This window comes from Sphaerodactylus townsendi, linkage group LG02 (assembly GCF_021028975.2).
Source record: "Sphaerodactylus townsendi isolate TG3544 linkage group LG02, MPM_Stown_v2.3, whole genome shotgun sequence".
NCBI classification, from domain to species: Eukaryota; Metazoa; Chordata; class Lepidosauria; order Squamata; family Sphaerodactylidae; genus Sphaerodactylus; species Sphaerodactylus townsendi.
In genome coordinates this window covers 172,567,356-172,638,811 of record NC_059426.1, presented here as the reverse complement: position 1 = coordinate 172,638,811, position 71,456 = coordinate 172,567,356, and the positions used below count along the sequence as shown (strand labels likewise).

The following is a 71,456-nucleotide window of genomic DNA, read 5'->3' as shown; positions in this document are numbered from 1 at the left end:
GAAAAAGTGCAGAGAAGGGCAACAAGGATGATTGAGGGACTGGAGCACCTTCCCTATGAGGAGAGGCTGCAGCGTTTGGGACTCTTTAGTTTGGAGAGGAGGCGGCTGAGGGGGGATATGATTGAAGTCTACAAAATTATGCATGGGGTAGAAAATGTTGACAGAGAGAAATTTTTCTCTCTTTCTCACAATACTAGAACCAGGGGGCATTCATTGAAAATGCTGGGGGGAAGAATTAGGACTAATAAAAGGAAACACCTTCACTTAACGTGTGGATTGGTGTTTGAATAGGTTGCCACAGGAGGTGGTGATGGCCACTAACCTGGATAGCTTTAAAAGGGGCTTGGACAGATTTATGGAGGAGAAGTCAATTTATGGCTACCAATCTTGATCCTCTTTGATCTGAGATTGCAAATGCCTTAACAGACCAGGTGCTCGAGCAACAGTCAAGAGAAGGCCATTAAGTGCCTCATAATCCTACATGTGAGTCTCTTAAAGGCACCTGGTGGGCTACATCATGTAGTAGCAGAGAGCTGGACTAGATGGACTTTGGTCTGATCCAGCTGGCTTGTTCTTATGTTCTTATGTTCTTATTTTGCACCCTTCGGCGAGGGATTTTGTAAAGCTTTCCGAAGCATATAATATCAACAGGATGGCCTTAGCCACATCGGTGCTCTCAGAGAATTCCAAAAAGCTTGTTATCTCTAATTGTAAAACAAAGTGTACTGTTCTGTAAAATGATTTTTTAAAAAAAAAAACCTACGATGCATCACTTGAGAAAGTTAATGTCAAGTGGAAATAAAACATAAAAGCCTTTAAAAAAAATAAAAAATTCTGCATAACAGCCAATCTCTCCCCCCCTCCCCCAAAAAAGAAAGAAAAGATGAAAGCATTACTTGTAAAAAGTTCAGTGAGTTCATGGCATTCATCTTTATAGACAACGGTTTATTACAGCCACTTAAAACATGTACAGCAAAACCACACGTGGCCAGATACGCAGGAAACAAGATGGACTTCAAGGTATGATGAATGGAGAAGGTGGGCGAGCTGTTGAGGGTGGGCAGTAGACAGACCCAAGTCTCTTGAATCATGAGTGGCTTCTTTGATATATGTTTACTTGTAAAAAAGGGAATGTGCTAAAAAAATGTGCTAAAAAAGATGTGATAAAAATGTGATAAAAAAAAGATAGATGAATCTGCCTTAGATTTAGAGTTGCCAACTTCATGCTGGGAAATTCCTGGAGTCTAGGGAGGGGAGCCTGGGGAGGAAGAGCGGGATTTGGGATGTTGAGGGGACTCAGCAGCAGTGGCGTATCTGCCTATGGACAAGGGAGGGCACTTGCCCTCAGGCGCAATGATTTTCAGTCACGTGGGGGTGCCAAAATGTCTAAGCCCCGCCCACTCTGGAGGGTGGCCACCCATGGGGGGGACTAAATTCAGGTTTTGCCCACGGGCTCCAGTTTGCCTAGATATGCCTCTGCCCAGCAGACTATAATGCCAGAGTCCACCTTCCAAAGCAGTCAGTTTTCTCCAAAGGAACTGATCCCTGTAGACTGCAGATTAGTTGTGATTCTGGGAAATATCCAGTTTAACCAGAGATTCCAGGGATTGAATCTGGGACCTTCTGCATACCAAGTGGATGTTCTACCACTGAGCCACGGCCCCATCCTGTGATGCCCTGTGGCTTGTCTCTATGACCACAACAAAAGCAGCTTCTCAATCAACATCCAGAAGATTGTAAATAATTTACCTCTGTCCTTTCCTCCATATGCATCACTTTTTACCACTGTTCTTATTTTTATAAATAATATGAATAATGCATTTTCCATTTGTCCTGGAACTCTTTGATCAATCTCTTTCTCACCAAGTTGGTTAGTGTTGCCATTGTCACATATTCTCTTAGTTTATTTTGCCAATTCTCTTGATTAGGGCACCCAGCAGACTTCACTTGGAGGAGTGGGGAATCAAACTCAGTTCTCCAGATTAAAGCCCGCTGCTCATGTGGAGGAGTGGGAAACCCGGTTCTCCAGATTACATTTGCTGAGGAATGATCATCAGCAACCCTCTAATACAGTGGCCCACCAGGAAATGTCCCCGGAAGTTGAATGGCCCCTTCACCCTGGATACATCACAATGGAGGGTGCGGATCAGTTAGAAAGGAGTCATGCAGGTAATCTTGCTCACAAGAGCGTGCCATTCACTTAGACAGTGCTACTACATTGGGATAATATCACAGTTCTTCTCAGGCTATGTTTGGGGAGGGTCTCCAACCTTTCTTTCATTCTGACCAGTGAATCTGTGCTAACACTGGCATTGCTTCCACACATTTGCCTTATCGTGCTTCTCTACTGAGCCGTCACCAGCTCTAAACAGATCCATCCTCTCCTCCAGTTTGCACACAGGGTTGCTCCCTGGAGATTTGGGGGCGGAGCCTTGGCGGCGAAGAGTTTGAGGAGAGAGTCCAACATGGATGTGATGTCATAGAGTCGCCTTTCCAAAACTGCCTCTTTCTCCAGGGAAACTGATCTCTATACTCTGGAGATGTTGTAATTCCAAGAGAGCTCCAGGTACCACCTGTAGGTTGGTAACCCTAGTAGTATAGCATAGCTGACCTTTCTCCTGCCTGGTTTAGTTAATATACAATAGTGGATGAAGTGGACTTTTGGTAGCACTTTTCAGTTCATGGCTGATGTAAAAACCATGTGAAGACCATTTATTTAAGACTAGCAATAAAGCCTGTTGTCCAACAAAATACAACGGGCTCTAAGACGATATCCCAAATCAATACAGACTGCTTTTCATGTACATGTGTACAGCTGCAAGGACATCGTACGCCCAGAAACGGAGAGAGGAAAAAGTACCAACCGAGGAAGATTGGATACAGAAGGTCACAGGGTATTCAGAAACAGTAAAACAAATTTTTTTTAATGAAAGATAGCAACATAGTGAAATATGTAGAAAACTGGAAACCTTTTACAGACTACCTATTGAGAAAATATGGTAGAAGAGAAATAATTGCAGGATTTGAGACTTAAAAGAAAACAGCAGACTGAAATAGTATATTAGAAATGATATAGAGTGTAACTGATGAGATGTTTTATTTTAATTAGTTGCATAAACCTAGAAGGGACTAGAATTCAATAGATGAGACAGCGGGGAGTCATTCTTTGTATATTTTCTTGCGTTTCTTTACTTTGTTTTTTTGCTTTTCTTTTTTCAGAATGTTATGATTATGCTTTGTACTGGTGGGGGTGAGGTGTGAAAGTGTTTATGTTTATTGTTGTTTCTTTTCGTGTTTCTATATGTTGAGAATACACACACACACAAAACACAACAGACTAGAAAACTGTGTCGTCACCAATACGCCTTGCAAGTGCTTGCATCAGCATGGCCTACCCCCTCTGTTTGCACGCCTGCGCAACTCTTTTGAAAATGAGTCGTCCCCAGTACGCGTTGCATATATATACAATTTGTTAAAAATATTAATGAACAGTCTTTCCTCAAAGAGAAGGACACCATATCTCCCTGCAGATTTAAACTGTCGGGAGAGATGAGGGACATAAGGTATATCATATCACATCCACAACTAAATTGAGCAAAACACAATCAGATCAGGAAAAACAACAGGCACACCCAAGCGAGAATGTGGTAAAGTACCAAACACACTATTAAATGCATTTTTAATACACATGTAAATCCCTCTTCCTACAATTCTGTTACAATCTGCATTCTTGCTCATGGGATTCCTATAATCCAACCACCTATTTCAGGGAGGATTTGAGGATCAGTGAATTTGGCTGATTACGCACATTTGGTCTCAGGTCAGACTCTCCCTGTGGTTTCCATAAAGTGTGACTTTTCAGGGAAAAATGAAGGGAAAGCAAGGAGAATCAACATACGTTTTGTTTCTTCCCGGCTTTCCCAGCCCACACAACAGCAGTTCTTCCCAAGTGGACAGAACAAGGAAGTGGAGAGGCCGGCCTAAGGGTGGTTTGGCTTGGCTGCAGACCATTTGCAGTGGGAGGATCCCGTTCAAACAAAACACCGTGGGAAAAGCCCACAACTGCGAGGCTCATTCCGCACATGCAGAATAATGCACTTTCAAACTGCTTTCAGTGCTCTCTGAAGCTGTGCGGAATGGCAAAAATCACTTGCAAACAGTTGTGAAAGTGCTTTGAAAACGCATTATTTTGCATGTGCGGAAGGGGCCTAAGACTGCTAAATGGAACTTCCATGTTCAGAGGCACTATGCCTCTGGATACCAGCTTCTGATGGGGAAACTAGGATGGGAAACCTCTGATGGGGAAACTAGGATGTCGGACTAGATGTCCTTGATCTGTTGAGTGTGCGCATTTTTATGTGGCTACTAAAACACAGAGTTGATTTAACCCATAATAAAGATCCTGTAAAAGACTTTTACTTGTGAAAATGCTTGAAGGGAAGACTGGATATCAGCCTCAACAAATTGGGTTCCTCCTATGCACAGCTGCACAAATTGGGTTCCTCCTATGCACACCACATCTGGCCAGCCTGCAGTTGGACTCTACTCAAGGGGATTAAATAAATGTGTGCTATATTTTGTCCAGCAGTTTCTTAGAAACCCAATAACACTTGTAGGTGCATGGCAAATATAAGCCCAGAAAATGGGGCGGACTCAGCAAAGCTGTGTCCAGAAGCGGACTTCATTCTCTACGAGCAGCAGAAATCCAAAGTCAGTCCCTTCTCAGCAGATCTGACATCAGATCTTATCTCCGTAGAATAAACAGAGCCGCCTCTTTCCCCACGCAGAAGGACTTGTGGGCTCCCATTTGTCTAGCTTGGCTCTGCACATTTATTTTTAGCTCTGTGAGTTTGGGCGAGGCCAGAAGCTGCAGCGGGGTTTGGAGCACACGTTCCCCCAAATCCTGCCTGAGATCTGAATCGCCCTTGGCCATGGACAACCTGAAGCAGCATATTGAAAGGGGGAGGCGGAGAATGTTTTGTTAAAAGAGTTCAAACAGCAAAACGTTCTAATTTATTGCAACGGTTGTATGTGTGTTGGATACCGAAGGGCAAAGAGAGTGGGGGGCAGGGAAGAGAGAGGCTTAGTTCTTGGTCCAAAGTAAACCAGCAAATTAAAACCCTGGGATGAAAAGTGTCTTTCTGGCCGGCCTGTTACTTGTTTCCATTAATTCTCCTGTGCAGGATGTTATTTTTACAGTTCAAGGATTAATTCTTCATTTCCAGTTCTAGGAAACGGATTGGATTTCAAAAGCCGCTCTCGGCAAACACTGAACCACTCAAGAGCTGACGCTTGGAGGGCTCAACCGTCTTTGGTGCTTTTTGATTTCAGTGGCAGCTGCGGGCACGCGGCGAAGGGCAGAACAAGAGGTTTGGCAGAAAGACCAGGATCAGGAGCCGTTTGTGTTTAACCCTTTCCTGCTGGCAACCTCCTCCGGGGGGAAAAAAAGAAAACTTGTTAGTAAAAATCTGGAAGTCACATAAGGTAGCTCCAGGAATCACTGGAAATGCTGTGGTTTTACCATAGACTTTCTGGCAATTTCTAGAACTTCCCATCACCACTTCTGGGTTTTCCCAGAAGCAGCAGACACACAACTGTACACTCCCCCATGTCCCAGCTCACCAAGCTCCTGCCATTTGCCAAACACGGCTCAGCAATCTTATATTCATACTAAAGAGTTCAGGATTTTCACACATCTTAAATTGCAAGTGCATAAGCATAAAGCATAAGCATTTTATTGTCATTGTGCACGCACAACGAAATTTACAGCAGCATTCCTCGATGCACACAATTTCAGACTCATACCCCATCCTCACTTTCCCCTTCCTCCACCCATCCCTACACAGCCCCAAACACATCAACACGAAGCCGCGGAGTTTAGCATAGCCACAGCTCTAGAGTAGAAGCTGTCTCTAAGCCTCTTTGTCCTAGTTTTGATAGACTTGTATCGTCTGCTGGACGGTAACAGTTCAAAAAGAGAGTGTGCTGGATGAGACGGGTCTCTCAGAATATTTTAGCGGAAAACTTTCTTTGGAAGCTTCTCGGGAATTATAGAGTTCTTCCAAGGAGGGGAGAGGGCAGCCGATAATCCTCTGTGCAGTAGTGATCACCCTTTGGAGCGCCTTCCTATCTGCCACTGTGCAACTGGAGAACCATACACAGATGCAGTAGCTTAAGACACTCTCTATAGCCAGCGGTAAAAGGACATCAGGAGTTTTCCATTCAGTTGTTGTTTCCTTAAAAGTCTCAGGCCCTTTCCGCATGGGCCAAAAACGGCGGTCTGGGGACAGCAAAAACGCCATCCCCAGGCCGCCGTTCGCACAGGCGGCGCTGCTGAAACGCCGACCTGGCTCCCCTTCCCCTCCCTCAGGGCGGTGTCAGGCCGCCCTCAAAAACACCCGTTTAAAGGGTAGTTTTTGAGTAAACAGCGTGTTCCCTGCGGCGCGGTGCAAACAGCACCGCCAGGAATGACGAAGCTGTTTCCCAAATCCCTCTCACACTTACCTGCGATCGCTGTCCATTTAAGCCCTGCTTTGTCCTCCTAAGACCACTCCCTTGCTGTCCTCCGATCCCTGGAGGTCGGAGGGGCAAGCGTGAGGCAGGGCAGGAGGAGCCAGCTGGCGACGACAGTACTTTTGTCTAAAATCAAGTGTGAAGGAGTGGACGGGGAAGAGGCGACTCTGGTGAGTCCGCCTCTCCCTCAGCCGGCCTCTGCTGGGGTCGGCTTACTTGCACGCTTGCATCGCGAGCGGCTCTCCCACCCCCACGCCAGTGGCAGAATTCTTTGCCGATTATTGTGAGAGCATGAAGAGGCCCGTGCAGAAAGGGCCTCAGATAGTACAGTCTTTGCTGGGCCTTCTTAACCACCGCGACAGTCTGTACGCCCCAGATCAAGTGGTTCTCAACCTGGGGGTCGGGACCCCTTTGGGGATCGAACTACCCTTTAACAGGGGTTGCCTGAGACTCTCTGCATCAGTGTTCTCCATCTGTAAAATGGATAAATGTTAGGGTTGGGGGTCACCACAACATGAGGAGCTGTATTAAAGGGTCGCGGCATTAGGAAGGTTGAGAACCGCTGTTCTAGACATTGCCAACCAGCCCATCAATAACAGTCTGGCACGATCATAGTAATGTGGTTAAAAGTGGTGGGCTCTAAATCTGGAGAACCGGGTTTCATCCTTTACTTCTCCACATGAGCAGCGGACTCTAATCTGGTGATCTGGATTTGTTTCCCCCTTCTCCATACGAAGCCTGCTTGGAGACCTTGGGCCAGTCATAGTTCTCTCTGAACTCTCTCACCCCCACTTACCTAACAAGGTGTCTGTTGTGGGGGAAGGAAGGAAAGGAGTTATAAACTGCTTCAATGCAACTTGTAAAGAAAGTGGAGTATAAGTCCAGATGTTCTTCTAGATCTCAAAACATGGTCAGCAGCAACTATGACCACTGGAGTTCTTCAAGGTTCAATGTTATCTCTCACATTGCTGAAAGGCTACCTAAAACCATCAGTACAGCTCATGATCCAGGATCATTCAGTACACTGATGACAACCATCATTACTTCCCCTTTTCTTCTGAATCCAACGAAACATTATAAATTCCAAAGAGGCGTCTGAAGGTTAGAATGGCTCAAAAAGTATGAATGAACTGTAGTTTTGTTCACATAAGACAGTGAAGATAGTAGAGGATCTCCAGTTTGAACAGGACTACATTCTCTCTCAAAGACCAGATTGATTGCTTGAGGCTCTTCTTGGATCGCTAGGTAGTGGTTGCATGCACTGCTTTTTATTTTATGTAAGCTGCCTTGGACACTAGGAAGCGTACGAGCCATAAATCTTAGTAATTAATCAGTTTGATGTGTGCGTACATACCCTGTTTCCCCGAATATAAATCCCCTGAAAATAAGACATAGTAGAGGTTTTGCTGAAGTGTGAAATATAAGGCATCCCTCAAAAGTAAGACGTAGCAAAGTTTTTGTTTGGAAGCATGTCCGACGAACAGAACACAGAAAAATAAGACATCCCCTGAAAATAAGACATAGCGCATCTTTGGGAGCAAAAATTAATATAAGACACTGTCTTATTTTCGGGGAAACACGGTATATGGCCGGTGTCTTTAGTGTAAACTGTGCATCTGAGAAAGTAGATACCCATCTACAAAATCTGCCACAATATATACTGACAACCTTTAATATGTTACAGAACTTCTGGTTGTTTGGGGTGGGAAACAGAGAACATGCGATGGCGATATTTTAGGTTTATAATTCCCTTACTTTCACGGCAAGAGACTGTCTATTTCCCCAAAACAACCAGAACAGGGGAAAAGAAGCATATTTTGCTACAAACAGCATTAGGGTTATTTTCAGTTAAGAAAAAAAGAGGAGGGTAAGAGGGCAGAATTGGGGAAGGGATGGAATGGAAACAAAGGAAATCCCTTATTTCATAATGGTGCAAACAGAAGTGTTGGGAGAAATACATCATATGAAACCCAACACTATTCCTAATGCATTTAAGAGGAGGCAAAATGAGGACCGTATCCTACCTCTGGGAATTAGGCTAGCATGCAGCTTTCACCAGCAAGTGCTGGAGGACTTTCCACTTGCCCTGGAATTTGAGCTTTTATTTTCAAAGTTTTCCCAGGAGGTCTCTCTCTCTCTCTCTCTTTCTTTTTTTCCAAGTGTCTGATATATTTTGCCAATCTGTTTCGCAGAATGACCAATTCCCTGAGTACAACTTCTTTTTGTTACATTCAGGGCAGACGGGAGTTATCACGACCAACTGTGCAAAGAAGGAGCTTTTCTGTCTGAGATTTTGAAGGATACGGCGATTCCGCCAAAAGTATCAGTGTGGCTTAAAAGCTTGCAAGCTTTATTGCAAAACATGGGCTCATTCCGCACATGCAGAATAATCCGCTTTCAAACTGCTTTCAGTGTTCTTTGAAGCTGTGCGGAATAGCAAAATCCACTTGCAAACAGTTGTGAAAGTGGTTTGAAAGCGCATTATTTTGCGTGTGCGGAAGGGGCCATGGTTAGGATCGAGCCCCATGACATCCCCCCAGATGCTGTTGGGATTATGAAGGGTGGGTGGAAGAAAGGCCAGCTGGAGACATAAGACATTGCCACCTTTCACCAGAGACTGAGAAGATCATCGGGCGATCTTTCCTGAGATATCACACCAAACAGAGCAACCTTTTGTCAAATGGAGCAGGCTTCCTCAGGAGGTGGAAAGGCTCTCCTTCTTTGGGGTTTTTTAAAACAGATGGCTACCTGATAATAACAGTGATTCTGTGAACAGATGAAGATTGCGAGAGGGAGGGTAGAAAGGGATCAGCCTGGCTCTCGTGGTTTTTCCTTACGCACAGAGGGTAATGCCAATAAGCACTTTGGGTTCAGGAAAGATTTGGCTAGTCTGGGAAAGCCAGGTCAGAAACTCTGATTTTGCTGTGGCTCACCCACCTCAAGATACATCTGAAGTCCTGACTTTTAGTGTTTAATAATTAAGCACCGTTGAGTCGCAACTGAAGTATGGTTCCACATCATGTAGTTTTCAAGACAAGAGGTAAGCAGAGGTGGTTTGCCATCGCCTGCTTCTGCCCATCAACCCATTGTCTTCCTTGGTGGTCTTCCATCCAAATGCTAACCAGGGCTAACCCTGCTTGGCTTCAAAAATCTGACAAGGTCAGGCTAGCCTGGGCTATCTAAAATAGGTAAAATTGAGTTGTAGAGCTTTGGAGTTTCTTAGAATTACTTCTGGTAGTTAGTTCCCCGTAGCTGGACCTATTATTAGCATGCACAAAGGTACAAAAATATATCGAAGGAACTTTTTTTAGAATGGTGCGAGGTACTTGTCAGAGATTTGACGGGGTTAGGTGCCAGTTTGAAAAGGGGCCATCATGCCGCTATATAAACACTCTGCAATTTCATCTCCAATTAAGGGAGAAACTTGGTGTTGGCCTCAAAACTGCAGCGCAAGCAAACCACCCCCGTCCCCACCTACACTACAGATGATGCATGCATTATGCATGAAGGTGCCAGCAGGAACAGATGGGCTAAGAAAATGTGTCGGCCTGCAATGACATCAGCTCTGCGAAATTGAACAGGACTCAGCAACTTGCTTTGCACACATATGACAGAGTGTTGAAAATACACACTGCAAAAGCCCAATAAATCTTTTTTCCCATCCAATAGGCCAGTGGTGGCGAACCTTCAGCACTCCAGATGTTATGGACTACAATTCCCATCAGCCCCTGCCAGCATGGCCAATTGGCCATGCTGGCAGAGCTGATAATGTAATCCATAACGCTTTACCGAAAGGATTACGCCACCATCTTTACCTAGGCTGTAACAGTCTTCACCCGGATAGCCCAGGCTTGCCCAATCTCATCAGTTCTCAGAAGTTAACCAGGGTCAGGCCCAGTGGCGTAGCTACAAGGGGACAGGGGGGAGTGCGCATTGCACCGGGTGCATGCCTGGGGCATGGGAAACCCACCCCGCCCTGCCCACTTTCCTTTGATGTGCATCTGTGCAGGGGCATTGCCCGAGCACCATTTTGCCCCAGTCACTATTTTCTACCCCTACGGCCCTGCTCAGGCCTGTTTAGTATTTGGATGGGAGACCACTGAAGAAGTCCCGGGTTGCTATGCAGAGGTAGGCAATGGCAAACCATCTCTGCACATCTTTGTCTTTAAACTCTACAGGGGCACCACTGATTGGTGCCTAAACTACCCACTGTTAAGTGCTGAGTCAGAAAGTTTTATTTAAGGGGTTGATCTTTTAGCACCGTGTAAATAGCCTACTTTTAGCCTGGAAACTGTAGAACTCATTTTAAGATAGCCAGAGTTTTATGTTAAGAATAATTGCCCATCTAATCCAGCATGTCTGACACAGTGATTGCTAGAGGCAGGCAATGGCAAATCACTTCTGTTTGCTTCTTGCCTTGGGAACTTACGTGGGTCACCCATAAGCCAGCTGTGACCTGATGCTTGGCAGAGTTGCTTCCCTGATAGGGTTTGTGTGCTGTTGTCGGATTTCTAAAGCTAAGCAGGGTTGGACCTGGTGAGGATTTAGATGGGAGATCACCACAGAAGCAGGTAATGGCAAACCGCCTGTGCGTGTCTTTTTGCTCTCCGTGCTGTTTACCAACACCAGGCTGCAAAAACTATGAAGAAATATTCACAAACAAATTAGCAGAATCAGACTGCTGTGTATATTCCGAGGTAATGCCACATAAGTGCAGGCTGACCAGACGTCCCGCTTTTGGCGGGACAGTCCCGCCTTCAAACAATTTGTCCCGCGTCCCATGGGTTATTAAAATTGTCCCGATTTTTGGGAGGCTGCCGCACTGCCTTCTGGGGCACAAGGCACTGCGGCAGCCTCCCACGCACGCGGCCACAGGAGCACGGCTTTCTGGGGCTTGCCGTTTCCCGCCCTGTGACAGGGCGCACGCGTGCGCGGCTGCCTACCCCCCATCCCAGTTCAGAAAGGTGACCATCTGGTCACCTTACATAAGTGCAGAGTTTGATATTTGGCATGGACAGGTCTTTTCTGTGGTGGTTGGCACCTGAGCTGTGGAACTCCCTCTCTGCTACTCTGTCTCTTCCTGTCCTCTTTCACTGGGTTGTTTTGTCCTCTATGGCTGCTTGGGAGGGTAGACCCCATGGCATCGGTCGTTTTCCCACTTACTATCTGCTGCGCGCTACTGTCGCCAAGTAGTGCGGGGTCCCCCGGCACTCCCCACTACAGGGCGTGACAGCGCGCCCGCTTAACCCGCTACCCGCTCTCGCCCCTCAGGCGCTCGTCATTCCTGGCTCCTCAAAGCGAGCGCCTTTTGATGACCCCAGCGCGAAGCATGAGGGTAGGTAAGGAAGCCCGGGAGCACACCAGAAATGACGAGTAGCGCGCAGCAAAGGGTGGTCATGGTAAGTGGGGAAACGACCAAAATGTCCTGCTGACCTCTCTCCTCTCCCCGAACACAGCTCTTCACAAGTTCCGCCCCAAAAATCTCCAGGAATTTCCTAACCCAGAACTGGCAACACTACAGCCCCTCCTTGTGAAGGTTACAATGAAATGAAAATCACAAGGAAATAAAAGTCTTTGTGCTTCCTATTTGTCATTTGTGCGTCAAAACTCTGGAGGTGTTTTTAAATATACACTGCAGAATATGGCTGGCTTAGAACACTGAATTCAGTCATTCTGTTATCTTTTGTGACTTCCACTATTCTTTGATTACACCAGAACAAAATTCAGTTTGTGGGGGCAGTTCCTTCCACAGCGTAAAACCGGTGAACCAAGGCACCATGAGCTCGCCAGCTGTTCATATAGTGGTGACCCGCATAGTGCTCTCGGAGAACAATGCCTTTTGATTTGATCACACTGTTAGATGAAGAGTGTCTATCGTCCTGCTAGGGGCTGTTCAGATTGTGCAACTGAGATGATCTACGCCGACAATGCTTAAACCAGGAGTGTGATATACATCCTGGGGTTAATATTTAATTTCACCATAGGCTGCACTTAAAGGCACAGAACGTAAGCCCGTTATAAAAAGTCCGGGGGCCCCAATCAGCCTGCTTCAGGGGGGAAAAGACTTCAAAATAGGCCTCTGGGAAAGAAAATTTTAAGATTCCAGCTTGAATTCCTGCTGCTGCTTATGTGTGAATTACTATGATGAAGAGGCCGTTTCCGCACGAATCTTGAGCTGGGCGGTCATTACTTCGGCGACCCGGCAACATGAGACCATCCGCGCGGGACGGTCCTAGAAGAAACGAACGCTTCATGCGGCGGGCTGACACCAGGCGACCAGTGTCCCGGGCCTCCGTCGCCGAGGCCTGGGGACCGCCTAACCCCTCTTGGCGCCTGCTCCAGCGGCATGGGGGGCGAAGCGTGAGCCCTCGACAGCAGCTTCAGGCCAGGGGCTAAATAGCAAAATTACAGGGGGGCGCCGGAAGCGCTGCCGTTCGCCGCGAGCTTTTGCCATCCCAAACCGCCGTTTATGGCCCCATGGAAGGGCCAGAGAAGCCCTGTCACAACAATATACAGTATCTTAAATCCAACCATGGAAGACTTAACTCTTTCATTGAAGAAGTTGTTTAAGGAGTGCATGAGAGCCATCCTTACTGTACTGCCTAGGCGGGGCTTTGAGACATCGTAGAGCTACAGTGACAGTCAGCAATTGTCTTGGTGTCGAGGAGAAGTCCTGGTGAAGGAATTGGGAGAAGTGCCATGGCCCGGCTTCAAAGGAGGGCAGTCGACAAAGAAGAGGATCGATGCCAATGCTTCAGGGAGACAGAGAGAGGCGAGGTGTCATCGGTCGAACAAGGTTCAACATAGAGGCAGCCCAGCCTCTCAGAAGGCGACCCATGCTGAGCCAGTGTGGTGTAGTGGTTAAGAGCAGGTGAACTCTAATCTGGAGAACCGGGTTGGATTCCCTGCTCTGCCACTTGAGCTGTGGAGGCTTATCTGATGAACTAGATTAGCTTGTGCACTCCAGTACATGTCATCTAGGTGACCTTGAGCTAGTCACAGTTCTTTGGAGCTCTCTCAGCCCCACTTACCTCAAGGGTGTTTGTTGTGAGGGGGGAAGGGAAAGGAGTTTGTAAGCCCCTTTGAGAGAAAAAGGGATATACTGTATATACTCACATATAAGTCGACTTTTTCAGCACATTTTTGTGCCCAGAAAGCCCTCCTCGACTTATACGCGAACCACCGCCACTCTTCGTCCCCCTCACTCACTCATCTTTTCCTTTCCCACTTGAGCTCTGAGGCTCGGCTTCAGGGAAGCTGCTGCTCGGGCAGCCTGTCTCTATGACTTTATTAAAAGGGCAATGCTCCAAAGATTGCTGGGTTGGGGTTGCTGTGGGGATCTTATAAGATGCCTCAATTAATGTGATTTTATTAGTATCTATTTTTATTTTTGAAATTTACCACCCTAGACTTATACACGAGTCAATAAGTTTTCCCAGTTTTTGGTGGCAAAATTAGGTGCCTCAACTTATACGCGGGTTGACTTATACACGAGTATATACGGTAAATCCAACTCTTCTTCTGACAGACTGCCCTTGGCAGCAACAACATCCATTGGTGTCAAAAACTGTTGGCAATGGGGGCTGCGCCCTCAAGCCTTAGAAGTCTGCTGCGAGCACGATGAGGAGAGCCAATATAGAGAGGACTCTGACTCCTATTTTCCCTCTCCTTTTGCTCTGTTATTTGAAGGCAGCAGACTTTGAGCGCTTAGAGGCCTTTTTGCTTGGTGGCTCAGAAGACACCCGGATCAGCGTGGATGGCTCAGCTGGTTTGGAGGAAGGAGCCACAAGGAAAGCGACAGAGGGGGATTTCTGGAAGTTCTCCTCATGAAGCCCCTCAGGAGCCAGCGATTTGTCCTAGAGATGTCTTCAGCCTAGAGGCTCTTACAGCCAAAGCCTTGGGAGAGAGGGGGACACAGAAGCAACAGGTGGAAGGAATATGGCCTTCACCCAGACACAGGAGTCATCATTCTTGGCCATTTTAGCTCCACAAGCAGAGGTGGGATCCAGCAGGTTCTCACAGGTTCCCGAGAGTAGGTTACTCATTATTTGTGTGTGCCGAGAGGGGGTTACTAATGGGTGATTTTGCCACATGATTTTTGCCTTAGTTACGCCCCTCCTCTCAGCAGTAGAGCGCAGAACTTGAAGCAGTCTAGCAGGAGGTGCACCGGCGTGCGTGGCAGCCTGCGCCTGCGTGCATCTGTTTCCCGCCCAAAGACCGGTGCAGTGGCTGCGTCCTTGCCACAGCCCCCCAAGATGCCCGCCCAGAATGCTATTGCGCCCATGGAATCACCCAGCCCCATTGACGCTACACCACAGTTTGAATCCCACCACCATGGGAACCTGTTACTAAAATTTTTGGATCCCACCACTGTCCACAAGTGAAACATTTTTAAAACAGTGTCTCTCTCTTAGCAGACATTCTGCAAATAGAGAAATTTTACCTCAAAAAATGACTTAATGGGCTAAAATAAGTCCAGAGAACAGAGCTAGAGAAACTTGCTACTGCTTTCGGTGGTAGCGGTGGAAGAATGAGGGGAGTGCTCCTTGTTCATCCCAGTCACGTGACGTGACCTTTTAGGCAGGAAAAACTGCTCTGAGGTTATCGTTAGGAGCGGGAGGAACACTCTGGAAAGTTCTAATCTTCACTAAATCATGCTATTCGTTGCTATGGCTGGCGTGCGCAAGCCCAGCCCCAACACATGCCTGAACAGAAGACCACTCGAGGAACAACAGTTACAGGTTAAGTGTAATGTTGTTATCTCCAGATTACAGAGGTCAGTTCCCCTGGATAAAATTGCTGCTTTGGATGGCTACATTATCCCCCACTGCGATTCCTCCCCTCCAGAGGCTCTACTCCCAAACCTCAGGGAATTTCCCAATCTGGAGTGGGCAACCTGCCTCAAGATGTGGTGTGGTTGGCTTCCTTGAAGAACCAGCCCCGTTCTCTATTTCTGTGTTTCCCCTCTCACTCCTCCATATGAATATTAGAGGTTAAATTTTTTGATGGAGGGCTTGGAGCTGTCTTTTATGAGAGCCTGTAAATGGACATGTCTGTTCATAATAGCCATTGAGGGCTACTGGTTGCAAAAAAGTAAGAAAGCAACATGATCTTCAGCAGGGGCTGCTTTTTTTGAGTACACACTGCCACCTATGCTTCAAAAGTCCAAGCACCAGTTTAGCAACGGGCGAATCTGCACAGTCCAAATATAGCAGGTTCAGGACCTTTTAAAAAGTGTTATGGGGGAGACGTTCCCAGAGAACTCACCCCCCAAATGCTTCTAACACATTATATTTGCCTGAATTTTTAAATGAAAGTCTCTAAATCAGCTACTTTTTTTCTTCCACCTCGGTTGCAGATGTTTCCTGCTTGCCTGTGTGAACTACAGCAAACAGGAAGTGTTCTATTCCCACCCCTTCCGTCCACCATTGTGGTGGATTCCCCAGGCGGTCGCCATTAGAGTGGATTCTTTAATAGGCTGCCCTTTAGTGTTGCCTGTGCAGAATCAGCCAATGATACTACAGTGGGCTGACCAGATGTCCCACTTTTGGCGGGACAGTCCCGCCTTAAAACAATTTGTCCCGCGTCCCGTGGGTTTTTTGAAGTGTCCCGATTTTTGGAAGGCTGCCGCACTGCCTTCTGGAGCGCAAGGCAGTGCGGCAGCCTCCCGCGCATGCAGCTGCAGGAGCACTGCCTTCTGGGGCACTCCCGTTGGAAACGGGAGCGCTCCAGAAGGCAGTGTCCTCCTGTGGCCACCCGCCTACCCTACCCAGTTTACAAAGGTGACCATCTGGTCACCTTATACTACAGCTCAGTTGAAAACTGAATGAATTTGAAGAACACATCTGCACATAACTCACAAGGGTTGCAAATATTTCCTCAGCAGCATTTATATGGATGGGGGACAGCTACATCAGACACAGTATGAGAGGTTGCGATATCCAAAACTGTGTGCCCAACTTGAACTGTACCAGCCAAGTGGGATATTATTTAACCAAAGCTACCATCAGCCCCCGCCTCTCCAAATCCACATTCCCCTGTCAGGCGTGGGGGCCGTCCTTGGGCCTGACAGGGAGGCTGGGGCCACCAAGCTCTTATGACTCGTGCCTGAGTCGCCCCCTCAGGAATCGCTTACTGTTAAATTGTTTGCTGTGGCCGCAGGCCTCCTGCCCTCCCTGGTCACCCTGTCAGGCCCAAAGAGGGCCCCCATGTTACCGCGCTGCCTGTGTAACTTTTATTCTCCCAGATCCGCCAGCTCTCAGCAGCTCAGAGGAACACAAACAGGACCCAACACAGTGAGAATAGTGAAAATAAAAATGAGTTTATCGAGATGCTGACCTACGTATCAGCACCTCCACACCATGGCAACTGCAGCCGCCTAACAGCTTTACAACAACTTATATACACTTTCTCCCACCCGAGAATCCGGGGGAATGCAGGACAGCCTACAACCATTCATTTACAGATACACTTAGGGAACCAATTAGAGTCAGGCAGTCCCTTCTTGAATTTAGCGGCAGAAGCAGGGCAAGGCGATGACGTAGGCACAGGCGGGAAGAACACAAAAGAGTCCTTTGGGTGCGTGGGGCCAGGAAACGAAACCTAACGACAGCGGCACCCTTATCTGCCTGCTGGTGGGGATTAAGGCAGTTGGAGGCGCTTCTTCCTGGGTTCCCTTTGTCAAACGTCCATTCGGGGTTTTTGCAAATGAAAGGGACATGCCCAGGTGGAGCAGGGGTAGATTCCTGCCTTGAGCAAAGGAGGTTCCAGGAACTACAATTCCTGCTTTCTACCTAATACAACTTGTTCCTATCTAACTTATAAAGAAATAAAACATAACTTTCACCTTTATTAAACAGCAAGATCAGAAATGGAATAATTCATTTCTGGCTCCGCTATCACCCAAGCCTGACAGGGAGGCCGGGGAAGGCAGGAAGCCTGCAGCCACAGCATTCAGCTCTGTAGTGAGCAACCCCTCAACAGGTGACTCAGGTGCTTGCCACGTGCAGCAGCCGCAGGCCTCCTGCCCTCACCTGTCTTGCTTGCACAGGGGGGAAGGAGGAGGGGTGCGGGGGTGATTTTCCACCCCCCACGTGACTTAGTGGATGCTGTCCAGTGATATGTGACCCTAGAAGACTTCATAGGCCCGTGGTGGCGGACCTTTGGCACTCCAGATGTTATGGACTACAATTCCCATCAGCCCCTGCCAGCATGGCCAATTGGCCATGCTGGCAGGGGCTGAAGGGAATTGTAGTCCATAACATCTGGAGTGCCAAAGGTTCGCCACCACTGTCATAGGCGGTACACCCCTGCTTGCATCCCTGACGTTCATGACAACCAAGCGATCCCAGCCTCGGTTTTGGGCATGAAGCTACTCCCTCCCACTACCAAGAAACACCACTTTGGAACCACAGCAGTTAATAACAGGCACTCCAATGTCATTCATTCATCTCATCCTGCATTACAAACAAGAGACTCTCCTCCGAGCCAAGAGGTCAGTAGACATCCAGCATCCCAGAATGCAAGGGTCTCTCTCAAGGTGCAAGTTCATGGAAGCACAGATAGGGGAAGGGATGTATATAATTATGAAAAAGAAACTGTATAAAAATGCTGACACCTCCCCCATAGATTTTGTTGGAATAAGTGCTCCTGTTAGTTGGAGATTATTCCTTATCGTAGTTAGCAGAGCAGCACGGGTGGCTAGAACACAGCAGAAGCCTTACCTCGTGTGCGTGTGTGTGCGTGGTGGATCCCAATGTGCGGCAAGCTTACACAAAAGAAAGTCGGAGTCAGTTGTAGTTTCTAATCTAATGAAAAGAGTATGTATTAGTGAATTCCATTCTGGATAGAAAGGTAGGTGGATAGAGTCACTATGCTATCCTAATCTAGCTGGATGGAGATGGATGCGCGGAGCATCCATCCTCTCTCTAGGCATGGTAGGAAGAAGAATGGAGAAAGGATTGAGGAAGAAGCCGGAAGGAAGGAAGTCCCTGAGAGTATCAGTCTAACATCAAAGGGATAGAACCAGCATGATAGAGTAAAGGTGTCAAATCCCTAGGTCCCCATCTAGCCACTAGCTCTCTAGTAAAACCCCCTCTGTAGGTTGAGGCAGGAAACAGCCTAACAGTGTAAAGTCCTTCACTTCCAACAGAGTTTTCTAGCAAATTTGATCGCATCACGTGACCAAAGTATGTAAGCCTGTGCCTGGTTATTTTCCCTTCTAGTGATGCATCTGGTTTTATGCAGCTCAAGACTTCTGCGTTTGTCACCCTAGCGGTCCATGGTATGCACAGTAGCTTTCGCCAACATCACAACTCGAACGCATCTATTCTTCTTCTGTCGGCTTTCTTTGTAGTCCGGCTTTCACACCCATACATGGCTATGGGGAAGATGATGGCTTGGACTAGCCTGTGCTTGGTTTTGATGCTGATGTCTCTGCTTTTCCAAATTTTATCCATGAAGCAGGGAATAGCACAAGTTTAATGTCCATATGATAGCTGGAGGCAGGGATTTATTTTAAAAAATCCCATCTCAGAGTTGGCTCAGCTGACCCCTTTCACAAATAGTAAATATAAAGTATGTGGTTTAAAAGCTCATCCTATATAAATTCCTAATGTTCCGACGACGAACTCCTAGCCAATTGACGCACAGGACTCAGATTCCCTGGGTGTAACTGAGTCCTGCGTGTCCTCCTCTTGCCCCAAATACAGAAGTGGGATCCAGCAGATTCTCACAGGTTCCCAAGAGTAGGTTACTAATTATTTGTGTGTGCCGAAAGGGGGTTACTAATTGGTGATTTTGCCATGTGATTTTTGCCTTAGTTACGCCCCTCCTCTCAGCAGTAGCGCGCAGAACTTGAAGCAGTCTAGCAGGAGGTGCCCCGGCGTGCGTGGCAGCCTGCGCCTGACGTGCATTCGTTTCCCGCCCAAGGACCGGCGCAGCGGCTGCGTCCTTGCCACAGCCCTGCCCAGGAATGCCTGGCCACGCCCCTGGAATGCCCCGTCCATCCCCATTGGCGCTACGCCACAGTTTGAATCCCACCACCATGGGAACCTGTTACTAAAATTTTTGGATCCCACCACTGCCCAAATACCATGCCTGGCCAGCCCCAAACAAAAAGCAGTGACAACAGGCCACATTCCTACTGGTGCAGTCACCCACCTCTACATTTCCCTGCTCCAAAGGCACAGTCTGGCAGCGCAGCCGTGACAAACGGTTTTCCTCCTGGGCCTGGCACCCGCATCCCATTCCCCGCCAACCCTCTGCCCAACCCAAACACAAAGCAGGGGTCAGTGCTATCAGTCACAGACCAGGAAAGGGATTTGGGCGTCTTAGTTGATAGTTCCATGGGAATGTCAACTCAATGCATGGCAGCTGTGAAAAAAGCAAACTCTATCCTGGGGATAATTAGGAAAGGAGTTGATAATAAAACTGCAAAGATGGTCATGCCCTTATATAAAGCAGTGGTGCGACCGCACTTGGAGTACTGTGTTCAGTTCTGGTCGCCACATCTCAAAAAGGATATCGAAGAGATAGAAAAAGTGCAGAGAAGGGCAACAAGGATGATTGAGGGACTGGAGCACCTTCCTTATGAGGAGAGGCTGCAGCGTTTGGGACTCTTTAGTTTGGAGAGGAGACGGCTGAGGGGGGATATGATTGAAGTCTATAAAATTGTGCATGGGGTAGAAAATGTTGACAGAAATTTTTCTCTCTTTCTCACAATACTAGAACCAGGGGGCATTCATTGAAAATGTTGGGGGGAAGAATTAGGACGAATAAAAGGAAACACTTCTTCACACAACGTGTGATTGGTGTTTGGAATATGCTGTCACAGGTGGTGGTGATGGCCACTAACCTGGATAGCTTTAAAAAGGGGCTTGGACAGATTTATGGAGGAGAAGTCAATCTATGGCTACCAATCTTTTTTTTTTTGAATAATTTTTATTGCTTTTTCAGAAATAATAGAGAAAGGGATTATACATTGATTACTTCATCGTTTTGTGAGCATAAATTAATACAATCAGTAAATATTACAAAATAAGTTGTCTGACTTTACTGTCTAGACTAATACAGATAATTTGATGCTCTTCCTTTCTTGTCCGTCCCTCCCTTCTCCTTCGTTACCCTCCCCGCCCTGAACCCCCCCCCTCTGACTTCCCCTCTACTAATCTACCGTAACTATGCCTTATTAACTGCATTTATTATATCCTAATACATGTTCCGTCCTAAATAAATTCATTAAAATAATAAAGGTAAATATTTCTATAACCTGCATTCAAGGTAAGTGGAATGACTTCATTTAAACTTTATTTATGTAGTTGATCCACGGCTGCCACGTTGAATAATACTCTTCAATTGGTTTTCCTCTAAGGTTAAAAGATATTTTATCCATTACAAACATTTTTTGAGTTTTAATTCTCCAGTCCTCCAGAGTTGGAACTTCCGCTGACTTCCACTTTCCACTGCTGAGCTATCGTTATTCTTGCTGCTGCAATCATATGAAATAATAAATATTTACATTTATAAGAGATCTTTTCTTTCAGCAAGGCCGGGCCTAGAAGGTAGGTCCCAATCAATTTTTTTGTATTTTTATTTTTAATTATTTTTATTGATTTGTGTATGGATCTCCATGAGTATCTTTTTATTTTTTTGCATGTCCACCATAGAGGTGGATAAATGTTCCCTAATTTTTCGTTACATTACAAACACATAGGAGAAATCTTAGAAATTTATTTTTATTTAGTGTGGAAGGTGTTATATATATACTACATTCTGTAATACATTTTTGAGGTTGTTTTCCCCGCATATGGCCGAATTTAGGTGGGTAAATCTATATATATCCTTGTAGAACTTTGTCCATTGTTCTAATGTTATGATTTCTTCCATGTTTTGTGCCCATTTGATCATGTTATTTTTTACCACTTCCTGTTCTATTTTTTGTTCCAGCAAGATTTTGTAAATTGTGCTAACATTTTTAATATCTTGTCTCGTCAGAGAGCTAAATCAGATCTGGTTTTTTTTCTCTATTCCCCAATTTTTTTTAATCTTCTTTTAGACTATTCTGTAATTGTAGGTTATATGTACCATTTGACATGTACTGTCTTTTATAATTATGTTATCCTTATTTTTTCATTTACAGGTTCGCCATCGTGAATTCCAATGAAGTATTTCTTCATACCTCTCAACCAATGTTCTTCCATTACTCCTTTCTCCTCCTAACATGGATTCCAATCCTGGACACCGCGTGGGCATCTTAATGTAAAATTTGTTTCTATATTTTATCCATATTTTTTTAAAAGTCTGTTCCTAATAAGAAATGGTTTTTGAAAATTTTATCTGAGAATTGTTTGTTTGTTTTCCTTTCTGTGGCCATAAGTAGGCATGCCATCCTTTTTGTATGTCATGCCCTTCTAGTTGTAGTAACTTATGATTATATAATAGGATCCATTCCTTCACCCAGGTAATAGCTGCCGCGTCGTGATATAATTGTAGATCCGGAACCCCCAAGCCTCCTTGGTTTTTATTTTGTATAGTCCATTTATACCTTACTCTTGGTTTTTTCCCCTCCCATAAGAATTTGGATAATTCTTTTTTCCATTTTTCAAAATTTGCTATGGATATAATGAGGGGGATATTTGTGAAGAGGAAGAGGAATTTTGGTAGTATATTCATTTTTATTATACTTATTAGATCCCAAGAGGGAGGTTTGTATTCCTGACCATTTTTTTAGATCTTCTTTAATTTTTGCCCATTGTAGGTCATAGTTGTTGTGTATTAAATTATGATTATTTTCTTCTAAGATTACACCCAAGTATCTAATCTTTTTCTCTATTGTTATATTTATTTTCGCTTCCAGGCTTCTTCTTTCTTTTTCTATCATATTTATCACAAACATTTTGGTTTTTTTTTCAAATTAATTTTGAAGCCTGCCACTTGACTTTTCATTATTCTTCTATTATTTCCTAATACTTTAGGTGCTTTTGATTGAGTGGGTCATCAACGATCAGGACTTCACATCACATCTGCATATGCCAATACTTTCATACAGTATTTTTTGATTTTTATCCCTTTCAGGAATTCTTGATTTGTTATGTTCCTTAATAGTACCTCTAGTGTTGTTATAAATAATAGTGGGGAAATTGGACATCCTTGTCTGGGTGCCTCTCTTAATTTTTTATTTTTTTGGGGTAATGTCTTCATTTTATTTTTATCACTGCTTCTTGTTCTTTATATATTTAGCTTTTATTGCCCGTGGGAATTGATCTTCTATTCCCATTTTCATTAATACTTCTATCATGAAATCCCAATTAACTTGATCAAAGGCCTTCTCGGCATCTACAAATATTATTGCTACAGGTTTATCAGGTTTTTCTTTTAGATATTCCCCTATAGCGATGTTTAAGGATTTTTTCGAGATATTGTTGTGTATGTGCCTTCTGGGGAGGAATCCTGTCTGTTCTTCTTCCCAGAGATGTTAATCGTTGAGAACTTTTTTAGTCTGCTAGCTAGGATACTAGAGTAAAGAATTTTGTAATCTAAGTTAAGAAGGGGAGATAGAGGCAAAATCTTTTGTTTCTAGAATTTTCTTCTTTGCTTTTTTTTAGGTATCAGGGGAAATAAGGGCTTGATTCCATGATTTAGGAATCATTCCTGTTCTCATGATCCCATTATATAATCTTTCCAGGTGGGGTTATCAATTCTTCACTAAAAGGTTTTGTAATATTTTGCCCGTTAGTCCATCTATACCTGGTGATTTGTTTTTTTTTAGATTCTTTATTGTAGTTTTCAAGAGATTTCTATTATTGTTGTTGTAGCGAAGGGTTTTATTCAGTTCTTCCATTTGTTCCTTTTCTATTTGTTTTTTTCTATTTTGTTTTTTAGGTACTCCTCTATTTCAGTCTTTTCTATTTTTGCTTTTTTGAGTATAATTGTTGATAGAATTCTACAAACGTTTTTTGTATTTTTAGGTATGTTCTGAAGATTATTTTGGAGTTTTTCTCTTATCTGATTTATTACCTTTTTCCTGTTGTTTTTTTTATTTTTTATTAAGCCATCCATTTCCCCACTTTGTTATCTAATGCATAATAATTTTCGCTTCAATTGTAGTAGATTATTTGTTCATTTTTATTTGTTGATAGTAATTCAAGCTGATCTTTAACTAATTTTATTTGTTTTAATATTGATTTTTTTTGTCTTTTTTTTCTTTTGTAATTTTTTTGTTTCACTAGCTCTTTTAATTTTTTTTTTCCAGAATTTGGTTTTCCCCTTCTCCTGAATTTTCTTTATTTTAATTTCTTGGCTTTTTTTAAATAACCCCTCATCCACTACTTTATGGGCTTCCCATGAATGTATCCTCATCCATAACAGTGCCCTAAATTTATTTCCCAATAATCTTTCAATTGTTTTTTTGAGTTCCTCTCCTATATTGGATGATAGACTCCCCAGACTCCAATCCTTCATTATCCATATCTTATTTCTTTTTTTTTTAATTTGTATTTTCCCATCTTATCGGGTTGTGATGGGATATTACCCTGGGTTTTAATTTCAATTTTTTTTTTGTAATTTATATCCATTTTTTGGAGGCTAGAATCATATCTATTCTAGAGTGTGATTTAAACCCTATTTGAGGTAAAATGTGTGAGTCTTTTTTTGTGTTCCTGATTTGTTTCTCCATATGTCATGGAGATTTAATTTGTAAATCATCTCAAAAAAAATGCGCTTTTGAGTAATTTTTTCCTTCTTTACCTTTTTAGTCTCTTATTTTTTCCTTTCTATCAAGCACACTCTTGTTTTACTTTTTTTTTATCTTTACTGGGATCTATTACCCCGTTGAAATCTCCTAATAGGATCAGTTCTTGTGCTGATATTTTTATTAATTTCTCCTTCAATTTCTGATAGAATTCTGTCTTTTTTTGGTTTGGGGCATAGACTCCCACCACTAAAATTGGTATGTTGTCAAGCGTTATTTCGACCCCCAGAAATCTCCCTCTCTTATCCTTAATTATTTCTTTGGGCTGAAGGTATTCTTTAACATATATTGCCACTCCCCTTTTTTTTCCCTATATCCTGCATGGAATAATTTTCCTAATTTTTTATTTTCTATGAATTTTTCCTTCCCATTTTTTATGTGCGTTTCTTGTATACATGATATTTGTAAATTTTCCTTAGTTAGATAGGCAAATACATTTTTTCTTTTCCCAGGGTGGTTTAAACCATTTACATTGCAAGTAATTATGTTCAATCCCATTAATAAACCCCTCCTCCCTATTTCCCTTCTTTCTTACTTTTCTTGGTAAGGAGATGTAAGTGGATTTGGTTGTTTCTGTAAAAAGTCCTGTGCTTGGGGAACCGTGGTCAGATTGATTCTTCTCCCCTTCCATGCGAATGACACTCCCTCAGGTATGATCCAGCGATAGGTGGTGTTTGTTTCCTTCAAGAAGCTTATCAGTTTTTTATAATCTTTTCTTCTCTGCTGGATGGATACCGGTAGTTCTTTCATAATAATGATTTTTGCTCTATCCAGTTTAAAGTTTTTTCTTTGGAGTTAGCTTCGTAGTAGTTGGTCGCTAAATTAAGTCTTTCCTTACCACACTTATCACTATGTCGTGGGGGTAGCTTCGATTTCTGGAAGATCTGGTGTTCACTCTATAAATCTGGTCCACTTCTCTTGGGACGTCTTCTCTTTGTAATCCCCAAATCTCCATAAGTAGAGGCATTATTCTACTTAATGTATTTTCGTCCTCAGCTTCAGGGACCCCTCTAATCCTCAGCATTCTCTCCTTTTGATTGTATTCCAAAATTGCAAGGGTGTCATCCTGTCTCATATTATGATCTCTGATGTTATCTAGTGCATCCTCTACTTCTACCAATCTTGATTCTTTTTCTTTTAACTCTTCCTTGAAGGAGAAGATTGCATCTTCCAACTTTTTAATATTACCCAGTTCTTTTTTAAGGTCCTTAATTTCTTCTTCCATTCTTGTTAATCTCTCTTTAGTTTCTTGTTGGAAGGTAATTGTCTCCTTTTGTGTACATAGGGAGACTTCTAGTAATTTTTCTATTTTGGCATTGAGATCTGCCATTTTCTCAGGGGTCTTTGGGTCACCAAATCCGTTTTTCAAACCTTTCAATTCGTTTAGCTGGGGTTGCCTAGACTTTGCTCCTGACGTCATTCCCCTTGCTTGGGGATAGTCCTTCCACCCTTAAGGTCTTCTCCTACTTGCTTGCTTTAATCCGCTTCCACCTTTCTTGTTCCGCTTGTTTAAACAGGTAAGCTTCTTATCTTCTTGCTCAGGCTCTTACGTTTAAGTCTTTTACTCAAGCTCCTGTGTTGTGTCTGTCCTGCTTGTTTAAGTGGGCGAGCTACACAACCTTAGCTCAAGCTCCTGCGTTAAGTCCGTCTCCTTCGTTAGAACCGGAAATCCCAGAGCTCCTTTGCTTTGTTTTGCTTTGTAATTTCCTGTCTCTGGGGTGCCTGTTTTCTACGTGTCGTTTGTAAACTCCAAAGGTCTTAAAGGATCTTAAAGGGTACGTCACCAATTAATCTTTCCCCTTGTTTTCTTTATTTTTCTCTCTCCGTCGGCCGCAGCGCTTCAAAGTGAGTCATCAATTTAGTTTTGTTTCTTATCTTATCTTCGGGTGTCAAGTCGGGACGAGCAGCGCGTCGCCTTCCCTCGTCTCCCTGATGTTTCCTCCCGAAATTCTTTCTCTTGTCTTTCCACAAATGTTCAAGTTTTCTTTTTCGTCTCTCTGACCTTCAGGTCTTTTCTATTTTTCCCTTAAGGCTTGTGTTTTGTAAGTCACGTTTAAGGTGTAGAGTGCCTATTTTTCTTACTCTCCGTATTTTTTCCAATATTTATGCTGCCGGGTATGGCCCCTTCTTTTCGGCACAAGCCGCTGTGAGTTCTCCGCGTTATTTTTGCAACCGGAGGGAATTCCGGCCAGTCATTCGGCTGTCACCAGTAATATCACCTCCTTGCTATCTGTTGCGATTTCCTCTCCCTTTTGAGTGGAAATATCCTCCCTTCCTATTAGGGTTTGCTCAATATCTCACAAATGCCTCTGCAGCTAATTTCAGAGGCTGCTGAGGGCGGCCATGTCCCGACCGGAAGCCTATGGCTACCAATCTTGATCCTCCTTGATCTCAGATTGCAAATGCCATAGCAGACCAGGTGCTCAGGAGCAGCAGCAGCAGCAGAAGGCCATTGCTTTCACATCCTGCAAGTGAGCTCCCAAAGGCACCTGGTGGGCCACTGCGAGTAGCAGAGTGCTGGACTAGATGGACTCTGGTCTGATCCAGCAAGCTAGTTCTTATGTTCTAAAGCAGGACTGAATTGATGCAGCAGGCTTGGGTAAGTCTTGCTGGGGCACATTCTTGGGTGGGTGAGGGAAAAGCTGGAGATCCCCTGTTTGCCCGCCCTCCCCCTATCTGGAGGCCATTTTATTTTAAATTAAAGTAGGCATTGGTGCTAGTATGTTTAATATGAATGTTCTGGTCTGAGTTTCAGCACACATCAGCTGAAATGGGAAGTAGAATTGAAAACTTTCATTGATTGTTGCAATCCATCAAATAATATATTGACAAATTGGAAAAGAGGGTGTAAAATACACACACACCCGCGTCAGACACACATACAAGTAACAGAACTTGAAATGAACCAGTGGCCCTTATTTTCCCAATAGTTCATCCATTAGTCGAACTGAAATATGCCAGTGGTCAGTTATCTGGGTGAGAAGGGGTTAGCAACGGCTGTACATCTTTATGTAAGTTTTTTTTAGCATGTAAAGAGTGCCTCTTCCTGCCCACTAAGGCTGCATCCAGATGTGGCTGGATACTGCCCTATAGGGAGGAATTTGCCACTGGAATAATGCAACACACAACTATGTGGGGACCAAAGGAGCCACAACGAGCTCCCATAACGTTCAAGCTTAAGAGTCATGCAGCATCTCAACGCCAGTTCCTCCTTTTCCAATACTGATTTTCTTCCAAATGTTTGCATTTTTAAAATCCCCACCCCGCCCTGTTGAAAGCGGTGCTTTTCTCTAATGCCATTTGAGAAGATAACATGCTGCAAACTCTTCTAAGACCATTATCTTTATAAGTGAGGATGCTTCAAGGACTATTCATACAGTCAAGAATGTGCAATTTAGTAACTTATGTACCACTTTTCCACCCGGTGGAGACCCAAAGCAGCTTATAAAACATTACCTTACTTCTCCATTTTAATCTTGAAACATCAGCCCTGAGATTGGCCTCAGTTCACCCAGAAGGTTTCTATTGCAAAGAGGGGATTCAAACCTGGGTCTCCCAAGATCCTAGTCCAACCCTCTGTTACCCCATACTCTCCAACTGCTTAGCCAGGGAGGCAAGAGGGTGTGTCCCGATCCACAGCTTTTCTCGTTGGAGGAAACCAGTCAGGGGTTCCTCTCTCTTCCAGGTAAGGTGGCTTAAGTCAGGGAAGAAGGGCTGGGGACACCCCCAACCAGAAAAAGGGCATTTTGCAGGGGTATGCTGTGGAGCCCCTCTTTTTTCTCAGTCTTTCTTTCTATTCCATCCTTCCCAAAGTCGTTCTGCGTGCCTGCCTTCCCATAGTATATTCATTTTTTTTCTTTCTGTAAGTGCATGGTTGGATAAACACCACCTTTGAGAGCTGTGGTTCATTTTCAAATCCAAACCCACAGTTTAAGACATCCGGGTATAATGATACCTTGCAATTTATTGAATTTTATTACTGAATTATTCCTTCCGCCCCCCCACAATTCCTTCCAAATTATTGATGGGTCACTATGTTATTCTATGCTTTGTGTTTCCCCCCAGTCAGGCAGCTGTGTCATACCTCAATGCATAGATGTTTTTCACCAGATGTACGTGCACCAAAATACGCACAAAAAAGTCAGTTACCATAAGAACTTTTTAATCTTAGGCCCTTTCCGCATGGGCCACATACGGCGCCCTGGGGACGGCAAAAACGACATCCCCAGGGAGCCGTTCGCACAGGCGGTGCTGCTAAAACGCAGCAGTGCCGACCTGGCTCCCTTCCACCACCCACAGGGCGGCGTCAGGCCACCTCCCAAAACCTCCCTCCTGGAGGGAGGTTTTTGGAAAACAGCGTGTTCCCGCCGGCGCGGTGCGAATGGCACCACCGGGAACACACTGTTTTCCCCGTCCCTCTCCCACTCACCTGGTCGTCCTGTGTCGCTCTACTGGACTGCTGAGACCCTCCCTCGCTGTCCTCCGACCCCTGGAGGTTGGAGGGCAGCGTGGTCGGGTCTTAGGAGTCCAGCAGGGTGACGAAGGCGACGAGGTGAGTGGGGGGGGGATGGGGAAAGTGTTCCTGCTGGTGCAGGGGCGCCCTTTCTGCAGTGCAGAAAGGGCCTTAGATTCAAAATCCACATTTCAAACTCCAGTTCTTCTAGTCTATGAATACCAGGGTAGATCTCAGTAGGGATATCCAAGAATAAAATTACAAAAAAGGTGAAGTGGGGAGGCAAGGATAAAGAGAGAGTACAATATTATTTGTTCCAAGGTGAGTGAGAAGGTAAGAATTACTGAGTCCATGGAAGAGATCCAACCAGGAAGAGAGAAAGAAAGATAGATGCGGGAGAGGGTTTCCTAAAAAGAAGTTGCAGGGATATTCAGGTAATGGGGGGAAACCTGGAAAACCCCTTCCACATACCTGGGTTTCCCGTCTATGGGGAAAATCCCATTGTTTGGCATGGGATCAAACTATCCCAAGATCATAACTGATTGAAAAAAAATCAAAGTTGAAATTTAGTGGAAAGAGTTTAATGGGACCCATGACATTCCCATATGGGGAGATTTTCACAGCAACCAGTGTGCCTGAATTGATCAGATGTGTCTGAGTTGATCAGAAGTGAAGACTGCTTTGATGGCTCAGAAGATTGCCCATTAACTGGAAATGATCCTGTTTTGGTTTGATGAAGTACCCTTGAAGTAGATATATTGCTTTTCACAGGCCATGGAACTGGAGGAAAGGTACATAAAAGCCCTGGTGACCTCTGTGATGGAATGTTCTCAGCCAATGGCAGGCAGATCATACTTATCCCAAAGAAATGCCCATTCTACTTCAGAATTTCCGTGAGGTGCTCTTCAAAAAAAAAACCCCAGGAGTAGATGGGGTATCAAACTGGGGTGCCTCAGCTGAAGAGGAGACAGGGGCCTTACACTGAACACTTGAAAAAGTTTTTCGTATGACTGGGTTCTTAAGTGTTGGGTCAGATTGCTAGACTGGCTAAATCTTTTTCCATATTCTGAGCACTCAGAAGGTTTGTCTGCTGTGTGGATCTTTTGATGCTGTTGAACAGCACCCTTCTCACTGAATCTCTTTCCACATTCCAAGAAAACGTAAGGGTTCTCTCCGTGTTCTTTAATGTTGTTGAAGAGCACCATTCTTACTGAATATCTTTTCACTCTCAGATCATTCAAAAAGTGTGAGTTCTTTTATGCTGTTGAAGATTGCCACACCGAGTGAATCTCTTTCCACATTCTGGGCATTCAAAAGGTCTCTGTGTGAGTTCTTTGATGCCGTTGAAGATTGCCATTGTCATTGAATCTCTTTCCACAATCTCAACATTCAAAAGTTCTCTCATTTGTGTGAGTTCTTTGATGCTTTTGAAGAGTGCCACTCCGACTGAATCTCTTTCCACACACTGAGCACTCAAAAGGTATCTCCTTTGAGTGAGTTCTTTGATGCTGCCGAAGATTGCTACTCTGACGGAATCTCTTTCCACACTCTAAGCATTCAAAAGGTCTCTCATTTGTATGAGTTCTTTGATGCTGTTGAAGATTGCCACTCTGACTGAATCACTTTCCACACTCGAAACATTCAAAAGGTCTCTCATTTGTGTGAGTTCTTTGATGGCATCGAAGAATGTTACTATGACTGAATCTCTTCCCACACTCTGAACATTCAAAAGGTCTCTCCTTTGTGTGAGTTCTTTGATGCTGCTGAAGAGTGCCACTCTGACTGAATCTCTTTCCACACTCGAAACATTCAAAGGGTCTCTCATTTGTGTGAGTTCTTTCATGCTGTTGAAGAGTGCCACTCTGACTGAATCTCTTTCCACACTCGAAACATTCAAAAGGTCTCTCCTTTGTGTGAGTTCTTTGATGCCGTTGAAGATTGGCATTTTCATTGAATCTCTTTCCACACTCTGAACATTCAAAAGGTCTCTCATTTGTGTGAGTTCTTTGATGGCATCGAAGAGTGTTACTATGACTGAATCTCTTCCCACACTCTGAACATTCAAAAGGTCTCTCATTTGTGTGAGTTCTTTGATGCTGCTGAAGAGTGCCACTCCGACTGAATCTCTTTCCACACTCAAAACATTCAAAGGGTCTCTCATTTGAGTGAGTTCTTTCATGCTGTTGAAGATTGGCATTTTCATTGAATCTCTTTCCACACTCTGAACATTCAAAAGGTCTCTCATTTGTGTGAGTTCTTTGATGCTGCTGAAGAGTGCCACTCTGACTGAATCTCTTTCCACACTCGAAACATTCAAAAGGTCTCTCCTTTGTGTGAGTTCTTTGATGCCGTTGAAGATTGGCATTTTCATTGAATCTCTTTCCACACTCTGAACATTCAAAAGGTCTCTCATTTGTGTGAGTTCTTCGATGACATTGAAGATGGCCATTCCAACTGAATCTCTTTCCACACTCTATACAGTCAAAAGGTTTGTCTTCTGTGTGGGTTCTTTGGTGCACAAGGAACTTTGATCTGCAGCTGAAGAACTTTTTGCACCGAAGGCATTTTTGTGCTCTCATTATATTGTGTTTTGAAATACGTACAATACCCTTTCTCCTACCAGAAAAGGTCAATTTCCTCTCTAAACAGATTAATGCCTTCTTTCCTGAATGAGTCCTTTGGTGTTGAAAAAAATCTGGTTTTTGTGACAAGCTCTTGCCACAGTCTGAGAAACTACAAGGTTTCTCTCTTTGATGTGTTCTTTGATGCCTCAAGAGCTTTGATCTGCAAAGGAAAGTCATGCCACACTCCAAACATTGATGTGTCTTCTTTTCACTGTGCATTTGCAAATGGATTTCATACTGGCTGTGATCTGGGAAGTTCATTCTACACTCCAAGCACTTATATGTTTCCTCTACTGTGTGGAATACTTCATGGCAATCCTGTCCTTGGCCAGGAATGGATTCATCCCTCTTCTCAGACATTCGACTTCCTGTCTGCTTTTCCGGTTTGCCTTGAGTCCTGAAGTTTCCTTTGAAATCTCCATTATTCTCTTTCTCTGGCAATAGGTCATGCTCTTGCTCATTGCCCTCAGTCCACTGCTCATCTCTTGCTGGAATAAAAAGAGGGATCCTGTTAGCACCCAGGTAAGGAAATCTGATCTTTCCTTAAAGTTCCATCCACAAACAAAACATGTCAATGGCTTTTTTGCTGCTGTACATTAAAGTGTACATTAATATACAATTTAAAAGGACATGAAAACCTGCTGCATCAGAACGGCTTGATTTGCAAACTAATGATCTATACGCTTCCTCACCTGCATGAATTCTTAGATGTGAAGAAAGGGCTGATTTCTGACTGAAGGTCTTTCCACAGTTCATGCAATCGTACAGTTTCTCTCCAGAGGGAATTTGCCTCTTGGTAATAAGACCGATATTCTTACTGAAGGTCTTTCTAAAAGCCACATTTTCATGTTCCTTTTGCCTGGAGAGGATTCTCTGGTTAGCATGGATGCTTTCATTCTTTTCTGTTGTGGTTGATCTTGCTTCTTGGACTGGGACTTCACAAAAGTCTCCTCCTTGGGACCGAAAGGGATTATCCTTTCTCTGGTCTGCGCGGCTTCCCTCCTGACTCTGTGGGCTGTCTCCATCCTCAAACTTTCCTTTGGAAGCTTGGCTTTTGCCTTTTTCCACAGAGAATTCCTGGAATCCTTTAACTATCTCCTCTACTTCTTCTGCTGGAAAAAAGAAAAAGGTCCAATCAGAACTAGGCAAGAAGCCAACCCACCCATCAGGGACTGCTCATTAATGAGTGAATGTTTCTTTTATCAGAACTTCTTTCCTCACAACTGAGTTGATGGTCACACCTTATCCTAGAGGTCAAAGTGGCAAGGAATCCTTCCTCCAACATTCACATTTGACTTCCCACACAGCTCTTTCGAATCTCCGTCATGGATGATTAAAGAGGGCAAGTAGAAGAGAATATTTTATACCCCATTCTTCTCAACCCTAATGAGCCTCAAAGTAGTTTACAAATCATATTCCTTTCCCTCCCCACAACAGGCAGCTTGTGAGGTAGGTGGGGCTGAGAGAGTTCTGAGAGAACTGGACTGGGCCAAGCTCACTCAGCTCATGTGAAGAACTTGGGAATTAGACCCTTTTATCCACTCTCACACCACAGTCAGAGGGCATCACCCTAATCCCACAGGGAGGATAAGTGTTTTCGTATGGTTGTCTACTGAGAAATTAGGATGTGTCCCCTTTCAGAGTCTTCCTGAGAGTTTCGGAGTCCCCCATTGGCCTCTGGCCAGGACACAGTCTCTGGTTTGGGTGATGGACACAACACTGCCCTCAGTTGCCCTGAGCAAACCAGGTGGCTTGGGTCGCTCTATTTGGCCATGCTGAATATCGCTTTTGCTGCCATCTCGCCACCTCGAGGCCTCCAAAGGGGAGCAAGTAATGGAACAGGCCTCAACACAGCATATTGCTGTTCAAGATTTTGATTCGTGCCTCATCCCAAAGGTAGAAATGTGGACCTATGAAAATTGCTTACCCAGCGAGGCCACACTCTCATAGTTCTCCAGCATGACACCCTCGTAGAGAGCTCTTTGGTCTGGATCCAGTAATGCCCATTCTGCCTCTCCGAAATACATGGCCACCTCCCCAAAGGAAACCAGGGACTGAAAGGAAAAGCAGATTCCCTCGTCAGAGGACATATTAGGCAGAGACAGGATGCTGAAAGGGGGGACTCTGGGAGGCTGCATTATGGAGAGCTCAGATTATGTATCAGGAGTGGCATTTACAGCCTCTTGCCCCTCAGCATCTACTGCAGGAGAAAAGCTTGCCTGAGAAAGGGAGGGGGAACCAGGCTGTCCCCTGCTCATCTCTCCTACCTGGGCTGGAGCTGCAGCAGCTGTTTTCACACCTCCGCAAAGAGAAGGGATCAACACTCTCTCTTCACTGCCTGTGAGGGAGGGGAAAATGGAAGAAAAAGTATTAGCTTCCACTTCCTATTCTGTTTGCTGCAGGAATCATTCTTCATGCACCCCCATTCCCAGGGCTGTGAAACCTTGCCCTATGTACGCACAAAAAGATCTGCAAAACTTTCTAGTAATTTGTGAGAGAGGCTTTGCTTATTCCCAATACTTAAGAGCTTGGCTGAGGGTTTTCTGCTTTTTCTTCGGAGCTACCTTGAGTCCCTCTAATTTAAAAAGGAGTGATGTGAATTGTAACCCATGTGTGGAACTGCTTCCATGAATTTGTCTAGTCCCCTTTTATGGGCATCACAACTGCTCAACAATGAATGCCACAAGTTGTGTGAAGAAGCATTTCACGTTTTTCCTGACTAGAACTCTCTTCCCCTTCAAATTCACTGGGTGTTCCAATTCCATCCTGGAACAAGGAGTCCTTACTGAGTGAGAGGGCATTTTGGGCACGTTCCTGGTCATGGGCAGGCTGCCCTTCCTCCAGCGGAGCTCTTTCCCTCTCAGAGAACTTAGATTCCATCTTCACGGATGGACCCCACCTCTGAAGCAACAGCAAGGGAGACAGATAAGAGACGGAATAGAAGACATTGAGGAATGCATTGTGCCCCACTCCCAGACTCCGCACCTGGGAGTTAGCAGACCTAGCAGGGTTTTCCTTCAACTCTGGGGAATTATCTGGAGGGATGAGAAATTCCCTAGAAGAAGTGGAACGAAAAGCCCTCACCTCTTCTGCCTGCCTCTTCTCCTCAGCTTGACTCAGAAGAAAGCCCTCTGCCAGGGCCACCGCTTGGGAACTGCTCTCTGGACCGCATCCTCTAACCCAGCGCTGCATTTCCTGGGGCAGAATGGTCAGGAACTGCTCCAGGATCACCAGGTCCAGGATCTGCTTCTTGGAGTGCCTCTCTGGCTTCAGCCAGTGGTTGCAAAGTTCATGCAGCTGGCTGCAAACTTCTCGGGGCACATCAGCATCGTGATAGCGGAACTGCCGAAAGTGCTGGCAAAGTTCTTTCACGTTCAGGGACTCTTGATTCCAGATCTCCGGCACAGCTTCCATCTCCCTCTTCTTCTATTCCATAGCCTTTGACTCTGAAAAGATGCGTGTGTCAGTTGGCTACGAAAAAGGGCTACTGCCAGGCAAATGTGGGGCAGAGAGACACAAGGAAACCAAAAGAGAAAGGTGATGCTGATGTACAGTGGATCAAAACAGAAGTGCTTCTTGGGGCTTATATTTCTGGCTCTTTAAAGATGTTACTTTACTTTAGGTTCAGGGCCTGTCCTACGGGCTTTGGATATGTCAAGAGATATGAACACCCAAATCCACATTGGTCTCCTGCACACGTAAATCTGACCCTGGCACAGAGTGGGATTTTGTCAGGGGGGTGGTTTGTACGTGGAATGGGGCGTAACAGCTGCTGGGATGAACAGGAGGTAAGGTGGCAATAAACCCTTCTGAATAGAGAAGATTGCACACTGGAGGTTGGGAAATTACTGGAAATTTGGGATGGAACGAGGGTAGGGCAGGGTGTAAAGGCTTCAAGTCCCAAAGGCTACTTTCTATATGGAAACTAATCCACCGTAATTCCAGGCCTACATCCAGCTCCTACCTGGATATTGGCAATGCCACATAAGGGAAATGGTAGATGAGGGGGATCATAAACCAAAATACTTACTAGGGTCTTACCTGAGCCCAGGCCTTCTGTGACTGTGCCCTTGTGTTTCTCTCTTGGGGGTCTGTAGCACACTTGCCTGGCAAAAAGATGCTCCTCCCATTCAAACCCTAGTGCTGGAGGGAGAATTGGGCCCTATGTGTGTGGTGGGCAGGAGGCTGACACCAGGAGGTGTGGCCTCACCAGTACGCTCCACCCCCCTCTTCCTGTCACAGGGAAGTCACCTTGTGTGATGACTGGTGGGCATCTGTGGGGTTTCCATTGATGCTGGTGGTGCAGCTGGGCTGTGTGAACCCTGGCAACATGTTTCAGAACATTCTCTTCTCCTGTGCTGGGCAGGCCTTCGACACAAGTTCATAGCTCCGCCCCCACAAGCATCAGGGTCTCAGGGTGGGGCTGTGGATGACTCTAACGCAAGAAGATGTTTCCTTACCCCATGCCCATTTTTACTCATCAAAGCAAAAGAAGGCCTGCCACTTTTTGCAGAATTCAAATGACCAGCAATGGGACACCAGTTTCATACACAGATGTCATAATGTCCCATCTCTGAAGCTACCATTTTCTCCAGGGAAACTGGTCTCTGGAGTCTGGAAATCAGCTATAATTCCAGGAGAACTCCAGGCCCCATGTGGAACTCAGCAACCATCTCACTGGACTATCTTGGGGTCACTTTTACCCCCATAGTGGCAGGCTCAGCATCTAGGTTTGGCTGACTTCTCTGCCCTCAGAGGCTTTTGCAGATAAATAAAATGACTGTATTGTCAAAAGCTTTCATGGCCGGAATCACTGGGGTGCTGTGTGGTTTCCGTGTTCTAGCAGCATTCTCTCCTGACGTTTCGGAAGATGCCAGCCACAGATGCAGGCGAAACGTCAGGAGAGAATGCTGCTAAAACACAGCCATACAGCCCGGAAACCACACAGCACCCCAATAAAATGACTATTTTGGGGTTGGGGTCTAAGAAAGTGCACCTTTTAAATCACTGATTATACCTGAAGATCAGAAGATGACAACTCCCATGCAGAATATGTGTGTGTGCGAGAAATTGTTTCTCACCAGGTTCAGCTCGACAACTCTAAGGTCACTCCAAACAAAGTGTAATTTCCATTTCATTCAAAGAGGGTATCAAGTCTTTGTGTGATTTCATGTTGCAAGTTCAAGTCTTTGTGTGATTTCATCTTGCAACATGTGCGTTTATGAAAATGACAAACAAACTTTTTGTTGTTGTTCATCAGGCAAAGTAGTTCAAGTATGAAGTATGAAAAACAAGAATTGACGCATACCTGTTTCCTGTCTTCTGTCAAGCCAGCGCTATAAAGATGAACAGACTTGCAGTTCTGTTGTTCCTTGGTATGGCGTCTGTTCTTCCTTTTCAGGAGTTTTTGGTAGCTCTTGAATATCAATGTGCAGCTTTATAAAAAGGCTGGAGCCCTTCTGAGGTAAGCAACTGGCAGCTTCCGGCCCTCCAATCACTCTGACAAGAGTCATGTAACAAACAATCACAACCGTCACAATACATATTGATAGCCAATTAATAACATAAACACAATCCTTTTCAATAACCAGTATAAGACATTCTCATACCTATACAATCAATGTATAATCTTATAACAGAAATCAAACAAATATAAATAAATACATCAAAAGCTGGGGTCCTTCTCAGGTAAGCGACTGGCAACTTCAGGCCATCCACTCACTCTGGAAGACTATGCCTTTCCCCCCCCCCTTCTATGGAGTACCCCAACCCTTTAGCGCCCCCCCCCCCCCGTCGCCCCAGTGGAAGGGTGACAGAAGGACACTAAGGGTCTCTGCCCCCTGTGCCACAAAACATCCTTTCTGTGTGTTGGGGGGGCAGTCTTTTTAGGAGGAGATCCTGGAAAAAAATTAATTAGGCAGAGCTGATTAGTACCAAGGGGAAGAGCCTGGAAAAGCTCATGAAGCCCTGGATTGGGGGAGGGCTGTTAGGGTCAGGGGGTGCCCACTGTCTCCGTGCCCCTTCATATTTTGTCTCTTCTCCCTTCCCCTTAAATAATGCTCCATAAATTGGTATCTTCCGTGGCTCCTGGAAGGTGAGAAGCACGCTTAGGCCGTGTCAGGCCCAGGCCATGCCAGGCATCTTGCACGTCTGCACCAAGGCCATATCTGGCTTACCATTATCGAGGTCTGAGGTTGGGGAGGTTTTCTATTGCTTGCTTGTAACTAGTGAAGTAGGCATGTCTCTTCCCTTATGTCTAGGGAAGTGTCTGTCGCCGCCATAACAATGCTTCTTCCTCACCATCTTTATTATGCTGATGTTTTGGGAATGCGAGGGAGGGATGAGCAATGTTTCAGGTATATACTGGGGGTTCAGGGGACAAAGAGCCAGCTTTGGCTTCCTGACTCTTGGGCTGACACAGGGCCTTTCCCCACTTTACCTTCTACCACCGTTGATGCATGCTACTCATTGGCGCGTCATTTCTACTGTGGTTCATAACCTAAGGGAACCTGGAGCGACCCCCACTTCACACATACCCAGGGGAGTAGAAAAGCAACCTGCAACTCAGAAGATCAGGATTTCACCAGGGAGAAGAATGCCCCAGAGAAAAGCCAGGACTTTGGGGGGGGGGGTCCCTATGGCTTATTCCTCTCCTGGGTGGGGGTGGCATATACTTCCTTTTGCTTGCCCCTAAGAGTAGCCCCCAGAGGGTCTGACCCTAACAAACCCCTCTCCCCAATCCATCCCCCTATTCCCACTGCCTTTCCTCCACTCACCCCCCAGAACCTCATTAACTCCCCCTCTGCAAATGTCAGTTACTCGTGAGACCCCCGCAATGGAAGGAAAAGGCTGTATCTCAACCCCCCCCCCCGCCTTGCGCAGGGAAGAGGGGGAAGAGGGACACCAGAGGGAGCACCCCCTCCCCCAGGCTTTGCAGTGGGTCGCCTTTCCTGAATCGAGGCCGCCTGAGCCCCCCCTTCCACCCACCCCACATTTCCCAGCTTCTCCTTCCCCTCAACTTGCCCCCAAATTCCCCTAAAGCATTGCCCTTTCCACTGTGGGTCAAAGCACAGCCTTTCTTCCCCCCACCCTTTGCAAAATGGGTTTTGCATTGTTCGGGGAAGGAAGAGCCAGAGGAGAGGCAGAGGAGGAAAGGCTGGAGGCCAGAAATCAGGATTCAGGGCTTGGCACTGTGGAGCCGATTGATGAGATCCCAAGTGTGAAAAGCCAGTTATTCCCCATCCCAAATAAGGCTCACTTGTATCCATGGACCCAAGACACAGAAGGCGGGCTCTGTACACAGCCAGATGCATCTTATGCTGGAACATTTACATGGGCCCTGCCAACCCTGGGGTCGCTCCCAAGGCCGTGCAACTTAAAACTATTGCGCTTAACCTAATGATTGACCTACTTTGTAACGTAGCCAGTACTTAGTTAAACCTCAACAACTGCTATCTAGCGGAAAGTTTCAAAAGTGCCGTCTTTGCAAAGCCTATTGGGGAAGGGAACCAAAGTACAGGAAAGGCGGAATGGTTGGGCCATTTTCGCTGAGCATCTCTCATTACTGGTGGACTTAATAGCTAATAATGAATCTCCGAGTTGCAACCAAGTGGCTCTCGCTGGGTTTGCCTCTAAGACTCTTTCTAGGTTGATTAAAATCTAAATCTCACCAAGGAAAACAGTCTCACAAAGCATCTTCGCAAGCATCCAGGCAATTTAAACGATTACATGAGAGAAGGAATATCCTCAGAACTCAACCCACATCAAGATGACTGAGTGTATGCTGTCATCTACAGGTGAAAAAAGGACATAACAGAATCTGAATTTCTCTGTGATGAAGAGCACTTTTTTTAAAAAAAAAAAAGAACTTATTTACTTCAATTATAGCCCGCCCCTCTGCCCAATGGGGAAACCAAACTCTCTGTCCCTAAGCTCTAACCTAGTGATAACCACTCAGTGGCTCAGGAGCTACACATGGCTCTTCTGAGACCCACCACCCAATGTGGCACCTGCCCCATGTAAGTAACCATGGCTCTTTAGGTTGATTATAAACTGCAAATTCAGCTCTCTGAGAGCCACTGAATTAATAACTCCTCCGTAATCCCCAATTCTAAGTACTATCTACCATCAGTCGTAATATGAAAAACGTGAAAAAAAATCACTGTTCGTTTTCCAAGGTACTCTCTTCAACTCACTCCAAGAAGGTAGCAACAAAATCAGATACCATGGCGAAGACCTTGTATTTGCACAGAATCCTTACAATACAGAACTAAAATAGATCTGCCAATGTCTGGAAAATTCCAGAATTCCCCAGACAACAAAAATAAGCTCCCGGGGGGTGTGTGTGTGTGTGTGTGGCTGTTTTGGAGGACAAACTCAATGGCATTACACCTGTTGAGGTCCCTCTCCACCCTAAATTGAACCCCTCTTACATTTGGCACTCCCAAAATCTCCAGGAGGGGGTAAAATGGCACAAAAAAAATTGGCAGTCCTAATTTAAAATTAACCATCCAAGGAAAGAGTCACTGTGTGTATTAAAATGATGCATCTAGGGACAGATTAGATTACAAACCTATGGCACTCCAGATGTCCATGGACTACAATTCCCACCACCCCCTGCCAGCATGGCAATTGGCTATGCTGGCAGAGGCTGATGAGAATTGTAGTCCATGGACATCTGGAGTGCCATAGGCCGTTTCTGCACGGCCTCCAGTCGCCCCCACGCCGGCAAGAGCCCTGAGGGAGGGGGAGCGCGGTCAGGTCGCCGCTGCTGCGTTGCAGCAGCGGCGCCTGTGCAAACGGCGGCCTGGGGGCGGCGTTTTTACTGCCCCCAGGCCGTCGTATATGGGCCGTGCGGAAACGGCCATAGGTTCGCCACCACAGGATTAGAAGATCAATTCAATGCAGTCCAAGGCAAATGCACAAAATGGCCACCATCAAGAAATATTTTATGGGGATACATTTCCTGTTTCACAGGTGTCAAACTCGTGGCCCTCCAGATTTTATGGACTACAGTTCCCATCATCCCCTGCCAGCATCATGCTGGCAGGGGATGATGGGAACTGTAGTCCATAAAATCTGGAGGGCTGCGAGTTTGATGCCTGTGTAAAACAATTAGCTTGCGTGGGCAAAAAAAGTCCTGACCTAAAGTTTTAGTTCCTAAAGTTTTAGTCATTAGGAGCAGCAGTGGAGTAGGAGGTTAAGGACTTGTGTATCTAATCTGGAGGAACCAGGTTTGATTCCCAGCTCTGCCGCCTGAGCTGTGGAGGCTTATCTGGGGAATTCAGGTTAGCCTGTACACTCCCACACAACCCAGCTGGGTGACCTTGGGCTAGTCACAGCTTCTCGGAGCTCTCTCAGCCCCACCTACCTCACAGGGTGTTTGTTGTGAGGGGGGAAGGGCAAGGCGATTGTCAGCCCCTTTGAGTCTCCTGCAGGAGAGAAAGGGGGGATATAAATCCAAACTCTTCTTCCTTTCTCAAGGCTAACTGCCTTAACTGCCGCGGGAAAACGCTTTTCGCTAGCTTGGGGCGCTCAGCTCTCGTCCCTTTCTTCCCCATAGCCAAACAACCGCCATTCCCTGCCCCATATTAGCCTTTGCCCCCTCCTCCCCCCGTCACAAAGCCCTAGCAATTCCCACAAGACGGGAGCTCCAAAGGATGGAAAAACTCAAAAAATAGGAGACAACGTCTACACACCACTCGCGCACAAGCGCACGCGACACAAAATGCGCGCCTCAGCCCTGCAAAGCGCGGCTATATGCAAAAATGTACTGCGACGCGCATTCCTATTGGCTGATGGCAGCAGGTGACGCAATCTCCAGGGGATTCAGCCCCAAGCGGCAAGAAGCGAATTCCCGCCTAAAAGAAGGGGTGATTTGACCGTGAACTAGACATTTTGCTTGTATCCTTCCGCGGGAAAAAATAAGGCAAGGGGTTTTTCTCCCCTGGCAAAGCGAGCGGGCGGGCGGATCCTCTTTTTAACCAGGGAGGGCTAGTAACGCCCGTGAGCTTTTGGGTATTCTTTTACTTAAGAGTGCAATGGGCAGCGTGCAGAGAGCTTTGGCCCTCCTGCCCAGTAGGTGCGGTAGCTCCTTTGCAAAGAATGACGGTGCTTTGCAAATGCAATAAACTAAAATCTTGCCGCCCTCCTCCCCACCAGACTCGCGTCAGTCACCTCCCCGTCGATTAATTGCAGCCTTCAAGAAAGCAAGCTTGCAAAAGCTGAGCAAAGTCTGCTGACGGGGAGACGTTTTGGAGGTTATCAGTTCAAAGGACCGCTATAAATCTTATGGAAATTGGTGGCACGCAAAAGTCCTTTTGCAGTCTTGCTGGAACTGACCATTCGCTCCTCTGCTAGTTGCTTCCCCCTCTGCAGTTTGCAGACTGCATTTTATTTGATAACGAATCTAGCTGCGTACTTCTGCCTCTGTCCTCTGCAGTTCGCAGATTGCATTTTATTTGGGGAAGACTATTGCCAAAGTTGAATACTCACTCTTGTGTAGTTTTGAATTTCAGAATCCGGACCTGTACTTTGATGTGCAATGCTGAAATCTGAGATTTGAAACAAGACTTTTTGGCTAAAGATACTTTATTAAAGTAAAGACAGGCGATATGCAGCTTTAGAACAATAACCAGTATTCCATGACCATTCAAATTTTATTTGAAATTACATGATGCTTATCATCGTTAACAATCTGCTTAATTGTCTAGAATCCACCAGAAATCCCCAATGATGTGTGATTTCCAAAGCTATAATTGTCTTTCTGCTATAACTGCTTTTCCAGTTCGTCGCCACTGGAATGTAATTATAAGCCATTTTCAAGTGGAAACTGATCCGCGGGACACCCTTTTGACTTCCTCTTTCTTCGTGTTGATGGCTTGACTGGGAGGAGTTCTTCCGCCGGCTTCGCATCCGGATCTTCCAGTAAATTTGTCAGTAAATTAAACAGAAGGGCTATCCATGCAAGTCCAAAGATAATCCAGATTGCTACCAACATTCGGTAATAGGGAAAATATCTCTTGCTTTGCTGTCTCCCTGGAGGCACAGAGAAAAGACTTGTCATATGACAGGACAGGAAGGGGACATTCTGGAAAAAAGCCAGTTCAATTTACCTGAACACCCCTGCGTAATGGAGCAGAAATGTGTTACCAGATGTCATTAGGGTTGTTAGTTTCAGGAATTTGCTCTGTGCTAAGAAGTCCCAAAACAGTCAAAGAGCCAGTGTGGTACAACTGCCAGAGTGATGTTAGATCCAGGTGGGGGGTTAAAAAGATCACCTGGTTCCCACTCATGCCACGGCCTGATCAGGATCTGGCTCTTGTAGACTTTTTCTAAATGGCCATAATCTTTTATAAGAGAAGAAGAGAAGAGAAGAGTTTTGGATTTATATCCCCCCTTTCCCTCCTGCAGGAGACTCAAAGGGGCTGACAATCTCCTTGCCCTTCCCCCCTCACAACAAACACCCTGTGAGGTAGGTGGGGCTGAGAGAGCTCCGAGAAGCTGTGACTAGCCCAAGGTCACCCAGCTGGCGTGTGTGGGAGTGTACAGGCTAATCTGAATTCCCCAGATAAGCCTCCACAGCTCAGGCGGCAGAGCTGGGAATCAAACCCGGTTCCTCCAGATTAGATACACGAGCTGTTAACCTCCTACACCACTGCTGCGTATAAAATCACCTCTGTGCTGTAACTTCAAGTTTAGCTCTTAGCCTAGGCTCAAATCCCCACTTGCTATGAAAATCACTTTGTAATTTTGGGCCTTTCAAACACCTCAGCCTAATCTAGCTCACAGGTAGTGTTGCCAGCTCCAGGTTGGGAAATACCTTTTGGGGGTGGGGCCTAGGGAGGTAACTTCCATAGAATCCACCTTCCAAAGCAGCCATTTTCTCTAGACGAACTGATCCCTGTCGCCTGGAGATTAGTTCTAATAGCTGGAGATCTTCAGCTACCACGTGGAGTTATACTATATATTCCCCAGTTGTCTACACTTTATCCCCAGCAATCTGGATCAAACTCAGGTCTTGAGCACAGCTTTGACTGCAGTACTATGGCTTACCACTCAGTGCCATGGGGATTTTACGTTATGAATGAATGACCTGCAAAATATTGTGTAGTTAACAGCTTTGCTCAGGCCTTGCAGACTGAGGACCATGGGCTTCCTTTATAGAGTCAGTCCATCTCATGTCAGTTCTTCCTCTCTTCCCACTACTTTCAACTTTTCCTAGCGTTATTGTCTTTTCCCATGAGTCTGGTCCTCTAATAATGTGACCAAAATACGATAGCTCCAGTTTGGTCATGTTAGCTTCTTGGGAGAATTTAGGTTTGATTTGATATACAAACCACTTGTTCGTTTGTTTTTTGACAGTCTCCCTGCATGCCCTCTTCCACCTCCATCAGGATTGCCAGAAATGGAACAAGTTGTGCAACAGGTAAAGATTGGGAAATGGCCACGCCTCTTGAGGGAGCATCTCTTGCACAAACAAAGTAAGTTCCTCTAAATCACAAATACAAGAAGTCATCTGAATTAAAAATAACTGGTGTAAAATCCGTGTTCCCACATGTATTGCTGTCTTATCTGCCTTCTTTCATAAATATTTCCCATGCTTCCATTCTATCTATGGACTACCGCATACATAGCTGTCTTCTACTGAAACTATTTATCAGTCCCGGGCCAGATATCCAGTCTGTTCCAGCTATAGCACCCGCATCTCTCCGAGGGCTTAAATGGAAATCTTTCCCAGCCCGAATTCTGCAATGGGACGCATCAATTGTAATCAAAGTCCGCCACAAATCTGGGTTTCTTAAGGGCATTCAAATACGGAACCCACAGACTGTGGTCATCATCTTACCACAAAATAGCATTCACTTCAGGTTGGAAACTGTTACAGGAAGTCTTACCTATTATATAATCTCCAAAACCAATTGTGCTGAGGGTAATAAATGCAAAATAAATTGCTTCGCTGTAAGTCCAATCCTCCATCACTTGGAAGATGACTGACGGCACACAGATGAAAACTAGAATTCCCATCACCAGGAAGAACAGAAGAGTCAAAACCCTTGTTGTTTTCTGGAAGGCAAAGCAGAAATGGAAAGTTTGACGCATCTGAGCTTCCTGAGCCATCCTCTTGGCCTTACTGTAGATAGCAGCCATAAATGTTTCTAGAATGGGGGTCTTTTCAACCTTTTGGAGCCTTGCAGGCACGTTTGAAGAAGAACAAGAAGAGGAGGAGGAGGATGAGTTTGGATTTATATCCCACCTTTCTCTCCTATAAGGAAACTCAAGGTGACTTACAAGCTCCTTTCCCTTCCTCTTCCCACAGCAGACACCTGGTGAGGCAGGAATGCTGCCATGATATGGTGGGTGCAGCAACAAAATGGCTGCCGCAGGAGATGTGAATCTTTGGGCTGTAGTGGCAGCTGCTGCCAAAGCCACATTTTAAAAACCTTCATCTCCAACGGGGGCGCACGGGCAGCTCATGCCCCGGGCACAGTTCACTGCCACTGTGTGAGGCAGGAATCTGGACCAAGCAGACCACTCCTCTGACCCATCAAAGCCCCTCTTTGTTCTTTGCTCTCTACAGACTCCATCCTTGTTCTAAAATCCAAGTGACCTGAAAATGTTGAATGTAGAAAGAGCTTTTTTTAGTGGTGGCATTTGACTCCCTCCTTGAGAAAGAAGCTTTCATAAATAATTTCATTCATCCTTTGGGTGGATTTATGGATTTGTTCAGGGTGATATCTTGCCTGCTCTGTTGACAGGTTTGTATTCATTTGTTCTGATGCGCACACCTGTCTGTCCATTTAAGTTATGGTCTGATACAAAGCAACACAATCTGATACTCAATCCAATATAAAGCAACACATTCCACAAATATGGAAGGATTACTTATCAGTTGTCTTCTAAATTCATGTGGAAAATTCCACCCAGATTCTTTATTAAATGAAGATTCTTTATTAAATGAAGTCAAATATCCCACTGTGTGACTTTGGTGAAGAACCATTGAATAACTTTGTTTCTAAATTTAGCTACCAGTACCTGTTCTGTACCGGTACCAAGGTCACCCAGCCGGCTTCATGCGGAGGAGTGGGAAAACAAATCCGGTTCTCCAGATTAGAATCCACTTCTCTTAACCACTACACCATAATGGCTCTCGAAGTCAGTTGACTGCGGTTTCACTGAGTAACGGAGCAAACCTTCTGGCAGGTAAAGAAACTCAACAATCCTGGGATTAAGTAGCTGTGTGTGTTACCTTCTTTACACCCTTCCTGTACAGGCATTTAGCAAGCCTTTCACACAGCAGCGAGAGAATCTTGCCAATGTGGTGCAAGAAGACGATGTTCAAGGGGATGCCGAAGAGAGCAAAAACGACACAGAAGAGCTGGCCTCCTGCTGTTTTGGGAGAAAGATTTCCATAGCCTGTTTGAGGGGGAAAAAATACAAACATGAAAGGTTGCATAAACTACCTAGGATTGATCATTATCCCAAGGAAGCTACAAAGCAAGCCCAAACTGAATAGAGAGGCTGAGTGTTTAGTTATCTGGAAGTTTTTTGGTTCTTTGGATTGGACAAATCCTCCCTCTCCTGCTTGTTAATCTAGTTAAATTTATGTGTGAAGGGTCACATTCTCACATTTCTGTTATGGGGATTTTCTCACACTGGAGAGTTTCCCATACGAAGCAAATTCTCCCCCAAAAGTACGTGGCTGCAATAAGCGACACATTCCACATCGTTCGGGACCAGACTGTGTTGTTTTCGGCTTGGATCCACGAGGGTTTAGCAGGCGCACCAGAATAATCACGAAACTAATTTTTAAAAAATGTTATCTCCTGTTCCAAATGCACTGCTGTACAAGAGCCAAAAAAGATAGGCTGGGGTATGTCAAATCCAAAGTCGAGCCGTTTATCTCACATGAGAGCCAGACAAACTCTATTCTTGGGTATTATACACTGTGTGCTATGGCACTTATTCAAGACAGCTTTGAGCCCATTAATTACTCCCCAACATATTTTAATCAACCTTTTATACGTGCTTATCAGAAATATTCAGTAGTTTTTAAAAAAGGAGTGAATACTCCTATGTTTCCAGTGCATGACAGGGAAGAGATCTGTAAATGGTTGCCGCATAATATATCAGTATGCTGGACCAGTATAATATACTGAACAGTGCTGGATGTGGATTAAGGAGACCAGAGTGTAGATCTATTTCAAATACCTTTAATGGCATATAAATAGTTTAAGATTAACTTAGCAAGATAATAACAGCCTTTACAACTTCTGACGAGTTAAAATAACACCATTTAAAAATTTAGCCACCGCTTCCAACAGCTCATAGTTGTGGCTGTTTAAAAGATATATAACCTTCTGTTTATCTGTAATGCCTTCACTTCCATGCAGGAAGGGGATTATGTGCTTCTTCCTAATTAGATCATCTAACCACAGTATGTTCTGAGTGACCCAGGACTCAGTATGATCACTAGACTTCACTTACTTCAAAGTGTCAATGTGACAATAAAATAGGTAAACCTGCTCCCCATATATAGTTCCCTAAGCTCCTCGGAGAAATGGTGGAACGCAAATGCAATTATTTTAACAATATGCATTCTTAGAAGCCTTCCAGGATTTCAAGGTGGGCTGCCAAGTCCAGCAAGAAACTGGTTTTCTGTCTGGGAAGAAATCCTCCCAATTCCACTTTTAATATTGCAGCCTCTAGAGAGTAGAAATTCCTGACTCCTTTTTATTTTTAGAATCAGATTTCAGACAACTTCAGGCATATTTTTTTTTAAAAAAAATACCGCATGCTGACATTTTGTAATAAAAGGGATAGCTCCTTTCCCCTGCTTCATTTTTATCCCTTCTTGCCATTAACTTTTTTGATAAGGCAAAGTGTATTCTTTTAGCGTATGAATGAAACTTTCAGTGATTTCTGGCGAGAGGATATGTTCTGTACTTCACCTCCCCCCAATCTTTCATTATCTTACAGCAGCCGTGGGAATAATTCATAATATACTTGACTGGAATGTAAGAAGTATGGGAGATCAAGTCTCTTATCAGTGTGGCCAACAAATTGCTCTTTCTCCAGCAAGAGAAAGACAGGTTGGTTGGGGGCTGCTGCTGAAACGTCAAGGACAATAGGCGCATTGTAAACGAAAGTTAAATCTTGAAGGTGAGCTGTGTGTAGTGTGGGAGACCTTGAGAGGGATTAAGGTGGCCGGATGTTTGTTCACAGGAGAAGCATCGTTGGCTTACCTATTGTGGATAACATGGAGCCTACAAAGAAGAAAGAGTTGCTGAAATCCCAGTTGCTGTTCTCGTTTCCTGTCGGATCCATTCCCATCCGGACCGCTTCCGTCAGTTTCTGCAAAAAAAAAAAAAAGGCATTCCGTTTGAATTTATTTTTTTAATTTATTTATTAAACTTATAGGCCGCCTCATCCCCGAAGGGCTCGAGGCGGCTCACAGTATGGCTGTTCTCCAAGACAGCAAATCAAAACAACATAAAACTTAAACCCATTAAAACTTACGCAGCAGTTACGAACAACAAATATAGATTAAAACAACAGAAGTTGTTTAAAACAGGCGCCCGATCTAAGGCCAAAAGAAAGGGATCTTCGGCCATACCATTCCAGAACTCAGTCGGCCACCAGATCAAAATACATAGGTGTATCTCTACCCGAAATTGTTCAGTCCTGTCCTCGTTCCACTTCGCTGTGTGACTCGGGACCGTATGCCAACCACAACCCAAAAGTCATTTGAGACATAGAAAACAAGATGTCCTCATGCTGGTCCTATGGTCCTATATTTTCTGCCCTACAAAAGCTTCTCTGGTGATGCTGATCTTAACAGCAATTACACCGGCTACCAATACAAGCCCAAGTCAGGGAGTTGGTTTCGACCTTTGAAGCCCTACATGACTTGGGAAGGATACTCTTCTCTCATATGTTCCTGCCCCAGGAATTAAGATTGCCAGGAGAGGACCTTCTGACTGTCCTGTCAATCAAAGAAGCTCATTTGATGGATACACCAAGAAGGGGGCATTTTCAGTGGCAGACTTACTATCATGTAATAACTTTCCTAGGGACATGGGCCTGGCCCCCTCCCTTTTGATCTTCAGAAGGCAATTGAAGACAATTTTATCTAACCAATATATAATATAATATAACCATTTGGTTATATTTACTAACAATCCTCAGTTGCAGTTTTAAACTTGGAGGGGGGGGCATTGTTTTAAATGCATTTTATTTTATATGTTTTATCCATGTTGTAAGTTGTCTTGGGCTCTGCAAAGAAGAAAGGTACTAGTAAATGTTTTTAATACATTTTAAAAAACACCTTTTGCATTGTTATTTAAGTTATTTGTAACTTGCTGTTCGATAGTTCCTAACAAGTAAAAGAGAATATAAAGGAAGAAGGGGTGGAAACTGGAGTTTCATTGGAGAACAAGAGATGAACTCACATGAAGCTGTTTTGTATTGAACTGGCAATAAAGCCCATTGTGCAACAATACAGCGGGCTCTAGAAAACTGTGGGTCGTCCCGATTATGTCTTGCATGCAGAGGCGTACCCAGTGGTGGGATTAAAATAATTTAACAACTGATTATTTACAAGCACCATTTTAACAACCGATTCTGCTGAAGTGGTGCAAACCTGCTGAATCCCTCCACTGTGCGTACCGCCCCGGGGGACATATGGGGTTAAATGTCCCTGGGCTGCGGCCATTTAGTCACGTGGGGGGTAGAAAATAGCCCCCACACCTCTCCTCCTTCCCCCTGGTCCATACACTGACTTCAAGACCTGGTGCAAAAAAACACTGTTTGGTCATGGTGGGGGAGGGTGGCTGCCCATACGGGGGTGGGGGCAGTGGTGGGATCCAAAAATTTTAGTAATAGGTTCCCATGGTGGTGGGACTCAAACTGTGGCATAGCACCAATATGGCTGGGCGGAGCACGACGGGGGCATGGCCGGGCATTCTGGGGGCGGGGCATCCCTGGGCGGGGCTGTGGCAAGGACGCAGCCGCTGCACCGGTCCTTGGGTGGGAAACGAATGCACACAGGTGCAGGCACCACACACGCTGGTGCACCTCCTGCTAGATTGCTTCAAGTTCTGCACGCTACTGCTGAGAGGAGGGGCGTAACTAAGGCAAAAATCACAGGGCAAAATCACTAACTAGTAACCCCCTCTCGGCACACACAAATAATTAGTAACCTACTCTCGGGAACCTGTGAGAACCTGCTGGATCCCACCTCTGGGTGGGGGTGTGTGCTCAGATTTTGCTCTGGGCTACATTTTCCCTAGATATGCCTCTGCTTGCATGCATTCATGTCAGCACAGCCTATTCCCTCCACTTGCGCTCCTGTGTAGCTCTTAAAAAAATGAGTCGTCACCAATATGCCTTGTGTTTCATATATGTCAGAACTGTCTACTCTGACATATAGGTCAGAACTGTCTACTCAGACTGGCAGCTGCTCTGCTGGGTCTCAGGCTGAGATCTTTCATGGCATCTACTGCCTGGTCCTTTTTAACTGCAGATGTTAGGGATCGAACCTGGGACCTTCTGGTTGCCAAGCGAAAGCTCTTCCACTGAGCCACAACCCCACACACAGCCCCACAGCGTTGTAGAACCAGGCTCAGGGGCACGGCCATTGCTGTAGGAAGCCCCAGGGACTAAGAAGGACATACGAGACTGCTGTCTTTGCTTATATTGTGGACTGTTCCTTTTCCTTAATTAAACCACATTTGCAATGCAAAGGTATCTTGTCTCTGTGAGGTGCTTTGACTATCCAAATCTGTTAAAGGACCACTGCTTCTGCCAAAGCAATGGGAAGAGAAGGAAGTGTGGTTCCTGCCCTGATGTCGCCAAAAAGAGAAGAAGAAGAGTTTGGATTTATATCCCCCCTTTCTCTCCTGCAGGAGACTCAAAGAGGCTGACAATCTCCTTGCCCTTCCCCCCTCACAACAAACACCCTGTGAGGTAGGTGGGGCTGAGAGAGCTCCGAGAAGCCGTGACTAACCCAGGGTCACCCAGCTGGCGTGTGTGGGAGTGTACAGGCTAATCTGAATTCCCCAGATAAGCCTCCACAGCTCAGGCAGCAGAGCTGGGAATCAAACCCAGTTCCTCCAGATTAGATACACGAGCTCTTAACTTTCTGTTAACTACTGCACCACATTGGCTCAGCCTTGGTTAGTACTTGGTTGGAGGATTACCAAGGAAGTCCAGGGTTGCTATGCATACACAGGCAAACTGCTTCTGTTTATCTCTTGCCTTGAAAACCCCATGGAGTCACCTAAACTGAAACTTGATAGCAGTTTCCACCACTACCACCATGAGATCCCAGCTGAGCCCACTCAATGGTAGCCACCAGCCATGTCAATGGAAGTATATTCTTATTCTTAAGGCTCCTTCCGCACATGCAGAATAATGCACATTCAATCCACTTTCAATGCACTTTGAAGCTGGGTTTTACTGTGCGGAATAGCAAAACTTACTTGCAAACATTCGTGAAAGTGGATTGAATGTGCATTATTCTGCGTGTGGGGAAGGGGCCTGAGTTATTTACCTGGCAAAGATCTGGATGGCCCTGGCTAACCTATCTTGCCAGATCTCAGAAGCTAAGCAGGTTCGGCCTTGGTTAGCAGCTCGATGAAAAGACCATGGAGGAATCCAGTGTTTCTACCCAGAGACAAACAATGGCAAACCACCTCTGAATGACTTTTGCCTTGAAAACTCTATGGGTCACTATAAGTCAATCTCAACTTCCTGACATTTTTCACTACCACCACAAGTTATTTACCTCATTCTATCACCCTAGTACAGTGGTGGCGAACCTATGGCACTCCAGATGTTTATGGACTGCAATTCCCATCAGCCCCTGCCAACATGGCCAACTGGCCATGCTGGAAGGAGTGGATGGGAATTGCAGTCCATGAACATCTGGAGTGCCATAGGTTCGCCACCATGGCCCTAGCCTAGTACAACACTCTGCACTGTTTCTTTTGATCAGTCTTGAGCGTCAGCAACTAAAGTGGACTATAAATAAATAGCTAAGGTATATCATGCCTGCAGTGGTTTACATTGTTCTCCTTTCCCGCATTTTATCATCACAACAACCCTGTGAAGTAGATTACGCTGAAAGTGTATGACTTGCCCAAGGTCACCCAGCAGGCTTTCTTGGCAGAGTGGGGAACCAACGCTGGATCTACTGGATCCTAGGCTGATACTCCAACCTAGGGGTGGCCAACCTATGGTGTTGCAAATTGGCCATGCTGGCAGGGGCTGATGGGAATCGCAGTCCATGAACATCTGGAGCACCTCAGGTTGGCCATCCCTGCCTCACTTGTTCACAGTGATGAAGCGTGCTTGATAGTTTTATCCACTGTAAGGCTAACAAGACTCTTATGACGTTAAACTTAGATACGGCTGTATCTTACTTTATCCCAAGTCTTTGGGAGTAAGCTAGAAACTTTGGCCCTTTCCGCACGGGCCATTTACAGTGCCCTAGGGATGGCAAAAACACCGTCCCTAGGGAGCTGTTTGCATGGGGGCGCAGCTGCATCGCTCCCCCCCAGTGGCGCAAAGCTGCCATTTTCCCACTTTGGAAAACAGCGGCTTCCAGCCGCTGCTGTGCGAACGGCAGCAGCTGGAAGGCGCCATCCCCCCTTTCCCGATCGACGTACCTTCTCTGTGACCTTCCAGTGTGTTGCCTGGGCCTGGGGACATCCCCCCCCCCGCAACTCCAGAGCGGTCAAGCAGGGCAGGGGGGCCATGTCCCCTGGCCTGGGTGACACGCCGGATGGTCGCAGGGAAGATACGTCGATCGGGCAATGGCACAGTGCTGCGCCGTCTTCCCTGCCTTTCATCCGGGTACCCGTTCATGCGAAGCGGTCCCAGGGTTGCCGGCGTCGTGACGCTCTAACGCACCCCCCCAAAGCTGTGGGTCAGTCGCAAGGGAAGTGGCCATAGTTCTATGACATTAAAGTCTACAAGGTCGGCACAACCAGATCTGAAGTATATAGAAAAATCCCAGATTTCTGCATTATATTCCTAATACCAGACTACAGAATTTCCACTGACAGAACAGAAAATACTACAGCCACCTTATGTGGAGTTTTCCAACTCAAACCTACGTCAATCACGGTTAGACCAGCGTTGAAATCCTTATCGTGGAAGTTTACTGGGTGACCTTGACCAGCATCCTCTAAGTCTAAACTACCCCACAAGGTTGTTGTGCAGATAAAATGGAGGAGAGAAAAATGAGGTGAGCCACTTAAGGAGACAGGCAAGATATAAATAAAGTAAATTAAAAAAAAATAACACCAACTCCAGCCTCACGGCATTAGGATGTCTTACCTTCACAAAGATTTCTACCTCCACTGGAGTGAGGGAACTGAAATTCTGTAAAAAATCCTCCTTCATTCTTAACACTGCGGCTTGTTGCTTTCTGTCTTCATCTCTTTCTAGAACTTGGAATATGCTGGCTCCCACCATGAGATAAGTGAGATAGCCGGCTATCAGCAAACAGATCTGCAGTTTGCTGGGGATCATAATGGTCTGTACCTGTGAGGAAAGAAACATCCGGATTCAGAGTAGTAAACAAGTCTTTATTTGTATTTCCCGTCCAAGACAAGAGGAAAATCCGGGTTGCCCCGCCCCCATTTCCTCTGGGAACTGACATATCCGCTGTTCTTCAGCACATTTATAAAAACAGAACGAATTATAATAGCAGCGGAGAGATGTCCCACTTAACCCAAAGCACATTTTCTCAGGAATGTCAGCAAGAGTGACAGATACACCAGGCTAGAACCCAAACCTTTTTTGCTGCTTTTGTTTTTAAGGTTATAGGATGGTTTAAAAAGAAGAAAGGTAACTTCGGTGCATTTCATCACAGCATATATACTTCCAAAGTGAAAAAGAAAATGTCCTGGGGCATTGGAGGAGACGGAGGTTGTTCAGCAACAGAAGGCCGTTGCTTTCAGATCCTGCATCTCAGCTCCCAAAGGCACCTGGTGGGCCACTGCGAGTAGCAGAGTGCTGGACTAGATGGACTCTGGTCTGATCCAGCAGGCTTGTTCTTATGTTCAACCCCACCCCTTCCAATTAGTTGGCAACTCCAGCTTGGGAAATCCCTGGTGATTTGCAGGTGGGGACCTGGGGAGGGCAGAGTTTGGGAAAGACACACAGGCCCCTTCCGCACATGCAGAATAAGGCACTTTCAATCCACTTTTACGATTGTTTGCAAGTGGATTTTGCTGTTCTGCACATTAAATTCCAGCTGCAAAGTGCATTGAAAGTTCATTATTCTGCATGTGCGGAAGGGGCCACAGTGCTGACAGCAGTACAATGTCATACAGGCTCATTCTGCACTTGCAGAATAATGCACTTTCAAACTGCTTTCATGTGCGGAATAGCAAAATCCACTTGCAAACAGTTGTGAAAGTGGTTTGAAAACGCATTATTTTGCATGTGCGGAAGGGGCCACAGTCCACCTTCCAAAGAAGCCATTTTCCCCCCAAGCACACTCTCTTCTGTTTGGAGATCAGCTTTAATTCCTGGAGAGTTCAGGCTGTGCCTGGCAGTAGCAACCCTACTCCAATTCATCCCGTGGTTTTTTCTTGCTGTTTTCCCCAAGGAGAAAAGAAGAGCACGAGTTTGGGTTTATACCCCGCCTTTCTCTTCTGTAAGGAGACTCAAGCTGGTTTACAAACTCTTTTTCCCTTCCTCTTCCCACAACAGACACCGTGTGAGGGAGGTGGGGCTGAGAGAGTTCTGAGAGAACTGTGACTGGCCCAGGGTCACCCAGCAGGAATGTAGGAGTGGGGAAACAAATCGGGTTCTCAAGATTAGAGTCCACTGCTTGTGTTAGTGCAACATTACTTACAAATATGCCCAGACAGTGTTGGAGGAGAGTTTTACTAATATTTTGGACCACCAAAAAGACAAATCAGTGAGTTCTGGGTCAAATCAAGCCTGAACTCTTTCTAGAAACTAAAACAACCGTGGCTACACCATTTCTCCCCCCCCCCCACACACACACACACCTTTAAGGGGTGTCAAAGTACTTATAATCGCCTTCCTTTCCTCTCCCCACAACAGGCACCTTGTGGGGTTGGTGGGGCTGAGAGAGTTCTGAGAGAACTGTGATTGGCCCAAGGTCACCCAGTAGACTTCATGAGGAGGAGCAGGGAAACAAACCGAGTTCAAAAGATTAGAGTCCTCCACTCATTGGAAGAAGTGGGAAATCAAACCCGGCTCTCCAGATTAGAGTCTACTGCTCTTGACCACTTTCATCACTGGAAATGACAATAATGCTAGGAAAATTGAAGGCAGCAGGAAGAGAGAAAGATCCAACATAGGATAAATTCTTGATAAAGGAAGCCTCAGCCTTCAGTTTGCAAGACCAGAGCAAGGCTATCAACAAGAGGTCCTTAATATATAAGGTCACCATAAGTTGGAAGTGACCTGACAGGACTGTTATAATACACACTCACACACCTAGACAGTGCAATACACTGTACCCAGCTGTGTTATCCTAAGCAGAGTTATTCCATTCTATATCCACTGAAGTCACTGGGCTTTGAATGGTGTAAGGGTCAAAGTATATTTTGGATTTGGTGACCCTGAACCAGTGGTGGGATCCAAAAATGTTAGTAACAGGTTCCCATGGTGGTGGGATTCAAACTGTGGTGTAGCGCCAATGGGGCTGGGCGGGGCACGACGGGGGCGTGGCCGGGCATTCCAGGGGCGGGGCATTCCTGGGCAGGGCTGTGGCAAGGACGCAGCCGCTGCGCAGGTCCTTGGGTGGAAAACGAATGCACGCAGGCGCAGGCTGCCACGCACGCCAGTGCACCTCCTGCTAGACTGCTTCTAGTTCTGTGCGCTACTGCTGAGAGGAGGGGCGTAACTAAGGCAAAAATCATGCGGCAAAATCACCGATTAGTAACCCCCTCTCGGCACACGCAAATAAATTAGTAACCTACTCTCGGGAACCTGTGAGAACCTGCTGGATCCCACCTCTGCCCTGAACCCACCTGCCATCTTAACAACCGCGTTTCTTACCTCCACCGGAGTGACCACCTCGCCCTCTGTAAAACCGAGGGAGAGAAAGCAGTGCTTAAATGTTTCTCCCCTGATGTTGTGGGGCTTCATCCTTTCTCCATTTCAGCATTCAGTGTGGCCTGAATGTCTACGAACTACCCGCTCTCTTCCGCTTCTGTTTTCTGACTGCAGAGTCGGAACCTCCTTTCAACCATGTATTTTTGGGGGAGGGACAGCTCATTTGCCCCGGGGGGGCTCTATGAGGTCATGGGTGCATGACCTTGTTTTGTGGGTGTCCCTCCAGGCCTCTGTGAGGTCACCCCTCTGGATCAGCTGGATTGCTTGCAGAGCCCTGGATCTGAGAAACGGATGGTGCCCTGAGAAAGCAAGAGGGCATCAGATAAAAGCAAGGTGAGCAGACGTGGGTCTCTTTTGGGTTGCCAATCTCCATGTAACAACTGGGGATGTCTGGCTATTACAATTGATCTCAAGACAACCAAGGTGAATTCCCCTGGAAAAAAATGGCTGTCTTGAAAGGGGGACTCTATGGCATTGTATCCTACTGAGGTCTCTCCCCTCCCCCCAAAACCCACCATCTTCAGGCTTCATGCCCAAAATCTTCAGGTATTTCCCAACCCAGACTTGGTTCAGTGCCAGAATAGGAGATGGTCTGAGGGACGAAAGGTAGGGTTTCAATATAATCAATGAACAGTATCTTTTAGGATGTTGCTAGGGTCTAGCCCAGGGGTCTTCAAACTATGGCCCTCCAGATGTTAATAGACTACAATTCCCATGAGCCCTACCACTTGGCCATGCTGGCAGGGGCTGATGGGAATTGTAGTCCATGAACATCTGGAGGGCCATAGTTTGAAGACCCCTGGTCTAGCCAAAAGCACTTGCAATTTAGGGTTGACAACTTCCAGGCAAGGCCTGGAGTTCTTCCAGAAGTACAACTGAATGTCAGATCTCCTGGAATTACAACAGGTTTCCAGGTTATGGAGATGTCTTCTCCTGAAGAAAATGTCTGCTTTGGAAGGCGGATTCTGTTGGACAAAATGGCAGCTTTGGAAAGTGGACTCTATGGTATTATACCCCACCTGACACTGACCCAAACCTCACCTTTCCCTGGTTCCACCTCTGTCATCAGGAATTTCTAGACTGTGGAAATAAACACTTAATCCAGCGTCACCACTACTATCTTTCGAAGCCCATTTTTAATCTCTTTCAAAACCTATGAATTGTATTATGAGACCACTCCGCAGTGTTATTAACTAGATAGCCCTGAGTGAGCCGGGCTCGGTTTCTCGTCTGTAAGTTGGAAAATAAGCATGAACTTGACAGATGAGACACAGTTCATAAATCACCTGGCATAATAAAATACTATGTAAAAGAGATATACCGCTCCCAGAACCTATTGTCTGCAACTCTGTAATGCGGCATGCTCAGCAAAGATAACAAATCCATTGCTTGTCTCAGCAAGACTTGCATTTCTGGGCATTCTTGGAAGGGTAATGATGGTGTAAAATGAAATAAAAGAAGAAAAGACTGTGAAATGTATAATGCATTTGATATTTCTATTTTCCTCACAGCTATAGTCGTGACGTTAGGTTTTCTTTCTTCCTCTTCTGTTAATGATTATTTAATCCAAATAATTACAATGTTCTGATTCATTGCCCCCATGGGTAGAATAGTCTAGGGCTGCCAATCTCTAGGTGGTATACAACCAATCCACTTGTACACCTTTTAACACACTTGTCCTAAGACAGCAATGCATTTTAAATCTTTACAATGAAAATTCTTATGTTTACATCAAACCTCAATCATATGTGGGTTTGGGCACCTCAGTCATGTTTGGGTTTGGGCTATCCAAACTCCAGTGAGTTTTAGGGCTCCAGGGAGTTTAAGGTAAGTTTTCCACTTACCTAAAGCCACGCGCTACTCTCCTCAAGTAGCGCGGGGTCCCCCATAACTCCCCACTACAGGGGCGGCGACAACACAGCCGCCCCGACGCTGCCGTGCCCCCTCAGCGCGCGACATTCCTGGCGCCTTTTGAAATGGTGCCTTTTGATGACCCCACGCAGAGCGCGGGGTCGTGGGAAAGCCAGGGCGCGCGCCAGAAATTGGAGTTGCGCGCAGCAACCTTTGGGACCAAGGTAAGTGGGGAAATGCTCTTAGTTTCAGAATTCCTTCAACGGCCCTTAGGGTGTAAAAGTGGATTGGCTGTATTCACTCAGTGCACCCACCCCACAAACTTTTGATTATGGTGGAATCTCCAGGTGGTAGCTGATGATTGCCTGGAATTACAACTGGTTTCCAGGTTACAGAGATCTGTTTACCTGGATAAAATGGCTGCTTTGGAAGGTGGATTCTATGGTATTGTACCTCAAAGATGCCCCCCTCCCCGAACCCTGCCCCCCCCAGCTCTAATTTATTTTGATATTGGTTACATCTCACTTTTCTGAATTGGGAGATGTAGCAGGATCAGCACAGTTCTGGATTTGGCTCCCTTGGGTTAGAGCATACTTGAGGCCAAATCCAGTGGAAGCTCCTTACTTTCACTTCCTAGAAGTTTTAAACTTTGTTTTTAATGGCCTTCATTCCATACTGCCTTTTTCTAAAGCTAGGTACTCCCCAGTTCCTTCGCCACCCACTTTGGGGCTGGCAGAAATATTAGCACTGCACACATTATAAATATCTGACAAACACCAGAAATAGCTCTTTTCTATAACAGTGTTTTATACTACGTTGTTTTATGCTGCAATTATATTTTCTATATCATTGTTTTATATTGATCGGGCCGCACGCCTCTGAGTCAGCGGTGCGGTTTTCGGGGGAGGCCGCAGCACGGGGTGGTGGGATTCCAGCCAGTTAGCCACCGGTTCTGCCGAACAGGTGCGAACCAGCTGAATCCCATCTCTACATGTAAGCAATGGCTGTCTTACTGCCCAATAGCTCGTTACAATATCACGTCAGCATCCTGTTTACATACAAACAGATGTTAACCCTTTCATGACAGACACTTGCAAATACTAACATGAAACTACGAGACGTTTCTGAAGCAAGCAGCTGGGGAGGTTTAGGGCTGCCAATCTCTAGATGGTACCTGGAGACTTCTGGAATTACAGCTGATCTCCAGGCTACAGAGATCAGTTCCTGTGGAGAAAATGGCTGCTTTGGAAGGTGGACTTTATGGCATGATACTGACTCTGAGCCCCGAGCCCAGCTCAGACCTTGCTGTTGGCAGTGTCAAAGGGCTGTGGTTCAGTGGAAGAGCCTCTGCCTTGCCTACAGAAGGTCACAGGATCAATCCTTGGCATCTCCAGTTAAACAGTCTCATCAGTAGGTGATGTGAAGGGTCTTTGTCTGAGACACCGGAAAGCTGCTGCCAGACTGCCACCCAGGCCTCCCGGCCGCTGCTAATGCTGGAGAAAGCCCCCCCCCCCCTCGGGCCGCACAACCAGCCTCCAGGTGCGCAACCCACTCTGAGGTGAAAGCAGCCTGGCCCACAGCCACCTCCTTCCCCCACCTCCCCCCCCCCGCAACATCAGAAGGGGGGGCAAACTGGTGGTGGAAGTTTTAGTATCCCACCGGATACTAAGTTAACTTGCTTTCTTTGTCCAAAAAGAATAGAACTGAATGGACTAAAGCATAGGTGTCAAACTCGCGGCCCTCCAGGTGTTATGGACTACAGTTCCCATCATTCCCTGCCAGCATCATGCTAGCAAGGGCTGATGGGAACTGTAGTCCATAACATCTGGAGGGCCACGAGTTTGACACCTGTGGACTAAAGAATTGATTGGGAGCACATGGACAGAGAGAGGTTGGATGTATAGACAAGAGTGTACAGTTAGTACTGTAAATATGCAACACAGCAGCACTGCGCTTATTTGTTTTTATTCCATGTAACCCTACCTTTTAAGTCAGTAAACTTTTATATAAAGCAACTCAAAATATATCTGGCTCTCTTCTTCCTACTGGATGCTGCTTCTGTATCTCTGCTAATTAAATATCTCTTTATATGTATACCGACACTTCATTAAGCGTTTTTGCAACTGACTGCTCGCTGAGTAACACGCCGCAGCTCTGAGCAATATTCAGCGATAGGGTTGCCAAACCTGGACTTTTTCCAGAATGACAAGTCCTCTCCAGACGACAGAAATTAGTTCCCCTGGAGAGAACGGCCACTTCCAAGGGCAGCATCTATGGTATACCATAGAGGCGAAACCCCTCCCTGAATTCTGCCCTCCACAAGCTCCGCCCCCAAATCTACAGGAATTCCCCGGGACAGAGTTGTCAGTTCTGTGGGATCGATGGGGAAGAGTAAATTGTGAAAGGGAAAACGGAAGAGAGTTTAGAGAAAAGGTGTGAAGAGTTGGCTCACCTGTGGTTCCTCCGTTGCAGGTCTCGACTGGGGCACAGGCATAAGCCGCTGCAGGAGGTCGAACAAGAAAAAGCCGTCCTGCCAGCTGGAAACCTCCCTCGCTAGGAGCCAAACTAGTGAGCCGGTGAAGCAACATTAAGGGTGGAATCCCAGGCAGGGAGGATCACAAAACCTGAAGCAAAGCTGTGGAAGGCGACCTGAATACTTGGAATGAAAGTTAGCTACCAGGTGGATTAACTAATCACTGTGCAGGAGAGATGTCTTTTAAAAGAAGACCTTTTTATGGATTTTGACCTCACTGCAATGTGGAAACCTGTGTTTTGTATCTTTGGGCAGAGCCTGGTGCTTACACATCATGTGGCATATTTGTAAAGAAGGGGGTGTTCCTTGCTTACAGAACAGCTGCCATGTTTGTTTGTTTGTTTGTTTCTGTAAATTTATTTCCCACCCATCACCAGAGACCCTGGGCAGGGTACAATAATCAAACCACAGTAAAAACAAATAGTTATATAAAAACTGGTCTAAAAACTCCATTTACATCATTGTCGTGCCCCTGGACAGTTCAATAACAAGACTCTATTTTTTCTTTGTTATGAAGCAGCATCAGGAATAAGCATTTAGATGTCTATTGCCAGAACTAAGCATAGCCAGTATTGCAACCACCATTATACTCCACGTCACATCACCCCACCCCTGCCTACCAGTTTTCAAGGGCATCCCTCCAGTCCCACGGTCCAGAGAAGAAGACATTTCCTCCTCCCCCACCCCCAGGATCAAAACAACCTACATTCCACACTACTGACAATCTAGCAGCAGGTGTCTAATGAGCAGAAAAGGCCTGAGAAGCAAAGTGTAAAAACATAAGCACAGCAGAGAGGGGGAATGAGAAGAGAAAGGTTCCCACATCCCGGGCAGGAGACGGGAGGCACGGCAGGATCAAATGGGCTGATCGTGACAACCCTCCCACCCTAGCCCCCCTCATAAAAATGCACAACTACTCAGTCCACACACACAGAGCCCCCCCACCACCACCACCAAATTACAGAGTTTAAGCAGGGGCTAAAACCAGGACAGTGCTGGTGGTGCAGGTCTCAAAAAACCAAATAGGAATAAAGGGGTGGGGAGGGGAGCAGGGGTGGGATCCAAAATTTTTAGTAACAGGTTCCCATGGTGGTGGGATTCAAACTGTGGCGTAGCGGCAATGGGCACGACGGGGGCGTGGCCAGGCATTCCGGGGGTGGGGCATTCCTGGGCGGGGCTGTGGCAAGGACGCAGCTGCTGTGCCGGTCCTTGGGTGGGAAACAAATGCACGCAGGCGCAGGCTGCCACGCATGCCGGTGCACCTCCTGTTAGACTGCTTCAAGTTCTGCGCGCTGAGAGGAGGGGCGTAACTAAGGCAAAAATCACGTGGCAAAATCACCAATTAGTAACCCCCTCTCGGCACACTCAAATAATTAGTAACCTACTCTTGGGAACCTGTGAGAACCTGCTGGATCCCACCTCTGGTTAAGAGGTGACATGATCGCCATGTTTAGATATCTGAAGGGGTGTCATGTTGGTGAGGGAGCAAGCTTGTTTTCTGCTGCTCCAGAGACTCGGACCAGGAGTCATGGGTTCACAGTGAAGGAAAAGAGATTCCACCTAAACATCAGGGAGAACTTCCTGACTGTCAGGGCTGTTCGACAGTGGACCGCACTACCTCAGAGTGTGGTGGAGTCTCCTTCTTGGGAGGTTTTTTAAGAGAGGCTGGATGGCCATCTGTCAGGAGTGTTTTGATTGTGTGTTCCTCCATTGCAGGGGGTTGGACTTGATGGCCCTTGGGGTCTCTTCCAACTCTATGATTCTATGATAGATAGACGTTTTCCTTGACTACCAAGCGAATTGCCAGCTCTGTGTGGGGAAATACCTGGAGATTTGGGGGAGGGGAGTTGGGGGAGAGGGGGTTTGGGGAGAGAAGGGTCCTCGGGAGGTACAATGCCGTAGTGTCCACCCCCTAAAGCAGCCATTTTGTCCAGCTGAACCAATCAGGGTCATCTGGAGATCAAGATAGCAAGAGATCTCCAGGTACCATCTGGGGGTTGGCATCTGTAACCACCAGACAGGCTATGCTGGGGTCATGGGACTTGCTTGGCCAAAATCCTTGGGTTCCAGGGCTGCTGATACCGTGTTTCCCCGAATATAAGACAGTGTCTTATATTAATTTTTGCTCCCAAAGATGCTCTATGTCTTATTTTCAGGGGATGTCTTATTTTTCTGTGTTCTGTTCGTCAGGCATGCTTCCAAACAAAAACTTTGCTATGTCTTACTTTCGGGGGATGCCTTATATTTCAGCACTTCAGCAAAACCTCTACTATGTCTTATTTTTAGGGGATGTCTTATATTCAGGGAAACAGGGTAGTAAATGAGTTAGAAGGCTGGCTGAATTAAAATCTATAGTTCTAGCAAACAGCCTGGAACAAATTACTTCTTATCACATTAAAACAATTCCTCCCCTGAGATAAATCCCAGGAAAAGTATGCAGGTCCTTTAGAAAGAGCTTGTAAAGAGTGTATCTTCAGGTTTGAAGGACTGTGTTATGTTAGAGAGAATCCGTTTTAATTTTATGAGATTTCACTAGGGTTGTTGGCTCTTAAAGAGAACTGTTGATTGAAAAATCTTTTCTCTATTTTATATATCACTAGCAGACCCGGCCACACGTTGCTGTGGCTGAGTCCGGTGAAGTGGAAAAGAAAGAAAAGGGGAAGCAAACGGTTCGAACATGTGTCATTGCACAATGATTGCAAGGGAGGGGAGGGGCAAGGGAGGGGAGGGGCAAGGGGCCCCTCGCTCCCCCCTCTCTCTCCCATTCCCAACTAATTAATTCCCAGTCCCTCCCTAACGTTCCCCTTCCTCTGCTAGGGTGGGTGGGCCATGGGCAGGTGGCTGGTCCTGTCCCTTTCACTCCCCTCCATTGCAGGCGTAAAACACGCTGGGAGGCATGAGCTACGTTGTGTTCAAATTTCAGAGCGTTTGGTCCAGCAAACCCCTGGACCCTCCCTCACCTTCGCTAGGGTGGGTGGGCCATGTGCAGATGGCCCGCCCCATCCCTTTCACTCCATAAGGCAGTGGTTTTCAAGGAAGGCATGGTTGGTTCCCTTGTATCAGAGGGTGTTGCTTTGATGGCCAGCAGATGGCACTGTTGCGGAACAGAACTGTGGTTCCAACTGTCACAGGTGTGGCATGTACACAATAACAGGCACAGTTGTGACATGTACACAACAGGAGGTGTGGAAACAGTATGGAAACCTGGCCGCATGCAAATGCGACGTTGTGTGAAAATTTCAAAGCAATCGGTCCAGTAGTTTGGGAGATTACCTGTCAGCAGAAAAACGCACTGATAGATTTTTATATATATAGATAACAAAAGCTATCAGGAAGGTGCTTTTTCTAAAGGGAATTGGACTGTGAACTATACCACTGCGTCTAGTATGCATTATCTGTTTGCTGCATATTGCCCTCTCACTGGCCCATTTTGATACTTATATCACACCATTTTCTGCACTATTTGACTTGTCTACCACTCGTCTTTGTTTCAGCTTGTTGTAACCTTAGTTCGATTACATTCCTTATACCAGTGGTGGCGAACCTTTTCGAGACCAAGTGCCCAAATTGCAACCCAAAACCCACTTATTTATCGCAAAGTGCCAACACAGCAATTTAACCTGAATACTGAGGTTTTAGTTTAGAAAAAAACAGATGGCTCCGAGGCACGCGTTACTCAGGAGTAAGCTTGGTGAAGCAACCGTGCAATGCTTCGAATGGGTGAATCACGACCCTAGTAAGGTTTACTCAGAAGCAAGCCCCATTGCCAGCAACCGAGTTTACTCCCAGGTAAAGGATCATGCCCAGGCCAGCCTAGATGTGTGTGTGTGGGGGGGGATTTTCCACCCCCCACATGATGAACTCTGTGCACACGTGCCCACAGAGAGGGCTCTGAGTGCCACCTCTGGCACCTGTGCCATAGGTTCGCCACCCCTGCCTTATACAATGTCTGATATATCATCCTACCAACTGGCAGAGGCATATCTAGGGATAATGTAGCCCAGTGCAACATCTGAGTGTCCCTGTATGGGCGGGCGGCCTCCCTCACCATGACCAAACAACTTTTTTTGCACCAGGCCTTGAAGTCAGTGTATGGATCCGGGGGGGGGGGAGGGGAGAGGAAGGGGTGGGAGTGGTTTTCCACCCCCACATGTGACTAAATGGCCACAGCCCGGGTACATTTGACCCCCTATGTCCCCCCTGGCCACAGCCCTGTTACTTGGCTTGAATCTCAGTGACAAAGGTTGATTCCGCACAGCATAATTATATCGGGTTGCATTCGGTATTTGAAAATCCGGGTTTATTTTATCTCGGTTTCTCCCTTCACATGGGTGCCTGTTTCCATGAAGGAATTGAGTAAAGACCAGGAGGAAATACTCCCATTCCTTTCACACATGCCCGGCTTTTTTTGTTCTTACAACACAGATGCAGCATGCATGCTCAAACATCCTCAGCGTGCTGCATTCTGATTGGCTCTTCCCCCTCCAAAGGCAATGCTTCTGATTGGCGGATCCACAGCAACTGCAGGAAAACCAAGCAGGACACACACACGCCTCTTTTCTCTAGCTTTGGAAATGAACTGGTGCAGTTAGCAATATGGCAAGTGTAACCCCCATGCTCAGAATGGGTTGACCCAGAAAGGGGTGGAGACTCAAAGCAGCAGGAGGCTGCAGAACTCATGTAGTTTGGAGGAGACAAGGCTACCAGACTCGGACTTTGATTAGTATAAGCCCTTAACACCTTGTTAAGGTAACTGCAATGTTGTTGGGAACTCCCCCCCCCCCCCACCCCCCCCTCCCCCTCCCCCCCCCCCACCCCCCTCCCCCCCCCCCCCCAACCCCCCCCCCCCCCCCCTCCCCCCCCCCCCCCCCCCCTCCCCCCCTCCCCCCCCCCTCCCCACCCCCCCCCCCCTCCCACAAACCCCCGCCCCCCCCCCCCACCCCCCCCCCCCCCCAAACCCCCCCGCCCCCAACCCGCCCCGCCCCCCCACCCCCCCCCCCCCCCACCCCCCCCCCCCCCCCCCCCCCCCCCACCCCCCCCCCCCCCCCCACCCCCCCCCCCCCCACCCCCCCCCCCCCCCACCCCCCCCCCCCCCCACCCCCCCCCCCCCCCACCCCCCCCCCCCCCCACCCCCCCCCCCCCCCACCCCCCCCCCCCCCCACCCCCCCCCCCCCCCACCCCCCCCCCCCCCCACCCCCCCCCCCCCCCACCCCCCCCCCCCCCCACCCCCCCCCCCCCCCACCCCCCCCCCCCCCCACCCCCCCCCCCCCCCACCCCCCCCCCCCCCCACCCCCCCCCCCCCCCACCCCCCCCCCCCCCCACCCCCCCCCCCCCCCACCCCCCCCCCCCCCCACCCCCCCCCCCCCCCACCCCCCCCCCCCCCCACCCCCCCCCCCCCCCACCCCCCCCCCCCCCCACCCCCCCCCCCCCCCACCCCCCCCCCCCCCCACCCCCCCCCCCCCCCACCCCCCCCCCCCCCCACCCCCCCCCCCCCCCACCCCCCCCCCCCCCCACCCCCCCCCCCCCCCACCCCCCCCCCCCCCCACCCCCCCCCCCCCCCACCCCCCCCCCCCCCCACCCCCCCCCCCCCCCACCCCCCCCCCCCCCCACCCCCCCCCCCCCCCACCCCCCCCCCCCCCCACCCCCCCCCCCCCCCACCCCCCCCCCCCCCCACCCCCCCCCCCCCCCACCCCCCCCCCCCCCCACCCCCCCCCCCCCCCACCCCCCCCCCCCCCCACCCCCCCCCCCCCCCACCCCCCCCCCCCCCCACCCCCCCCCCCCCCCACCCCCCCCCCCCCCCACCCCCCCCCCCCCCCACCCCCCCCCCCCCCCACCCCCCCCCCCCCCCACCCCCCCCCCCCCCCACCCCCCCCCCCCCCCACCCCCCCCCCCCCCCACCCCCCCCCCCCCCCACCCCCCCCCCCCCCCACCCCCCCCCCCCCCCACCCCCCCCCCCCCCCACCCCCCCCCCCCCCCACCCCCCCCCCCCCCCACCCCCCCCCCCCCCCACCCCCCCCCCCCCCCACCCCCCCCCCCCCCCACCCCCCCCCCCCCCCACCCCCCCCCCCCCCCACCCCCCCCCCCCCCCACCCCCCCCCCCCCCCACCCCCCCCCCCCCCCACCCCCCCCCCCCCCCACCCCCCCCCCCCCCCACCCCCCCCCCCCCCCACCCCCCCCCCCCCCCACCCCCCCCCCCCCCCACCCCCCCCCCCCCCCACCCCCCCCCCCCCCCACCCCCCCCCCCCCCCACCCCCCCCCCCCCCCACCCCCCCCCCCCCCCACCCCCCCCCCCCCCCACCCCCCCCCCCCCCCACCCCCCCCCCCCCCCACCCCCCCCCCCCCCCACCCCCCCCCCCCCCCACCCCCCCCCCCCCCCACCCCCCCCCCCCCCCACCCCCCCCCCCCCCCACCCCCCCCCCCCCCCACCCCCCCCCCCCCCCACCCCCCCCCCCCCCCACCCCCCCCCCCCCCCACCCCCCCCCCCCCCCACCCCCCCCCCCCCCCACCCCCCCCCCCCCCCACCCCCCCCCCCCCCCACCCCCCCCCCCCCCCACCCCCCCCCCCCCCCACCCCCCCCCCCCCCCACCCCCCCCCCCCCCCACCCCCCCCCCCCCCCACCCCCCCCCCCCCCCACCCCCCCCCCCCCCCACCCCCCCCCCCCCCCACCCCCCCCCCCCCCCACCCCCCCCCCCCCCCACCCCCCCCCCCCCCCACCCCCCCCCCCCCCCACCCCCCCCCCCCCCCACCCCCCCCCCCCCCCACCCCCCCCCCCCCCCACCCCCCCCCCCCCCCACCCCCCCCCCCCCCCACCCCCCCCCCCCCCCACCCCCCCCCCCCCCCACCCCCCCCCCCCCCCACCCCCCCCCCCCCCCACCCCCCCCCCCCCCCACCCCCCCCCCCCCCCACCCCCCCCCCCCCCCACCCCCCCCCCCCCCCACCCCCCCCCCCCCCCACCCCCCCCCCCCCCCACCCCCCCCCCCCCCCACCCCCCCCCCCCCCCACCCCCCCCCCCCCCCACCCCCCCCCCCCCCCACCCCCCCCCCCCCCCACCCCCCCCCCCCCCCACCCCCCCCCCCCCCCACCCCCCCCCCCCCCCACCCCCCCCCCCCCCCACCCCCCCCCCCCCCCACCCCCCCCCCCCCCCACCCCCCCCCCCCCCCACCCCCCCCCCCCCCCACCCCCCCCCCCCCCCACCCCCCCCCCCCCCCACCCCCCCCCCCCCCCACCCCCCCCCCCCCCCACCCCCCCCCCCCCCCACCCCCCCCCCCCCCCACCCCCCCCCCCCCCCACCCCCCCCCCCCCCCACCCCCCCCCCCCCCCACCCCCCCCCCCCCCCACCCCCCCCCCCCCCCACCCCCCCCCCCCCCCACCCCCCCCCCCCCCCACCCCCCCCCCCCCCCACCCCCCCCCCCCCCCACCCCCCCCCCCCCCCACCCCCCCCCCCCCCCACCCCCCCCCCCCCCCACCCCCCCCCCCCCCCACCCCCCCCCCCCCCCACCCCCCCCCCCCCCCACCCCCCCCCCCCCCCACCCCCCCCCCCCCCCACCCCCCCCCCCCCCCACCCCCCCCCCCCCCCACCCCCCCCCCCCCCCACCCCCCCCCCCCCCCACCCCCCCCCCCCCCCACCCCCCCCCCCCCCCACCCCCCCCCCCCCCCACCCCCCCCCCCCCCCACCCCCCCCCCCCCCCACCCCCCCCCCCCCCCACCCCCCCCCCCCCCCACCCCCCCCCCCCCCCACCCCCCCCCCCCCCCACCCCCCCCCCCCCCCACCCCCCCCCCCCCCCACCCCCCCCCCCCCCCACCCCCCCCCCCCCCCACCCCCCCCCCCCCCCACCCCCCCCCCCCCCCACCCCCCCCCCCCCCCACCCCCCCCCCCCCCCACCCCCCCCCCCCCCCACCCCCCCCCCCCCCCACCCCCCCCCCCCCCCACCCCCCCCCCCCCCCACCCCCCCCCCCCCCCACCCCCCCCCCCCCCCACCCCCCCCCCCCCCCACCCCCCCCCCCCCCCACCCCCCCCCCCCCCCACCCCCCCCCCCCCCCACCCCCCCCCCCCCCCACCCCCCCCCCCCCCCACCCCCCCCCCCCCCCACCCCCCCCCCCCCCCACCCCCCCCCCCCCCCACCCCCCCCCCCCCCCACCCCCCCCCCCCCCCACCCCCCCCCCCCCCCACCCCCCCCCCCCCCCACCCCCCCCCCCCCCCACCCCCCCCCCCCCCCACCCCCCCCCCCCCCCACCCCCCCCCCCCCCCACCCCCCCCCCCCCCCACCCCCCCCCCCCCCCACCCCCCCCCCCCCCCACCCCCCCCCCCCCCCACCCCCCCCCCCCCCCACCCCCCCCCCCCCCCACCCCCCCCCCCCCCCACCCCCCCCCCCCCCCACCCCCCCCCCCCCCCACCCCCCCCCCCCCCCACCCCCCCCCCCCCCCACCCCCCCCCCCCCCCACCCCCCCCCCCCCCCACCCCCCCCCCCCCCCACCCCCCCCCCCCCCCACCCCCCCCCCCCCCCACCCCCCCCCCCCCCCACCCCCCCCCCCCCCCACCCCCCCCCCCCCCCACCCCCCCCCCCCCCCACCCCCCCCCCCCCCCACCCCCCCCCCCCCCCACCCCCCCCCCCCCCCACCCCCCCCCCCCCCCACCCCCCCCCCCCCCCACCCCCCCCCCCCCCCACCCCCCCCCCCCCCCACCCCCCCCCCCCCCCACCCCCCCCCCCCCCCACCCCCCCCCCCCCCCACCCCCCCCCCCCCCCACCCCCCCCCCCCCCCACCCCCCCCCCCCCCCACCCCCCCCCCCCCCCACCCCCCCCCCCCCCCACCCCCCCCCCCCCCCACCCCCCCCCCCCCCCACCCCCCCCCCCCCCCACCCCCCCCCCCCCCCACCCCCCCCCCCCCCCACCCCCCCCCCCCCCCACCCCCCCCCCCCCCCACCCCCCCCCCCCCCCACCCCCCCCCCCCCCCACCCCCCCCCCCCCCCACCCCCCCCCCCCCCCACCCCCCCCCCCCCCCACCCCCCCCCCCCCCCACCCCCCCCCCCCCCCACCCCCCCCCCCCCCCACCCCCCCCCCCCCCCACCCCCCCCCCCCCCCACCCCCCCCCCCCCCCACCCCCCCCCCCCCCCACCCCCCCCCCCCCCCACCCCCCCCCCCCCCCACCCCCCCCCCCCCCCACCCCCCCCCCCCCCCACCCCCCCCCCCCCCCACCCCCCCCCCCCCCCACCCCCCCCCCCCCCCACCCCCCCCCCCCCCCACCCCCCCCCCCCCCCACCCCCCCCCCCCCCCACCCCCCCCCCCCCCCACCCCCCCCCCCCCCCACCCCCCCCCCCCCCCACCCCCCCCCCCCCCCACCCCCCCCCCCCCCCACCCCCCCCCCCCCCCACCCCCCCCCCCCCCCACCCCCCCCCCCCCCCACCCCCCCCCCCCCCCACCCCCCCCCCCCCCCACCCCCCCCCCCCCCCACCCCCCCCCCCCCCCACCCCCCCCCCCCCCCACCCCCCCCCCCCCCCACCCCCCCCCCCCCCCACCCCCCCCCCCCCCCACCCCCCCCCCCCCCCACCCCCCCCCCCCCCCACCCCCCCCCCCCCCCACCCCCCCCCCCCCCCACCCCCCCCCCCCCCCACCCCCCCCCCCCCCCACCCCCCCCCCCCCCCACCCCCCCCCCCCCCCACCCCCCCCCCCCCCCACCCCCCCCCCCCCCCACCCCCCCCCCCCCCCACCCCCCCCCCCCCCCACCCCCCCCCCCCCCCACCCCCCCCCCCCCCCACCCCCCCCCCCCCCCACCCCCCCCCCCCCCCACCCCCCCCCCCCCCCACCCCCCCCCCCCCCCACCCCCCCCCCCCCCCACCCCCCCCCCCCCCCACCCCCCCCCCCCCCCACCCCCCCCCCCCCCCACCCCCCCCCCCCCCCACCCCCCCCCCCCCCCACCCCCCCCCCCCCCCACCCCCCCCCCCCCCCACCCCCCCCCCCCCCCACCCCCCCCCCCCCCCACCCCCCCCCCCCCCCACCCCCCCCCCCCCCCACCCCCCCCCCCCCCCACCCCCCCCCCCCCCCACCCCCCCCCCCCCCCACCCCCCCCCCCCCCCACCCCCCCCCCCCCCCACCCCCCCCCCCCCCCACCCCCCCCCCCCCCCACCCCCCCCCCCCCCCACCCCCCCCCCCCCCCACCCCCCCCCCCCCCCACCCCCCCCCCCCCCCACCCCCCCCCCCCCCCACCCCCCCCCCCCCCCACCCCCCCCCCCCCCCACCCCCCCCCCCCCCCACCCCCCCCCCCCCCCACCCCCCCCCCCCCCCACCCCCCCCCCCCCCCACCCCCCCCCCCCCCCACCCCCCCCCCCCCCCACCCCCCCCCCCCCCCACCCCCCCCCCCCCCCACCCCCCCCCCCCCCCACCCCCCCCCCCCCCCACCCCCCCCCCCCCCCACCCCCCCCCCCCCCCACCCCCCCCCCCCCCCACCCCCCCCCCCCCCCACCCCCCCCCCCCCCCACCCCCCCCCCCCCCCACCCCCCCCCCCCCCCACCCCCCCCCCCCCCCACCCCCCCCCCCCCCCACCCCCCCCCCCCCCCACCCCCCCCCCCCCCCACCCCCCCCCCCCCCCACCCCCCCCCCCCCCCACCCCCCCCCCCCCCCACCCCCCCCCCCCCCCACCCCCCCCCCCCCCCACCCCCCCCCCCCCCCACCCCCCCCCCCCCCCACCCCCCCCCCCCCCCACCCCCCCCCCCCCCCACCCCCCCCCCCCCCCACCCCCCCCCCCCCCCACCCCCCCCCCCCCCCACCCCCCCCCCCCCCCACCCCCCCCCCCCCCCACCCCCCCCCCCCCCCACCCCCCCCCCCCCCCACCCCCCCCCCCCCCCACCCCCCCCCCCCCCCACCCCCCCCCCCCCCCACCCCCCCCCCCCCCCACCCCCCCCCCCCCCCACCCCCCCCCCCCCCCACCCCCCCCCCCCCCCACCCCCCCCCCCCCCCACCCCCCCCCCCCCCCACCCCCCCCCCCCCCCACCCCCCCCCCCCCCCACCCCCCCCCCCCCCCACCCCCCCCCCCCCCCACCCCCCCCCCCCCCCACCCCCCCCCCCCCCCACCCCCCCCCCCCCCCACCCCCCCCCCCCCCCACCCCCCCCCCCCCCCACCCCCCCCCCCCCCCACCCCCCCCCCCCCCCACCCCCCCCCCCCCCCACCCCCCCCCCCCCCCACCCCCCCCCCCCCCCACCCCCCCCCCCCCCCACCCCCCCCCCCCCCCACCCCCCCCCCCCCCCACCCCCCCCCCCCCCCACCCCCCCCCCCCCCCACCCCCCCCCCCCCCCACCCCCCCCCCCCCCCACCCCCCCCCCCCCCCACCCCCCCCCCCCCCCACCCCCCCCCCCCCCCACCCCCCCCCCCCCCCACCCCCCCCCCCCCCCACCCCCCCCCCCCCCCACCCCCCCCCCCCCCCACCCCCCCCCCCCCCCACCCCCCCCCCCCCCCACCCCCCCCCCCCCCCACCCCCCCCCCCCCCCACCCCCCCCCCCCCCCACCCCCCCCCCCCCCCACCCCCCCCCCCCCCCACCCCCCCCCCCCCCCACCCCCCCCCCCCCCCACCCCCCCCCCCCCCCACCCCCCCCCCCCCCCACCCCCCCCCCCCCCCACCCCCCCCCCCCCCCACCC

The 71,456-nt window shown here is 50.4% G+C and overlaps 1 protein-coding gene and 1 pseudogene across 1 annotated transcript; both read right to left on the bottom strand.

The window, feature by feature from the left end:
* Nucleotides 1–30,097: 30,097 nt before the first annotated feature.
* Nucleotides 30,098–34,753, bottom strand: LOC125426409 (annotated as a pseudogene).
* A 7,158-nt stretch (nucleotides 34,754–41,911) lies between these two features.
* Nucleotides 41,912–52,912, bottom strand: LOC125427256 (potassium channel subfamily K member 16-like). Its single transcript, XM_048486450.1, has 5 exons — nucleotides 52,682–52,912; nucleotides 47,584–47,692; nucleotides 45,588–45,754; nucleotides 44,236–44,404; nucleotides 41,912–42,376 (listed from the first exon to the last, which is right to left on the bottom strand). Exons 1-5 carry the CDS (start codon nucleotides 52,904–52,906, stop codon nucleotides 42,147–42,149), a joined length of 900 nt encoding a protein of 299 aa, XP_048342407.1. The 5' UTR covers nucleotides 52,907–52,912; the 3' UTR covers nucleotides 41,912–42,146.
* Nucleotides 52,913–71,456: the final 18,544 nt, after the last annotated feature.

Excerpts from the sequence above, each read along its gene's own strand:
- LOC125427256 (XM_048486450.1), bottom strand. The coding sequence starts at position 52,906 with ATGTTTCTTTCCTCACAGGTACAGACCATTATGATCCCCAGCAAACTG. Across the intron at positions 45,755-47,583 it reads CTCCATGTTATCCACAATAG|GCTATGGAAATCTTTCTCCC; the intron begins GTAAGCCAACGA and ends CCCCTCAAACAG. Across the intron at positions 42,377-44,235 it reads TTTTGGAGATTATATAATAG|GGAGACAGCAAAGCAAGAGA; the intron begins GTAAGACTTCCT and ends CTGTGCCTCCAG.